Source organism: Prunus persica, chromosome G8 (assembly GCF_000346465.2).
Source record: "Prunus persica cultivar Lovell chromosome G8, Prunus_persica_NCBIv2, whole genome shotgun sequence".
NCBI lineage: Eukaryota > Viridiplantae > Streptophyta > Magnoliopsida > Rosales > Rosaceae > Prunus > Prunus persica.
The window spans coordinates 4330351-4401466 of record NC_034016.1 but is presented as its reverse complement, the minus strand read 5'-3'; the positions used below and the strand labels follow the sequence as shown (position 1 = coordinate 4401466).

General features: G+C 36.2%; 5 protein-coding genes and 2 long non-coding RNA genes across 16 annotated transcripts in view; 3 read left to right on the top strand and 4 right to left on the bottom strand.

Moving 5' to 3' along the window:
• The window catches only part of LOC109946314, a 21342-nt gene extending 21189 nt beyond the window's left edge, over positions 1 to 153 (top strand). For both annotated transcript variants that reach the window (XR_002269514.1, XR_002269513.1), the window contains one exon: positions 1 to 153. This exon is cut by the window's left edge and continues 66 nt beyond it. This is a non-coding gene — a long non-coding RNA (uncharacterized LOC109946314).
• Positions 6542 to 7254, bottom strand: LOC109950747. Its single transcript, XR_002273044.1, has 2 exons — positions 6983 to 7254; positions 6542 to 6893 (listed from the first exon to the last, which is right to left on the bottom strand). It is a non-coding gene; the product is annotated as an uncharacterized LOC109950747 (long non-coding RNA).
• LOC18767026 (3-ketoacyl-CoA synthase 1) lies at positions 12390 to 13490 on the bottom strand. Its single transcript, XM_020570911.1, has one exon. The coding sequence runs from the start codon at positions 13488 to 13490 to the stop codon at positions 12390 to 12392; it is 1101 nt and encodes a 366-aa protein (XP_020426500.1).
• Positions 27079 to 43870, top strand: LOC18768903 (type IV inositol polyphosphate 5-phosphatase 3). Of its 6 annotated transcripts, none has more exons than XM_020569922.1 (12): positions 27079 to 27473; positions 37145 to 37174; positions 37308 to 37467; positions 37730 to 37804; positions 38233 to 38305; positions 38430 to 38534; positions 38904 to 39765; positions 40549 to 40733; positions 41477 to 41585; positions 41981 to 42123; positions 43010 to 43286; positions 43477 to 43870. In XM_020569922.1, the coding sequence occupies exons 2-11, from the start codon at positions 37145 to 37147 to the stop codon at positions 43269 to 43271; spliced, it is 2004 nt and encodes a 667-aa protein (XP_020425511.1). In that variant the 5' UTR covers positions 27079 to 27473; the 3' UTR covers positions 43272 to 43286; positions 43477 to 43870. The 6 variants fall into 6 exon arrangements, with proteins under 6 accessions (XP_020425511.1, XP_020425514.1, XP_020425509.1 ...); XM_020569925.1 differs by having other exon boundaries at positions 27085 to 27473; positions 37353 to 37467; XM_020569920.1 differs by lacking the exon at positions 27079 to 27473 and having other exon boundaries at positions 36207 to 37174.
• Positions 46528 to 48098, bottom strand: LOC18768610. The gene is made up of 2 exons (XM_020570910.1): positions 47466 to 48098; positions 46528 to 47040 (listed from the first exon to the last, which is right to left on the bottom strand). The coding sequence occupies exons 1-2, from the start codon at positions 48096 to 48098 to the stop codon at positions 46528 to 46530; spliced, it is 1146 nt and encodes a 381-aa protein (XP_020426499.1).
• Positions 58651 to 62197, top strand: LOC18768623 (dehydrogenase/reductase SDR family member 12). Of its 2 annotated transcripts, none has more exons than XM_020570204.1 (10): positions 58651 to 58794; positions 58930 to 58991; positions 59247 to 59366; positions 59486 to 59585; positions 59804 to 59836; positions 60087 to 60136; positions 60232 to 60382; positions 60468 to 60524; positions 61285 to 61406; positions 61518 to 62197. In XM_020570204.1, exons 1-10 carry the CDS (start codon positions 58675 to 58677, stop codon positions 61726 to 61728), a joined length of 1026 nt encoding a protein of 341 aa, XP_020425793.1. In that variant the 5' UTR covers positions 58651 to 58674; the 3' UTR covers positions 61729 to 62197. The 2 variants fall into 2 exon arrangements, with proteins under 2 accessions (XP_020425793.1, XP_007200605.2); XM_007200543.2 differs by having other exon boundaries at positions 58654 to 58794; positions 59756 to 59836.
• On the bottom strand, positions 62384 to 67570 carry LOC18766242 (probable choline kinase 1). Of its 3 annotated transcripts, XM_020570206.1 has the most exons (9): positions 67147 to 67570; positions 66627 to 66729; positions 66333 to 66566; positions 65172 to 65293; positions 64898 to 65093; positions 63944 to 64061; positions 63741 to 63788; positions 62993 to 63093; positions 62765 to 62896 (listed from the first exon to the last, which is right to left on the bottom strand). In XM_020570206.1, the coding sequence occupies exons 2-9, from the start codon at positions 66681 to 66683 to the stop codon at positions 62786 to 62788; spliced, it is 987 nt and encodes a 328-aa protein (XP_020425795.1). In that variant the 5' UTR covers positions 66684 to 66729; positions 67147 to 67570; the 3' UTR covers positions 62765 to 62785. The 3 variants fall into 3 exon arrangements, with proteins under 3 accessions (XP_020425794.1, XP_020425795.1, XP_020425796.1); XM_020570205.1 differs by having other exon boundaries at positions 62384 to 62896; positions 66333 to 66729; positions 67147 to 67568; XM_020570207.1 differs by lacking the exon at positions 67147 to 67570 and having other exon boundaries at positions 66653 to 66729.

The window sequence follows — 71116 nt, the reverse complement described above, 5'->3', positions numbered from 1 at the left end:
GTATTTTTGTGATGGCTTGTAATCTTTAATTTCATAAGTTTAATTTGGATTGCTTGCTTTATTTGTGTATTATTTTTTGTAATGGTTTGTAAGAGATTATATTTCCTTTCCTTGGTTGGTTGGTTGAATGTGTGAATGTGAGATTCATTTAGTTGTTTAGAAACTTAGATTAGAATAATGGATTTTTATAGGTTGAATTTGCATAATTTCAGGTTTTGAAAGAAAAGTTAAAAGTGATTTGGGCTTGTTCATAAGAACTTATTAGATTTTGACAATTTGACAACAAAAAAAGGATTTTGGCTAAAAGTGAATTTGATTTGGGCTTTTTTTTACTGAAAGTAAATATGATTTGGGCTTTTGAAAATGGTAAAATTGGGCTCAAGCCCAAACCGATCACAATATAGAACCGACCCAAGAACCCAACCCATTTGTGGTTTGGCCCAATTTCGGGTTTTACCCTAGACCCGACCTGCCCCGAGAACTGAGCTCTCCATCGGTTTGGCCAGCGGGTTGGCCAAAATTTGATCTTACCCGAATCTTGCCCAGGCTTAATCTTCACACACTTTAGACCTTGACCAAATACTCTTATGACTAGTCAATTGTCAGACATGAATCACCACAACCAAGAACATACTCAGAGCATACCAATATGTACCTGCAAGTCTAGAGAATTTCTAGTGATAATCTAGGCACTAAGAAGGAGCAGTCAATCTAGGCATCCCCTGTGCTAGCAACAACTATGGTGAAAGTATGTGAAGGCATCATAATCAAGTAAACACCAAACAACAAAAAATGATGACTAGTCAACCGCAAGAACACAAATCCAGAAATACATGAACATCATGCGATGACTAGTTAACTATCAAGAACAAAAACCCAAAAAATTACAGAGATGCAAACCAAAAATTGTTCACGCAGAAACCCACCATTGAGGAAAACTATGGGTCATCAACCGGCTAGGCAATCCACTAAGCCAAAAGATTCTTACAAAGAAACACTAGCAAGCTCAAGAAATCCTGGGTCTATTTAGGAAGATGAGCTATACCTCATTTGTGCAATCTTCTTCTCCAGCTTAGCAAAACCAGCAGCTTAGTCCTTCATGGCAATGTCAGCTCCTTCTTCAGCTATTTCATCCTATGGCACCAGCTAGCCAGCTCCAACTCAGACAAAAACGAAATTTGGATTCAAGGAGAAAATGACCAATTTCTTCAAGAAACCATACTCTTGAAGAAATCAATCTTGAATCTGACCTAGATATATATGAGAGAGTGTTTGATCTAGCAAGATGCAGATTTCATATTTCAAATGCAGTTTTCTAAAAATCAATTTGGAAAACTCAAAGACGAAAAGTATGAAGGTTTACTCTTGAGGAAGAAGAAGAGAAAGTTTTCTAAGAAACTTTCCAAAACTCACCCACAAAAAAGACGTCTGCGAAATGATGAATTCTTTTGCTTTTTCGCAGAAAATGAGAAAAAAAATGGTTAGGATCCAGCTGGAACAGTGAGCTGGAAATCCTACTGATACAAAGGTTGACTAGTCATACGAAGAGTCATAATCTTCAAAAATTTAGTGAATGCAATGTAGTGCAATGCAAAATTTACCTTTGTCAAAAACACATTGTTGTCCATCATAATGTAGGTAGATAAGAACACCTAGAGAAGTAATTCTTAATCTAAGCTTAGAGCTTGGGAAATTACAATGATTGTCCTATTACAAAATTGTCAAGGGAAGCCACAAGAAAATCACAAAATGCATACACTTATCGTTTTCAGTTCCAAAAATGTATGAGAGTTGGTTATCTGACATGATCTCTCACCACTGGTTGCAGAGTTCCTATTGATCCTGTCATCTTCCTTTCTGAGCGAGCTTGGATTAAAATGTCAGTGGAGTTTTGCTCACTGTTATGGCCTGCCAAGCTGGTAAGGATAGCCGCTAAAACCCTACCCATCTTTTGATCTCTCTCTGTTATAAGCGTTGATCATCAGGGTCACCTCCTCTATCGGTCACTTAAAATGCATGCAATGTGCATAACAATAGCTTCCTTTTGTAGTAAAAGATTTCAATATGATATACGAAATGAATTGACTGGGTCCAGAGCTTAAAAATGGAAGTCAATTTATAAGGGAAGCCAACTTCGGCACACGACCATTCCGGGACCAATGAGGTCGAAGGTTTTTTTTTGTTTTGGTTTTTTGGGAGTGCGGTGCTTATAAAAAAGTGGCTTTTAAAAATAAAAAAAATTAGACAGCCACTTATTTTAAAATCTCGGATTGAAGGAAGTTGAGGTTCCACTCCAAAACCAATTGGCAATGGGGGGAGTAACCCAACTCCTTATAAGCCCTTGCTAGGTTTCTCAACTTTCCAATGTGGGACTCTTTACCTTCACATTCTCACACGCCCCCGCACGTGTGGCGAATTTTCAAGCCTAACACGTGGACAACACATTTTGGGTGACGTGGAGCACGTGTGGCCGTTGGGCTTTCACACGTGGGCAACCCGCTCTGATACCATGAAGGAAGTTGAGGTTCCACCCCAAAACCAATTGGCAATGGGGGGAGTAACCCAACTCCTTATAAGCCCTTGCTAGGTTTCTCAACTTTCCAATGTGGGACTCTTTACCTTCACATTCTCACACGGATCTCTCGCGGCAGTTTCTCAAAGCTGCTCCACCCTTGCTTCTAAAAATTGACAGCCCTTATCCTTCCTATTTGTTCTATTTGGGGTTTCCTCTCCAGTCTTAACTCTTCTTCTTCCTTCTTCTCCCATCAATTTAGGTAACTTCTTGGGTCTAAATTAAATTGAATTTTTATGTGTTGATCATCAAATCAATAGATTCGTAAACTTTATGTTAATTTGATTTAAAATACAGTAAAAAACAGTATATTCATATTTGGGCAGTGGGTATGGCTTGATGGATCTGGGCAGTCGCTAAGGCGGATCTAAGTCGAGTAGGTTGCATCATGGGTGGATGGAGGAGGGGAGAGAGAGAAAACGGTGGTGGTTGGTTGGGGTTTGTTGTAGGGAAGGGGTTGGGTGTGGTGAGTAGATTTGGGGTCGGGTAGGAGGGGCTTGGGCAGAGCTCCGGGAAAAGAGAGAGAGAGAGAGAGAGAGAGAGAGAGAGAGAGAGAGAGAGAAATCGTAATTGAGAAGAGGAAGAAGAGAGAAATGAGAGGAGGAAGGAAGAAAGAAAAAAAAGTATGGAGTGAAGTTGGTTTTTTTTTTTTTTTTTTTTTTAAAAAATATTTTAAAAAGTAGAAAAAGAATGAAGAAACAAACAAACATTTTAATCGTCATGTCTTTTTGGTCATTATACACACTAAAAGTACTTTTAATAAAAATTTACCACACACTTTGACTACTCATAGCAATTTTTCAAATACAGTTTATCAAACACCTAACTACTTTTTTTTTATTATTATCGCAGCACAGCAGTCAGTTTTTTTTTTTAAAACACAGCAATGCCAAACTAGCCATGTATTTACTACTGTAAATCATCAAGTTCCAACTTTAATTAGTCTAGTTTAGAGTACTTTTGAAGAGGACTACTATAACTGAGACAAATTGTGGCTCAATGCTAATCGGTTCTAAGGTAAATCATGCATTTCATGCATTAGAATGCATTAGGACATTACTAGTCACCTATTGAGTTATACATGTACAGCATTGTCATTTAAAATTCTCACATGAGACTCACACCTGACTAGCTGTAAGTTTTTTGTCCAAACGAATTTTGTCTCATTATTGCTCCAATCATTAGTTGCCAAGTGCATTGTTTCTGAACTAGCTATTTTGGGTAAAAATGGAGTCTTGGCTTTAGTAGCCGTCACTTGTATGGAGAGAATTTGAGACCTTCTTCTTCTTCCTTGCATTTCTTTCACTGTGTGAGGCTGCATTTTTCTAAAATGAGATTTTCAAAATGTTCTTGAAATCAACTTTGGTGTTTTGAAAGAATCAACTATTTGGTCTATACACAGAGCCGGCCTTGGGCTAGAGCTACAGGCCGGGGCCCAAAGCTGAGGGGGGCCCAAATTTTTTTTTAAAAGCCTATGTATATGTGTATATAAAAAAATAAAATAATAATAAAAGAGAGAAGCTGAATACCGAAGAGGAAGCCAAATCAATCTTCAATCACTTTTAATATTCTCAATCTCAAGAAACGTATTGAGGAAGGAAGCAAAGTCAATTATTATTTATTAATTATATAATATAATATAAAACAAGAATCGACAAAACATGGGGAAATCAAGTAATCAACAGACCTTCTAAACCATAAAAAGAAGATGGAATTAAGATATTTTGTTAAACAAACCAATGCTTCACTTGAAAATTTAGATGAAGATTTACCAAATGAAATATGAACAACCAATTCATTTGAAGAATTAGCAGAAAATAAGAATGATGTGAATGAAGAAGTTGGTCATCTAGATGAAAATGAAAATATTGATGAACATTTCCATGATGAAAATGAAAATATTGATGAACCTTGCATTGAAAATGAATGTCCCGTAAGAAGATTTGATTTGAACATTTATGATCCACGAGTTTGGGATAGTCTTGATCCATTGTGGATGATGAAAAGAAGATTGATCAAATTAAGAAATGCTTACGAAGATTGGGGAGGAAGCATGTAGACTCAAATATGTGGTTTTTGTTTTTGAATACAATGTTTACAATGCAGGGTACTCTTTGTTTTTTTTTTTTTTTGTTAGGAGTTTTATCCCATTGGGTTTTCCCCAAACAAGGTTTTAATGAGGCACCAAAGTGTTCTTCCTTATCTTTTGTAAATTCTTATAATTTTAATAAAATTAATTAGTTAATAAATATATATTTTTTTTAAATTTTAGTGTTGAATTTGTATATAAGGGCACACTTGAGAAAATTTGCCCTAGGCCTTAGAAAACCTAGGACTGGCCCTATCTATATTGAGAGAGCTTCAGTTGAGGGACGCCCATGCAAGGCCCATCACACATTGTATTTTAATGATTTGAACGTCTAGTTTTTAGATATTACCGCAAAGATCATCTCTGCAAAAAATTAATTGAATCTGAAACCATTTAATCACTCAATTAGATGGTTGTTATTTTAGTTTTTTCTTGAAACACCATGTTCATTTATTTTGTTGGTCCCAACATGATTTTTTGTAAGGATGATCTATGAATGAAGATTTTAAAAAATAGACAATTTGGATCATTAAAAAAAAAAAATTCTTAAGGTACCCTAGAGTGTGTCCCTCAAATAAAATTATCCTTCAATTGAAGTGGAATGTTGGTCTATATATTTGTATTTGTTTAAACTGCAAATGTAAACCCATATATTTATTTAGGAGAGAATGCTTCAATTAAGGGGCATTAATAATCGGGAGTATTTTTATTCATCACATTAACCAAAGGTGTATGCTCACCACTATCATTAAAAGGTGACACATGTCCTATAGTTAACCTTAGTTAACTTTTATGTGAGAATAAAATTAAAAATTAAAAAAGGGCCCACATCTCGTTTCTCTCTCCATTTTTCCTTCTTTCCCCTTCCTTTTATTTTATTTTTATTTTCTTTCTTTCCTCCTTCTCTCTATCTTGAGCAAAGATACTAAACCCAGATTCACAGTATCCTCCTGTAAAGAGCTAATAATAATAACAAAAAACAATAGCAATATTGCCAGAGAGCGAGAGAGAGAAGACCAATGAAAAGATGTCATCTTTTTGCCCAAGCTGGTGACTTTAATGGTCCAAACCCAACTCACAACCTTTCATTCAATATATATATATATATATATATATATAGATTAGTTGTTGTTGATGGGTTTTGTTGGAAAATTGATTGGAATTAGGGTTGGTGGTGGTGGTGGTGGTGATGATCTAGTGGAGAAGTGTGTGACTGAAAGTTTTGCGCTTTGAGGTTTTTGGGGATTTTTTCTTTTTAATTTTGGAGGTAGTTGTTTGGTGGGAAGCCAATGCCATTGAAGACGGCTCTGTGGTTTGATTTTTCAAGTTCCCAATTCTGAGTAGGAGACAAGTTCCCAATCTGGGTTTAATATCTTTGAGAGAGAGGGGGCGGGGGGAGGAGAAGGAAAGAAATAAAATAAAAAGAAAAAGAAAAGGAAGGGGAAAGGAGGAAAAACGGAGAGAGAAACGAGATGTGGGTCCTTTTTAATTTTAATTCAAATATTTAAGTTAACTAAGGTGGTGAGCATACACTTTTAGTTAATGTGGTGAGCAAAAACTCACTTTTAATAATTTGGACTATTTATTTTTAAGTATTCCGTCAAAAATTATCTCTACAAAAAATCACTGAAATATGAAACTATTTAAGCATTCACTTAATGGTTAACATTTTAGTGTTTGCTTGCGACACAATGTCCATCTATTTTTTGTGTCACGATTAGTTGTCATAATGGCTTCCTAATTGTCAATCTTTTTGGTAAAAGGTTATGTGGACTAGAAAAATACACGGTTCAAATCGCTTGTATCTTGTAGAGGGGCACTCTTCTTGTTTATCGCACGGGTGACAAACATGAAGTCGATTCATTTTGACAAGGAAGAAATTTCAACTTAACACGTACAACCAAAGATATTAATACCAATCCATCAAATTACAAGCACACATTATTGAGAAATCATCATGAGATGCTTTGTCATCATTACATGTCATATTCAAAACCAAAAGAAAACCAAACTAGCTAAGGAATGGGAAGTTAAGATAGAATATCAGTATTGCATTTGGCAAACAGAACGCATGGAAGCACCATACGTAAGTTGCAAAACCAAAGCAACATGACAACATCAATCTCACGCATCCAAGCCATTATTTCTTATTGATAAATCATTTATCGACCGGGGCGGTTGCCTGTGGCAGCAATACAGCAGAAGCCACAGAGGCCACAGCAGAAAACAACACTACAATCACACACATAAGAAGTCAGATTAGTATTGAGTGCTCTTGATTTCTGTAATCAAAATATTAAATACAAATATATATAACTCACCACATCCCCACCAAGCTGCTTAGGAAAGCCGTTAAAAGCCAACCCATCTCTGATCCTTCTCTGTTTTAAGCGTTGATCAGATCACCTACTTTATCAAACACTCAAAAATACATGCAATGGGCGTAACAGCAGCTTCCTTTTTATAGTGAAAAACTTCAATATTCTATACGAAATTTATTGACTGGGTGTGGAGCTTAAAAATGGAAGTCAATTTGATTAAAATAAATTCATATATACATAAGGGAACCAATGAAAAAGAAAGGCACATGTGGTCATCATCTTTGCTGGGCATTCAATCTAGAAACTCCAAATGAGAAGGTTCATCCTGTGAACTAATAAGATGGACAGCTCTTGTTTTTTCTTTTTTAAGACGACCATGTTTTCCCATTCAATGCTTACTTTGTGCAGCCAAGTCTTAGTAAACTAATTTAAGTTAAAAAATTTGAGTCTTTTTATAATTCAAGAGCTGGAACATAAATTATACAAAGTCACCTACCGAACCGAACTAGTAATTAAATATGTAACCTTTTTTTTCGTTCCCGAAGAAATGAGAGTTTAGATCTGCTGTTGACAAGTTTTGTGTTCTCGCGGTATCATTATTGTTTACACCATAATTGACTAAGCATATTCGGCACTAGGTAACAGACACACGCCAATTGCCAAAGGAAAAATTAGCTCATTATTTCAATAAAAATAGTCCATTCCCATTCCCTTAATATACTAACCCGCCACCTTAGGAAGGCCCAAATAGCCCAAGTGGCTTAGAAAATATCCAAAAAATCTCCAGCACATGGTTTGAAATGAAACCACGATAGAAAACCAGGAGATGTTTGTAGGTTCAGGCTGCTGGGAGACTCCAGCACATGGCCAAAGACAAACCCAATGCAAGCCATTAGCAAAACCAAAGGAAATTCGTACGTGTAGGAGGAATAACCCATTAGGCAAAAGCTCTATCCATTCTCTTTTCCTCCGTGAGCTCTAATAGGGAAATCAAGAATAAAAGCAGGTGGCGCCTCATCCCCATAGGGGGGTCCAGCCACACAAAAACCTTGGAACCCCAAAGAGCATGTGAGCCATCCACTCTGGTTAAAGAAATTTCACCAAAAAGGAGTGAATGGAAAGAAGCAAAGGAAAAGTGGGAATGAAGGATTGATAGAATTAGGGTTCTAAATGCCTATAAAAGGGAGCTTCCTCTACCCAACAAAATCCATCATCCAGAGTGCGACCAAGCTTCGTCAAGCAACTAAAAATTCACTCAATCCACATCCAGAGAGAAGCTTCCTCTCTTGCTTCCAAAACCCAGCAATTTCGTGCTCTGTTCAACCTTCTCCCCCTATTTTTCCCTCATGGCAGACTGTTCTGTTACTTGACAGAGTTTTCGTCAATCTGCCAGAAACTACTCAACACACCCATTATTTGTCCCATCTCTCTCTCTCTCTCTTCAACAAACCCTCTTAGAATCCTCCCCTCCTTTCCTAGAACCCCTGTCTTTCATAAGGACTCACAGCTCTCTCTCTGTTTATGCTAAACTCATGATTGCTTTGCTTCCATGCCACAAGCCTCTCATGCCAAGCTAAGAAATTATCTGTAAGTTGTTGTTGTTTTTGTTGGTGAAGGCAACCAGGGTGCTTCCTAAGGCTTCACTACCCTTTCGAAGCATTCTTGGGGTCTGATTTTTGAACTCAGGCACAGGGGGTAATTTCACCTGTTTCTCTTTTCAGCAGCCCAAGCCCATTCGTCAGGTTGCTAGAATAAAAAGACCCCCACAAAAGGTACTTATTTTTATATGTATTTTTATTGCTACCTTGCAATTAAATTCATAAAAAATTAGACTTTTTTCTAGGTTAATGCACACTTGGCTATATTTAAAACAAGAAAAATATATGAGTTTGATTTTTTTTTTTTTTTTTCAATCCTTAAAAATTTGCATGGGCTACAGCCCCCTGCAGCCTTTGTAGTAGCTCCTCCCGTAAACCAAACCGACAACCCAACCAGATGCTAGCTGATTGCCATTGACTCCACTATCCGCTCCCGACAACAATTATTCCTAAAATATACCAATTTAACCAATTTAACCAAATAAGATGACTGCCAATATTACTTTTGTTCTCGATATTGGTCAATTGAAAAAAAAAAAAAACTGTGCTGCTATTTTGATCCTCTAGATGACTGTCAATATTAGTTCAGGGATCCAGACCCTAAACCCTAAACCATTACTATTGAAAAGAAAAAAAATTTGAGGGCCTTTACTAATGATAGGGGCGATAATATATTAAATTTACGTGCACTACATAGATGCTAGGACTCAAACCTAAGACCTTTCTTGAGGGAGCAATTTCTCCAAACCACTAAATTAGTGTCCTTTGCAGTTGACAATTTTTTTTACACGTGTGACCTCATTTAAATTTTATGCAAGAGCTAGAAAATTGTCACATCACCCTTTAGAATAAAAATAAAGCTTATTTATTGTTTCACCCCCTGGAACTCGAGCTCGCTCTCACTTAACCACTCGAAACTCAAATTTCCTCACTTTACCCCCCATTCTCCCACTTTGTCTCAAATGTTACCCCATCCTCTCAATGCCATCTCATTTTCCCATTAAATGAATTTTCTCTATCTCCCTATGCCTCTCTCTCCCTTACCCAACCCAACCCTCATCTCACCCACCCTCTCCCTCTCTTCTCTCTCATCCCTTCCCTTGACCCAACCCCCAGCGCACCTCCGCCGCACCCCACCTCTTCTCTCCCTCTGCCTTTCTCTCTATCTCTCTCACTCTCACTCTCTCGGCCTCTCTCTTCTCTCCTCTCTATTCCCCATGCCAAACCCCCACCCCAGACCTAACCCTCTATAGAATTACTTAACACACCCAAACCACCACCACTCAAAATTTTAAAAAATAAATCTCCTCAACAGCCATTCCCCATCTTCTCTCTTGGTAGAGAGAGTGAGAGTGAGAGCGAGAGTGAGGGTAAGAGTGGGAGAAACAGGCACAGAGAAGAAAGAAGATGGCAAGGGGTGGGTTGCGATGGAGATGCGATGTGGGTTAGGAAGGGAAGAGAGAAGAGAGAGAGAGAGAGAGAGAGAGAGAGAGAGAGAGAGAGAGAGAGAGAAGAGAGAGGCAGAGGGAGAGGAGGGGTGGGGTGCGATGGAGGAGCGCTAGGGGAAAGGTCTGAGGATGGGATGGGAGAGAAAAGAGAGAGAGAGAGAGAGAGAGAGAGAGAGAGAGAGAGAGAGAGAGAGGTAAATGGAAGGAAGGGGGTAGGGTGCGCTAGGGGTTGGGTTCGGGGAGGGGATGGGATAGAAGAGAGTAGCAGAGAGAGTGAGAGTGAGAGTGAGAGAGATAGAGAGAGAGAGAGAGAGACAGAGAGAGAGGTAGAGGGAGGGAATTGGGGCAGGGTGTGCTAGGGGTTGGGTCTGGAGAGGGGAGGGGATGGGAGAGAAGAGAGTAGCAGAGAGAGTGAGAGTGAGAGTGAGAGAGATAGAGAGAGAGAGAGAGAGAGAGAGAGAGAGAGAGGCAGAGAGAAGAGAGAACATAGAGGGGCTAAAATTACTAGAATGCACATGCCACCTCAGCACACTTAATGGTTTTGTGGACTAAAATGGACGAAAATGGTAAAGTGAGAAAATTTCAGCAATTTTTAGAGATTCAGGGGTAAAGTGAGGAAATTTGAGTTCCGGGTCATTAAGTGAGAGCGAGCTCAAGTTCCAAGGGGTGAAACAGTTAATAAGCCTAAAAATAAATAAAAATTGTCTTGTTAGAGTAGACCAACGGATTAAGATATAATCACACACATAGCACATGATTTTGACTGGGTCACCTATAATTAGGCTACATCCACTTTGGAGCTTTTGTATTTGTATTTCTCTGTGGAGTTTTACATATTGTTACATTGGAAGAGAAGCTTGAGAGCCCTTTGTAAAAGAAAGAAGCTTGAGAGCCTTTGTAAATGTGAAAAGAGAGAGTTTGCGAGAGTGGCCGCCGGTCCTTTCCCTTGGAGGTGATCACCTCTCTTCTGTAGTCCAAGTAGTGGTAGACAAGGTTGCTTGCCTGTTGGGGATTTTGCATGGTTCTCCTTGATTTGGGGTCTTGGGCATGAAGAAGGCATGGGAGAGATATAGCTCCATACTCCTTATTGGTGGGATGTGTGAGGTATGACAAGCATGGGTTATTCCTTATTGATTGGTGAGATTTCCTTTAAAAAGGTAGGTGAAGCCAACCTTCTGTCAACATGTCTAGCACTCAATTTGAAAAGAAACCAATTGCTTTTATTTTTTCCCTCAAAAATTATGAAATGAGAGGGGAGATTCTCACATACACGGGTACGTTGGGACTAGAATCCAACACCACTTAAAAGCACACTAAATTACTGGCTAATTAACACTCTATTGATAAAACCAAATTGCTTTAGAGTAAACAAAATTATCTCCCTCTCATTTTCGTGCACTTCTTTCACTAATTGATGGACCGCCATCAAGAGTAAGGGGGACAAATACGGTGCAATAAGTGTATATTGACCAATATAACTCTTATGCCGGTCTGGCTTTTGCGGCTTGATGGGATTCTGCTAGTACACTGAATTGTGTTTGATTTTTTGAGAATTGAGATGGAAAGTGACGAAAGGGTTTTGTTTGTCATGATGTGTAATTTTCAAACTCTTGAATGAAATTAAATGAGGTGACATTTTTGCATAAGAGAAGTCAAACATACAAATTGTTTTTGTTTTTTTTTTTAAACAGTTATTTACAGCTGTGTGGTTAATTTCATATATACAAAAACAGGACTAAGAAATTATTTGTTTCGTATTAGCCGTTAGATCAGTATAAAAACCAAGCAGCAGAGGATTTGGATCCATGTAGCAATTGGTTCAGGGAGAATTTCAGTAGCAGATAAGTTTTATTCATGCTTAAAGAATTAATAACAGCAAAGGACTCACTAGTGTAGTGGTTTGGAGTATTTACTCCCTCAGGCAAGGTCCTGGGTTCGAGTCCTAGCATTTGTGTAGTGTGTGTGAGTTTAGTATGCTATTGGCCCTCTCAATAAGAAAGGTTCTCAAAAAAAAGAATTAATAACCAACAGTCTTCTTATGGCCCCCACTATAATATACTAAAAGAGCCTTATTATGATCCAAAGAAACATACGTGTTTGGTATTCATATTTGAATTCAACTTTAAAATTTAAAAACAAAATTTGAGTTCAAAACTCAAAAATTTTATTTGGTATAGACTAATTTTTGAAAACCTAAAGTAAAAAACACTCAAATACTTGAAATGGAAAAAATCTATTTATTTAGAACTCCTTGATTTTAAGAAAAATTAATGTTTTCGAATTCCCTAATTAAATTGCATACCAAAACCAAAAGCCACCTAAATTTTCTGACTAATTTGTATGACTATAGCCTTATCAGATTTACCATGGCTTCAATGGGTACCTGTCGATACAATCACTCCATGGATTATCCCTCTCATTTCCGAAATCTAAAAGCGCCTTCCAAACGAGGCTACCAACCTTAAACCCAGTCCCAAAACCTAACATCCACACCCTATCTCCTTTCTTAACTCTCCCTTTAGCTTCAAGATACGCCAACTCATAAAACACAAGACTACTCGAAGTGTTCCCGAATCGGTGCAAACTCATCCGAGCCGGCTCAGTCAACTCTTCCCCCAATCTCAAAACCCGACCAACTTGCTCGATCACCGCTTTCCCGCCCGTGTGAATACAAAAATGATCAAAAGCCTTGGTGAAATCCGGGACGATTGGTTTCGACGCACCCCTCGTCATTGTAGAACGAATTACCGAGTAGACGTACATACCGAGTTGACTCAGTGGTAGAACTCGGGGACCCAGAATCTTGATGTGTTCACGTAAAAACATGCCTGCGACTGGAATCAAATCTTTAGTTAGGGAAAACCCAGTACATCCCTTGTCATCCTCCTCTTGAAATGCAGCTTTATAAGCTCGGTCATTCGCTCCGTGGTGAGTTCGAAGCGAGTGAACGAGTTCCATCTTGGCAACTCGGCGACAACTCGGATCGTTTGTGATCATTGCGGCCACACAACCGACGCGAAAAATACAATTTGTTACAAGCATGGGACGGCTATCACCATAGTACCAATTCAAGTTAATAGTCTCGATTATGACCACAAGAGCATAACCAATTTTGTTACTTTGCTTTAGTACGTTGGCAGCTAAATCGATTGACATTACTCCCGAACTACACCCCATGCCACTAAAATTGTAGGTTTTTACGTCGGATTTGAGCTTGAAATGATTGACAATGAGGGATGTGAGGGAGGGCATGGGAGAGAAGCTGCCACATGTTACAATTAGGCAATCGATACGACTTGGGTCGATGTTGGTTTTTGAGAGGACTGAGTTGATCGACGAGAACATGCCTTCTTGAGCTTCATCAAAGGCTGATTCGAGGTCGGCTTTCGGGTTGGATTGGAAGACGAATTTTGGTGCATATGTTTCGTCCCCTAGGCCTGATTTGAGGTAGATTTTACGCATGAATTCTTGGCTTTCCTCGCTGAAGCGATTCGTCCTCAGTACAAAGAGCTCAGAGGCTTTGTAGCTGCATTTTTGGTTAGGGTTTGGTTTGAAGCATGAGAAGTCCAGGAGGAAAACTGGGTTGGGACTAGAGGTGTAGGAGTAAAGGATGGAAAGGAAAAGGCACCAAATGCAAGACAAGAGAAAGGTGGGATGAGTGTAGATGATATGAAGGAGGGGATTAATTAAAGACTCAATTAGGACCCCATTCCGGATTGGACTGGATTGGACTGGATTAGACGTTCTTTCAACGAATAGGAAGGTTAGGGTTAGTAAAAGTGTTCCAAAAAAGGCTTGGAGGAATTTGAAATTTGACATGGATTTCATGTTTGGTTTTGCAGAGTTGGGTATGCTTTTGTTTTTGCAAACTCGGTGAGTGAAGATTGTGGTGAACAGGATGGAGAGATATATAAAGTAATGTGAAAGGTGATTGGCATATACAGCTAGCTTTTCATGTGTTGACCTATTCAGCGATTTGAACAGTTGTTTGTTTATGCCAATTGACAGAAGAAGAAGAAACAGTTGGGAACTACGGAATTTATTGTGTCGTTTTGGGATAATACGCGGACAAATACATTAGAATATGGGCATGGCTCCTTCCTTGCCAGTTGCAATTTGTAGTCTTGTATTGGTTGGGCAGTAAAAGATTTAAGTCTCTGAAACCAACCCGCTACCTTATGCCAGTTGCAATTTGTGGGTGGTGGACGCAGGCCTGTGGGATTTCAATTTTCACAGTGTACTTGTGATGATGTTTGGGAATTCTGGATTAACTTTTTCATAAAAGCAGTGTGAAAGAATATGATACTTGTGTTTCCAAGACTGCAGAGTAATTTTTTTTTTTTTTCTATTCCCTTTATCATTTACCCTTTTAGTATCTATCATTTAATGAAGTTGGAAAAAAATACTTATCAGTATCTCATTTTGATGAAGTGGTCACACCTTGAAGTTATGGCATCTTCAACCAATGCTGTCTGGGAACAACGCATGCAGTAGTTTAATTATTCTGGCCTTTGACATTTTCACTCTGATCCGGTCAGGAAATACGACCCTGCTCAAATAGTTCTCTAGGTCTCAGAAGAGCATAGAAGACATATCCTTTGTATGGTCTCCAGAGGAGGTCCTAGCTAAGGGCAGGGTAGGCAGCCGTCTACTCCATTTTTTGCCAAACTAAAAATTATCCAATACCTAATATAATTAAAAAATTTCTGTCTGCTTAAACCTAACTAGTCAAGGGCGGTCCTACCCTCAGAGTAGGGTAGGCAGCCGCCTACTCCATTTTTTGCCAAACCAAAAATTACCTAATATCCAATACAATTAAATTTCTTCTGCCTACTCAAATTTTTCCCTTTAACAAAAACAATAGCCCAACTCACTCAAACTTTCTCCTTCAACAAAAACAATAAAAAGCAATATAAGCATGTGAAAGATGTGAAAGTTATATGGAGATTTTTTTTCAACGTTGACTACATTGTGAATTTTGATAGTGTTTCTGCTAAGCCCGATAATGAGTTAAATTTAATTCGAAAAGCTAAACTCAAAGAGTTGTTGGGTTCTGGGGAATTTGAGACAGGTAGATGATTTAATCAAGGTTGTAGTTTGAAACGGGCTGGGGCCACTCGTTGGGGATCTCACTTTGCCTCTATTATAAGTTTGATGAATTTATTTAAAGAGACTAAAATACTTCTCCATGAAATCAGTGATTATGGACCTAACCAACAATTTCGTGGCGATGCAGAGAGTAACTATATTGCTATGATGTCTTTTGAGTTTGTTTTTCATTGCTTTTGATGGATAAAATTATGGGATTGACCAATTTTCTTTGTCAAGTGTTTCAGACAAAAATTCAAGATATTGTAAGTGCTTTAAACTTTGTTGAAAACACAAAATCACAGTTCCAAGATATGAGGGTATGGACAAGAGGAGTTGGCATTTTACTAACCAAACAGCTCAAATCAATGCAATCCAATCCAAACAGCTTGGTTTCGTTTTCATACATAAAATCAAAAAATTCATTCAAAATTGAACCAAGACAAATAGACTATTATTTAACAATTCTTACAATTTTTTTACATAAAATCGAAAAATTCGTTCAAAATTGAACCAAGACAAATAGACTATTATTTAACAATTCTTACAATTTTTTTAGTACAAGTGATTGGGAGAGGGGGTTTTACAAAAATATTCATTAGTTCTAGATTTTAAACCTGCCCACATAAGTGAAGGCAGGGCCAACCCTGAGATTTCTTAAGCCTAGGGCGACATCGAAAATAGACCAATTGTATATATAGCACAATGCTAAGATTCGAACCTAGGCTTGATGTGGATTAAAAAGGGCACCCGCCACTACTGCTAGAGGGAACTTAAGCTACAATTTGCCGCACTTACATATATAACCCCTTACAATACTCTGATCACATTAATAAAAATTAAAATTGGGCCCTCTCTTGAGCCGGGGCTGTCACGCCCCGAACCCGGGGGTTAGTGGAAATCCCGTGCCCGGCGAGTGAGAAAATAAAAACTAAAATAAAATAAAAAGGGTGAGGGATGAGCAACCACAGCTCAGTAGGGACATGAGACATTACCACAATAGATTGATATAACTAAATTAAGTGACATGCAATCACACAGCCAAATATCACATTAATAATAATGCATAAGTGAACTTCAATTCTACCCAACCCATTAATCTATATAATAGGGCAAGCAAATCTACATGTCCCATACCATGCATTTTACCACTGTGAACTAACACCCATTTTAATCATCCCATAATTCCCCTTTTGCTAGTCGTCTTGTCTAAACCATTGATTTCCTAGTCTACTGTGCACACGGGCTCGCCTGGACTTGGTCCCTACAATGGTCAGACTTAACTACACAAAAGACTATTTCCATTACCCTCTTTTCCATCATTATTTTCTCAATCCAACAACTCCAACCAATTACCATGACATGATATAATTATGCCAATATTATTCAAATAATTCACAATAAGTAAATATCTCATATCAAGAATATTATACAATATCACACATAATATAGAGCTCACGAAATTTAATTAGATCAATCTTTGTAAAAGGTCACCAAGAAACCCCTACCTCGATTCCAAAGCATTGCTCCAATTTAAGAAAATACAAGCTAAGCCCTATATCTCTTCCAAGAATTTCATCCTCTCTCTCTCTCTCTATTTTATTTTTCTCTTCATGCAAACTTACAAATGCTTAGCAACTTGGCTGAAATGAGAATGAAAAACAAAGGAATGGAACGATCTATATATAGTGTAGTGAAGACGGTAGCTACAGTACATGGTAATATCAACATTTATGTAAGAACTTAATCTCCAAGTAATATATCAATATGGCCCTGCACTCAAAGTTAACAATAGATAAGAAAAGAATTGTTAGGAAGACACGTTGGTGACTACAATCCTATTCTAATTTCTTCATGGTGAGTTGGCAAGGCTACTAGCATACCTTGTTGACACCTAACTACACATATATATATATATATAATAGTATAGGATATTTATGTAATACACACATATACAATATAATATGATATATAAATTAAATGGCAAAATATTAAGTCTATTAAACGATATACTTTTATAAATACGGGGTTTCACAGGGATTCAAGGCGGTTGCACCTTTTGCCCTGACTCAAGGTCAGACCTTAGTGGAGGTAGAAGAGCTCAACTAATTGAGCTATACCCTATTGGCCAATTCTTACATATATGAATTAGTTTGGTTTGATATGATTTTAGTTGTGGTTTTCACACAAAAATTGATTCAATTCGGAGGATTGTGCCCATCCAACCAATTATATATGTACTGAGTCATTGGGTTGGGCCAATTGATTTTGGATCCCCTTCCCTGTTAAAGCCGGTAGTCGATTTGCATTCAGGAAGACTTGACTGGTGTTGCAAGCCCAGAAGGGTCTGCTATAAGTTTGCTTTGGACTTTGTCACCTGCAGTACTCCAGACGAAAGAGATAATTATGTGGAGTGATGCGTAGAATTCCCAAAAACATGAAAGCCAGCACAAATTAGACTTTTGTTAAATAAAAAAAGGCACCATTATTTGATGTTTACTTAGAAGATAGGAACAAGAATGATGGAATCCAACCACAGATTAAAAGCAGAAATAATCCAGAATAATAAAGCAAACGTTGACTCTCAGGGCTTATCACATGCCATATGCTTAACAGAACATCATAAGTCTCTTTCTTGGTACGTAGTAAGCCATCCTGAGTCATCACAAGAGAGAATCCTACTGTAAAATATTCTTTCAATCATCGACCAATTTTTCTTTCAAAATTCGAATATTAAAATTTTCACTTTCCAAAGTGAGAGAAGTTTCAAGTTTTTTTCTTCTTTTTTTTTTGGGTAAAAAATGTTTCAAGTTGGTGAATTGAACTTGAAAAAAGTGTCAAGTTTATAGCACCATCTCCATTAATTAGTTTAAATATTTCATTCTCATACCCAATCATCATGATTGTGCGCGATATTCTAATCATAAAAACGTAGCATTTTTCATGACAATACAAGCAAAAATATTTTTCTCAATGCAAAAACTAGGTGTCTTTTTTTCAAATTCTTTTTTATCCTTGGAGGTCACATGAATATTTAATCTGAGCATTGAGAAGGCCCTAGAATTTTATGCAAGGGCTGTCTTTGTTTAAAGCCCGCAAAAATCGCAGGGTTGTTATTTATTTATTTATTTATTCTGTTGGGAGGATGCGTAGGGTTACGGAGGATGCGCAGCGCATGTTTTCTCCTTTTTCTTTTTCTTTTTTGTTTTTTTTTTATTTTTGTTTTTGTTTTTCTTTTAGAGTTATGGTCTAAAACGACGTTGTTTTGACTAGGACTTCGAAAAGAAAAAGAAAAAAAAAAAGGCTACGCGTAGCATAGCAAAACAAAGGAGCGCAAATTGGGTGAGTCTTTTCGTAGAACAAATGAAGTGCAGCAGCAACAGCCTCAATAGAGGGGCAACCTTACGCCTTAATAGGTCCACCACTGTGAGGTTCATGATTGAAAAGATATTAAAATAATATTTGACATTAAGCTTTTTAATATGTTATTTTTGACATATCTTTTCCAACCTTCAAATTCATGTAGGATTTGACTACTCGATTAGAGCAACTTTAACCTTCAATTTTTATCATGTTATGTCTATATGGCAATTTGATATATCAGTTAAAGATAATCTAAAACACTATAATCTACAAAAAGCAGTTAAAAAATAAAAAAATTCTACGAGAAGATTGATTCGAATTCAGATGAAGAAAAAAAAAAAAAAAAAAGGGTACGTGATGCAGGAGCATAGGGGGTGGATCAAGATAGATATTTACCATTTAATTAGTTATTTCATGATATATTGTTACCCCCTATGCTCCTGCATCAGTACGTAGCACAGTCCTCCTGACCAACATATATATCCGACAACAGGACACTATTTAATCATAGGATTGGGTAGCTAAATTTTTTCTTGTCTGACGGTAGCTGATTAAAGAACAAAAGAAACAGACGGTGCCTCAAGCAATTGGCCCATCTGGTTCAACATGGACCGCCAAGAAACGATAATGGATACGTACACAAACAAAAACAAATATTGTAACTTATTCAAGTCCCATGCAGAACAGAAGACAAGCTCCAACTTTCCCAGAACCAAACCAACGACATCTAGTGACTAATCAAAGCCCCCGAATCAAAGGAAAAAAAACAAGAACTAATAAACAAATGTCAATAATGTTATCATCTCGACGTTGCATATGACAAGAGAACAAGGATTTTTTTAGCTAATGGATATTATAAACTACACATGTGAGATAGTTTACTCTCTTTTAAAATGTCACTCCGATCTGAAATCTTTGAAATTTTCTAAGTTCAATGCTTTACAAATTTCAGGAAGCTCTTAGCGAGCTATCAAAACATAACCGAGAGCATGCATAAGGCAACCATATGTCATTGAAACATGGAGCTTTGTTGTGTGGTTTTTTTTTTTTTTTTTGGCATTCTGCTGCGTGCGCATGCTAGACTATCCCTATAATGAGTATTAAAAGAAGGGTAATTTGGACATTTCATACTAGTTCAACACTAAATTTGTAATTAAGCTACCACAACGTAAGTGATTTGCATCTCCTTTATTGAAGAGCACGTACATGTAAAAGGATAGTAAGAATCCACTTTAAATTAAAATGATGAATAAAAATATTTCCTTTTCAGTATTCAATTTTGAGACTATCAATTTCGGTGACACTATTCCTTTAAATTTCAAACAACGACTTGAAGGTAGTTTTGACTTTCTATGCATATAGAAAATAGAACCATCTTCTCTAATTTAAAGGTTCATACTCCAACGGTCAAATATGTCTTGGGATTCTGGTTTATGATGCACACATTATCCACCGAATTCAAAGTTAATGTTGCATTGACAACTGTTTCATCCATCCATGGGATCCTGTTTTAAAGGTGAACAGTATATATATACATCAAAGACAACTGTTCCCTATCCGATAAGTTATTTTTTTCTACAATATTCCCCCTTTTTTTTTTTGGTCAAATATTTCCCAAAATTTCACCAAGGTAGTTTTGGGGAAACTACACTAAAAAAAGTTTGTAGAAAATTTACTTTATCGAGAGTGATTATCTCTCGATCGTTACAGCTATTGTGTTAATTAAGAATATGGTAAAAGTTTCTACCCATATTTACCATACATTAAACGCATTTCTAACCATGTCAAGCCTTGGCTAATGTCTCCTGCAATCATCACTTCTAATCATGCTTAGGCATTGCAATCATCACTTCTAATCATGCTTAGGCATGGCCAAACAACTCCTGTCATCATGATTAGGCCATGGACCAGATACATTCTCCCCTTGATTAAAGGAAGTTGTTTCCTCTAAAGCCTTATATCTTGGCAACCGGTACACATTCTCCCTGTTTGGCAATAGTGTTTTTTTTTTTCCTATTACAGACTTTCAAAGTCCAGGCCCCATTGAAATACTCAAATATGGGAAGTTAAGTAGGAAAATTAATGCTGGAGACGGCCAAATGCCTCACACTTTTCCACCACAAAGATCTGGAGATTTCCAAACCTCGAGAGTTGATGCTGTAAGAAAATTGGCCTCTTCAAATCCCAATACTTCTTTGTTAATCTACAAATAAGCAAAGAAAAACTTCTAATAAAAGGAAAAAATAATCTCCTCTATGAAACTCAACACAACCCTTTCAATCCTTGTTTAATAATTTACCAATGTAGGAGACAGTTTCGCATTCGTCTTTAGTTTGGCTAACTCATCTAAGAGCCACGACAAGTTCAGTGATCACCTCAATTCCACCAGCCCAGCCACGAATACGAAAGAAGTTTTGACGAAGCCCTAGATCATGAATAAGAGCCACCACCACGTGAACTATGTACTTGCCCTCTCAATAGCGCTAGTGCAATGACAACGCCAACAAAACGAGTTCTAATAGAGAAGAGGTTTTCATGTTACCCCAAATTGAATGGTGTAGATTAGCTTTTTTTTTTTTTTTTTTCTCAATCCAATGGTCACCAAAGGACTGTACGTAGAATACCAAAATTAGGACAAAGGTACTAACTGCTCCTATCCAGACACCCTGCTTAAACACTATCCTAACTTTCCCAACTTTGCCTTAACTTTGACATTAGAGAGGGCTTGACTGGTACCACACTGGTGCCTTTGGATGACCAATATTTTGTCCTTCTGTTCAGACCACTTCCAGCAGAGAGAGGAGGAGAGCCGCTGCCGCCTCTACCCAACCCAGTGAAAGCTCTGACTTTGACAGTCCAAAACCGCTATCAAACATTTGTTTTATTGAACCACACTATATCAAACATTAAAGTTAGAGAAAAGTCCATATCCATAGTTTAAATGTATTCACATGTAGAAATAAAAGACACAAGAGAGACTAGCGAAGGTAGCTGACACATATGTGTTATTGGCTATGTGTGCAACTCTCAAGGGCATACTTAGCAAATCTTCTGTGAGCCGCAAATTTCTCAAATTTTAATAGTAAGACTTACTGTAATAAGCAGTTTAGTGATCAAATAGTTGATTTGTTGTAAATTGTGTATAAGAAATGTTTTCCTCACTACTTTTTGTTTTATACTAAGTGATAACTTAAATACTTTAAATTAATCTGCTCTATAGGAAGGCGATGAGTTGAGGTGCAAGGGGGCGAACTAACTGCCCTTACCAATTGGCCTAACTCACATCTGTCATTTCCCTCACTTGTATTGCGTGACAACACAAGAAGAAGTAACCTTTAATCATGTTGACTCGTGTTAATAATATAAATCTGTAATATATTAAGAAACATAATTGACAACACAATTAATATTTTTTTGTTAATTTGTCTCTAATTAAGAATAAATTTCTTCTATATCTCCAATGTTCAATATCTATATGGTTGGACCAGTGGTTAAAATACTCCAAAATTTTAATTGACTATATCTCTAATCTAAAGTTTTCTTTTTTATGTTTATTTAACAACTACAGTCCAAAATTTTAATTGACAGGTACTACATCTCTTGTTTGGGTTCATAAATAAAGAAATTGAGAAATTCTACATGGAAAAAAAAAAAAAAAAACGTTGGAAATTAGAGGTCATGAATTCCAACTTCTTAATAGCTACTAAATTTCAAGAGAGACTTAAGAAAAACCACCATCTCACCGCCACCCCCACTCCCACCACCATCCCCGCCGACCTCCATATTGCCATGACCATCCCTCCTCATTTTCACAGTGGTCGTTGCCACACTCACTTCCGCGGCCGCCGCCCCACCCCCATCACAACTCATCATTTTAAATTCTATAATTTTCAAATTCCTCAAACAGTAACAAAACGACATGCTACCTAACTGCAGCGTATTGAAGAGACATCGGTACACTTGCAAATTGCCACCAACAAATTCTAGTCAGAAGTTTTCTGATCTTTGAATTTGGGCCACTCATTACTAAGCCATTGAACAAGATCTCTCCATTTTTGGCACATGAAAGGTGTTTGTACTTTTTTGTCGGGCTCCACAAAGTCTTTCGCCGACATCAATAACATTTCATATCTCACCAATCAAGCTACCTCCCTTTTAGTAGATCGTCAGTAGGTCTGTCGTCTTCCTAAATGAAGTCCTCCTAAAATCAATAGCATTAATATTTCGTCGGAATACATGGCTCCCAGCCTTTTTCGAGGCTTTCACCCTGAGAACTGAACTAGACCCCGTTCCCTCCATGTCCATTGGTATAAAATGCGAGGTCAAATTTTCTGCAAATGGGTCCCCAATATTAATTTCCTTCCTCTTTCTAGTTTGTCCAGTACTGATTTGTTGTTTCTTCTGCTATGGATTATGACATATGGTGATTAGTGGGGCCCATCCGATCATGCATTTTCCAAAATTAAAATGTACAATCACGATCTCTTGGACCACAAAAGTCAAAAAGATTGTGGTTACCTACCGTTGAATATTAATTCAATGGTTTCAAAAGGTTTCTTAAAAGGAGTGCAAGAGTGAGTGAACCGTTGAATTTACATCCAACGGTGAGTGACCACAAATCTCTTGAACCCCTGTAATCCAAAAGATCAGGACTGTTAAAATATATAAATGTTGCCTGCCTTCGCTGTTGTCTGCTCAGTTTCCTTCTGACGGCTGAAATTATCCTGAATCCCTAAAATATGTGAGAAATACTTGCATGAAATTTTGGGATAACATTATTTTATTATTTATGGCTAATAATGCTATGATATATATGATAATTTTTCTAAGTGACATAGCGTTATTAGTCGAAGATAACAAAATAGTATTATTTCCGTTGCAACTAGGTTTTTCTGTATGTTGACGCCTCTATATTGTAGATCTTTTGTTGGGTCTCAGACAGCTTAAAAGCAAATAAATAGTACATGATAAAGACATATATCTAGTAGCCATCAACCTATACCGACTGAAAATTATTGTATGTACTGTGCTAGCAAGCTGACTAAATATTACGGATTTACTCAAATTACAGCAAGTACACCATAGTTCATATATACCCTAATCAAGTCGAGTCAGAAAATTTTCAAGAGGAATAGTATACGATTCATGGCTCAACAGTTGGGGTCTATTTGGTTTTCTTTTGTTCCTCGTAGTTGTAACTTGTTAGGGTTTTGCTACAAAATTTTCTGGTGCCTCTGAATGGGGATTGCTTGCCTCTGCTACGATTGTTGCCGTCACCCACTATTTTTTTATGGCTCCATCATCTATTGTTTAGGTCATGCTTCACATGCAAGTGGACAATATTAAAGGAAACATGATAATGATAACCATAAGAGGCTATTAATTTGAGCTTATAATGATATCAGATTATCCTTGTATATATTATAGCTGGTACCTGTTCTGTTTTGCTGAGTTTCTTCCACAAACTACTCCAATTTCTAAATTTAATTTGGTGGGTTTGTCCAAAATGTAATAATTAACCTCCTAATTATTTAGCTAATCCATATAAAACCCTAAACAATTTGGCTATTCTTGCCATCTGAAATTCCCTAAATTTTTAAGACATGAATAATCTCCAGCAATCGCCCAACTTTATTAAGTAATTTAAATATAGCAATTATAGTGTGATTCAATTACCTGCTCATGCAACTATCCAAAATCCACATGTTCGTTCACTTTAGCTGTTGGGTCAGAAAAAAAATATAAATGTTGATCCAACTGCAGATGCAACTATCCAAAATCCAAATGCTTTTGGCCTATAGGAAGTAGTAATACTAACCACTGTTCTTAAAAATTGAAGTATGTAGGCCAACGGGGTCTATCAGTAGAGGTGTGTGAGAAATTTCCTCTTCTAAATTTATTGAGGGTAATAGGGTTTAATTGTAAAATATTCTCTAAATTATATCCCAAATTGCACTTTCGTTAATTATCTCCAAAAATTGTTACTCTCTCCAATTAGGTCTTGTGTTACACTACTCGTCTTTGCAATTGGAGGAGTGCTGTTGCGATTTTTGGAGATCATGGTGAAGTCACATCATTTTCTCCCAAACAAAGCACTTTATATCTTCTTTACCAAATGGGATGAGAAAGCTAAATATATTCACTAAATTTTATTCACCAAATTATTTTTATTTATTCAAATTTGAGTCCACTTTAAACATTATTTATTATTAACAACTAAAATGTCGACGCATAAAGTGATCAGTTGTTGTTGAATAAATTTGGTAAGTCTCACTCAAACATGTTTCTCGTTCTACGTTTTACTATTGAAAATTTGCAAGTGGCTAGCTTTCCCAAAAGTGTTGAACCTTTCTCGTTGGCATTTCACACGATTACCACAATGTTTTCCATAGAAAATTAGAAAAGCAACTGTACTTAGTGGAATCAAACTACATATACTAAACAGTATTAAGGATGCAGCCAAATGGTTTAGGAAGAAACACATACAGTACACCACTATACTAACTTTTCTTAATCTTAGAAAACAAAAAAGAGATCCTTTTTACTTTGTTCTCTTAACTTTTTTTAAGCTCAATTTGCTTGTTGGTAGAGGGATGATTGATCCAGTGAATTGTTAGTTTATTTTAATTCAAATGTGATCAACCTGTAACATAAGTACTTCTAACAAAAATTATACAGTGGGACCCACTCATAAAATCAAACTCTCATACTAGTGAAGTCCAATCAATTAGGTTCGCGAAGGGCTCATTTAGAAGTGATTCTAAGAAGCACTTCTCTATAAAAGTGATTATTGACCTATCTAGAATCACTCACAAACGAGCCCTTAGAGTTATAAACTAATTAACTATTAAGTTATAATAAGCGTAATGCTAACTCTTAGACAAAAAAAAAAGTAGTTAAACTTATTTTACTCCACATAGTGACACAATCTCCTCTCTTACAATTAGGTGTGATTTTTTTTTTTTTTTTTTCCGAAGGTATGATTTGTTGATAGATGTAAATGAAACACTTGTAAAATCATATGATGTGATATATATATATATTATATAATGGAATAAAGTAATTCTCTAAGAGGAATGCTAGTTGCATTCTCCTTCGTAGAATAGCGAAACCACCCTTAAATTAGGGTGGGCTCTAATTTTTAGGAAATTTATCACCTAGGCCATGCAATTTATCACATTTAGGCCATGTTTGGTGACTGGGATTGGATTGGATTATGAGGTAGAATTGGATTGTATTAGATTACATTGAATTGGAAATGATAACATTAATCAAATGATGTGTTTAGTACTACACATGATTGAGGGGTTGGATTAATTGAAATGTGCCATTACATGGCTTAGTATAATCCAATCCAACTTAATCCCTACAATTTGGTAGGATTCATAATTCCACTACATTTGGCCCTAGTAGGATTAGCCACAATCCAATCCATGTTGTTTTTAGGACACCAAATTTGACTAGGATTATGAATCCTATCCAACTCACCAAATGGAAAGTTAATGTAAATATGATTTCCTACAACTGAATAGTCGTTAACACAGTGAGCGTTAAGAATTTCAAGATAATAAAAACATAAAACGGAAGCAATTTTTGAGAAAGAGAATTCATTCATACAACCAAAGACGTACAAAGAGCGACATGATACAGTGGCCTCATTAAAACCTTCCTAAGACAACCTCATAGGACAAACCCCAGGAGAAGAAAGAGTACCACACATGTCATGGACTAACAAGAGACTCCGATTTAGGTCACTTTGGACCATTACAATAAAAGAACAAATCAAAAAACGGAGGGGAGGAGGGGCAGTGGCCATCTCCCCCCTTAGCTTTCTTGCAGTTGGTTGTCGGCAAGGAGAAAGAGGACTAGAGTGCAGCTAGAGTTTTTTGCTTCAAAAAAAGGACGCAATTTAAAGTTCAGGAAATGTTTTAAATTTTTTGTTTGGCATTGTGTTAAGTAAACAATTTATTGCATCTCATAATTACCAACAATAGTTATTTACGTTAACATAAACACATAAATATTTAACATTTCTGTAAGGGGTTGTGGCTCAAGTGGTTAAGAGCAATTACCCTTACACCCGAGGTCTTGTGTTCAAATTCCCTCCCTCAATATCGCTTGTGTAAAAAAAAAAAAAAAACATTTCTAACTAAGTCATAATTTATTTGTATTTCTGTTTCAATTTTTTTCTTTTAGAAGGTTGGTATTTCTCTGTTAAATGATGAAACATGTTCAATTTTGAATCTTTTATTTCCTTTTTTAAATTAAAAAATAAAAAATAAAAAATAAAAATCCACGACGCATCTTACCACTATATACAAATCAAACTTTATATAAAAACTAATATCAAAATGAAGAAATTCAAATTAAATACAAGGATTACAATGAGATTGTCCTGTCTTAGCTAAAATAAATTAAAATTAAATATTTTAACATTAAATTGTCATTCAAATTTCTCACCTGTGCATATTTTAAATGAAGATGCTTTTTCTTCTTCCATTGCTAATAAAAAAAATTTACATCTAAACAACCATAGGGTGTCTGTCCACTGTTAATTAATTTAATAAAGAGAAGAAAATGAAAGCCCTCAGTTAAAGAATACATACAAACAATTATAGAAAAAGAGAAGCCAAAATGCCAGGTGTCAAATTGTGTTAAATCAAGCAAGGTGTGTGGAAAGAGACATTTGCTGCTTCTTCCAGGTTTCCAACTTTATAAAAAGCCAGTAATATTAAGGCCCAGTCACTTCTCTCTCAAAAGCAGCACAACCAAGCTGAGCAGAAGCCTTACCAGACCCCCAAAAAACAAAAAAAAAGCTGAGCAAAAGCCATCATCTATCTGCACTGTAGAGAAAAAGCTGCTTTCATACGGAGAAGGGAAAAAAGCTTCTTTCCTGAGAGATCAGTTGAGTTGTTTGCTTTCTTGTGGTTTGGGAAGAGGAAGTCTTCTGGTCATCTCAAGAACCAAATTACTGGTGTATAAATTCAAGCAAAGGTATGTCTGCATATACACAAGCTCATTAATTCTCTCTCTCTCTCTCTCTCTCTCTCTCTCTCTCTCTCTCTCTCTCTCATATATAGCTAGCTAGTTACCTACATGTAGAGGGTTCATGTTCTTTGGGACTGGAAATTGGTTCAAAGAGCTTAGAAACTTTCCTTTTTGGAAAAGAGAAGATTTCTTAGTTATTCTTAGTTACTATGTTTATACAAGTCCACACAAATCTAACTTCTTTTTGTTATAAAGTTCTCTTTTCTCTTTTGGGTTTGTAGTAACCAAAGGATTTGGTCTCATTTCTTTGATTTTTGTATTCTGGTAATTCAGTCAACAAAAAAGAAAAAGAAAATACAAAAACAAATGAATGGGTGCAAGCAAACAGACAAAACTGCAGTGTGAAAATAAAGTACACTTCAGAAGCTCTCATCTAACCATTCTTAATCATTTTCTTCTCGAAAAAAAAAAAATTGCGGTGAGCTACAATATTAGAGGATTTCTTCCACACACTATCAAGATTTTATAGAGATTTGAATATGATATCATTAATTTATAAATCAAAATCATTTTTTATCGGGATAGATCTTATTGGCGACATAATAAAATCTTATTATATATAAATTTTTTTTGAAGAATCCTAATATATTTATTTTTAACAGAAAGAATTGAGGGGAGTTTTTTCTGTGATAAAGAATCCTTTTTGTGCGTCATGAAAATGTTGTTTTACTAGGCAAGATCTATCAAACCTTGTGCGAGGATTTAACTGTATCTCTAAGTTTTTGAACCTGTTTATTTATTTATTTTTTATTATTATTTTCCCGAATTGGTCCAAGCACTATTTTCCCCTCACCATATTGAATAAAATATTATAACACATTGCTTCGATATGAATGTGACCCAGCTTAGTGGTTATGATCTGCTCACTGGCTGCTGCTCAGTGATGACTCATCATGTTCATGGACCACTCTGGAATTATATAGTGCATTTTTTCTGTTGGTCAGTGTTGACCAAAAAAGGGATGAGGGGGATTAATTAGAGTCCATTTTTGTGAAAAAAAAAAACATATATAATTAGTATGCCCGGTGGGTGAGAGACAATTTTCATCTTTCTTGTTTTTCGTATTGAAAAAATTGGTGTTCACAAAATTAAAACTTAGAATGTCCTCTAATAAAGTAGGGACTAATATCACGAGACTGAAAAGAAAGGTGAAAATTAAGTGCGATAATCATTTATAAAAATCATTGCTGAAGTAGGAAATTATAGGGAATCAGTATAATTTCTACCTCGATTTCAAATATTTTAGTAACCAATAATATTCAAACTCATCCTCAATATCCAACTCCTCAATTCAATTCCTCCTTACCGATTATGGATTAGTAAACATGTTAATAACGAGTAATGGGGAAATTGAGAAATTACAATTTACACAAAGATTAGGGAGGAATGTCCTCTTATAATTTCGTCACGTATGCACACATTTTCCTTCTAACATAAACACATGTCTAAAATTCGAATCTCCTTGATAAAACAGGAAAGATATTTGAAGACTTTAATCTCAAGTGCGATGAAGGACGAACCCAAAAAAAAAAGATTCATTTCTTATCTCTAGCTGCATTATGAATTTAGGGATTTAGAATATTCTGGTCTTACATTGTATCATGCACATATGTCGGTATCTGCCACATTTCTTCATTATTGTCCGACCGAAAAAAAGAAGTCTGCATTATTGTCACATGGATGGATGTCACCTAAAGTTTGGGGTGACCTTGTACCATTAGTAAAGTTTGTGACCCCAAATGGGGTGCGATCACCAATTTCGCTTTGCACCAAAAAAACTTGTGTAATTATTTGGACAATCCAAAATATGAGAATTTTGTAGGAGAGAGAAAATCCTATTTCCCGTGCTCACATGTCTTTTTTGTTTTGTTTTGTTTTAAATACATAAAAAATATTGAGAAATAAAAAAATCGAATCTAAATCTCAGATACAAAGATAAATATTTTTAATCATTTCATCTTATTCAAATTAATTGAAACCATATAACAGGTGGTCCTGAGTTATAAATAAAGTTGAATGGTCATCATATTATTATTTTTATTCAGAATTAAATTAAAATTTTTAATTCGAAATTAAATAAAATGTTAACAATTATTGAAAGAAGTTGAACTTTTTGGGTGTAGATTTAAGTACAAGACGGGTATAATACGTATGTGTATTATTTGGTTATTTTAAAAAAAATTATAAAGTGAAAAATTTGGATATTTTATAAAACTTATAAATAATTATTTATTTATTTCAATAATACATAAAATAAATAAATTAAATATGCGAATAATACGTATATAGGTCCACTAGCAAATTCCCACCACATTCCACTAGATTATAGGAAATCACAGATTTTTGGTCCAAGTCCCTGATAACAAAATTTGTAAAAAGTAGGAAATTATTATTATTATAGGTTTTTGTACTTTGTGCCTGACCTAAAGTCCCTGACCACATGAAAGCCTAATAGGTATGGCAGTATGTCCAGAATGGGAAAGTGTCCTGTGTGGTCCAAAGAAGTTTTTTGTTGTGCTGGTCAGCTTGTTCATCATCCTAGCATAATGAGCAGAGCACTAGGTATCTGTTTGTTTTCCCATAATTCTTCCTTTTTTCTTTAGAGGTTCTGCAAGTCTTTGAGGATTAACTTTTATGAAATGTTTATTTATTTGGGAGAGAAGTCATGAATCGGGAAGTTAGGAATTTGTATCGTTCTATTTGCACCCTCTTGTCGTCATACAGAAATTCTACCCATACTTGTATGTTTCGTAATTTGTTAAGTGTTTGTCACACACCTACCCAAACCCTTTTATATTTGACATATTCATATTCTTAAGGCCATAGGCTAGACAAGCTTCTAGATCCATTTTAATCGACCAATTTCATATATCAATATGTCGAACTTTCACGCATATAACGAATATAAAACTTCTCTAATTTCCCAATGTTGAATTTTATCCACTCTAACAACGCAATCTTCAAATCATTTTCTCTTCTCTTAAATGAATTATGTTAGGTTAAGAGTTCTTAGCCCACCACATTGAAATATTTTTCCCGAAAATTAATTAAGTTAAGTTACGAGTACGATTTCTTTTCATTATTAAAGAAAAATGGTAGCTAAGTTAAACAAATGCGTTGCCTAGGTTGGCGGCTAACTAGCCACATTTGTCTAATAATTCTTTTCATTCTTTCTTTATTTTTTTTAATCAAATCAACAACCTTATTAGGGTACCATAGAAAATTGCAATCTATTTTCCTTGTAATTTCTCAAATTAATTATGACTTTTGGTTTGTAATTTAGCTGAAATTAATCAAGAATCTCATAAATCTTAATTAGCAAATCGTTTAGTATAGATAACTTTGTGGCACCTCAAAGGACAAGGTTGGCGGCATTTGTGGCACCTCAAACTCAAAACCTCTCTAGAAGCTTCAATATTTTTATTAGTCAATTCAATAAAAGAGACTTGACGTTCCTATTAGCCCCATAGAATAAAAGTTTTTCTTTTGGTTGGATAATTGGCTTATAGCTTAAGATCTAGAGCAAAACAAGAAGGAAGAAATGCTGGACAGAAACAAAACGACACAGTAAAGAGAGCCCAGAATCAAGCCAAATGATTGGATTACCATCCAATTAGAGGGTGGAATAGGATCGTGTGGCTCTCACTTTTATTTTTTTATTTTTTATTTTTACATTTTTTATACAAATTATATTTTACTTTAATTTAATTTAAATTCTGGGAAGGGGAATTCGAACTTGAGAGTGGGGAGCATATCCGTTCTAGTCAACTTGGCTCAGCCCATGTTTGCTTTTATTTTGTGTCTTTGTTAGAGTTTAGTGCTTCTTTTTTCTTGTTTTTTGGGTTCTTCTTAGGTATTTCTTTACAACCTAAAATACATTTTCATACATTAAGCTGCAAAATATTACAATATCATAATTAACACTATCACTTAAAAGAAGAACAAAAATTAAACTCAAAATGCTATAAACAAAAGAAGAAGAAAAAACTCTCAAAAGTACAAATCAACTTAATGCAAACAAGAGACCAAACTCAGTTTGGCCAAGGAAAAAAAAATAGCATTCTTATTCTCAGTTATAGCATCTAAATGAAATGTCAAACTGCAACGTGAACATGAATTGAAGGTGAAAATTGCTTCAACCAAGTAATCAAATTCTACATAGTTTATAATGGCGGGAAAAAAAAAAGAAGTCAAAATTTAATATTAAATATTATTTATGAAAGAACCCGACCTAAATTCCACTTTGGAATCTGAGCTGAACCCTGTGCATGTTTGACACCTGGCGAATGCCGGGCACAAATGACCAAACTGCCCTTCTAACTAAAAACCCAGTTTTCTAGCAGCTAGACTTCTACCGAAAATTCGGCAGAGTCTTCCCTGTAAATTGAACGTTTCCCAAAAGTATCCACCTGTCAACAAACATTTATATATGTATCTAAATCGTTCAGCATGCATTTAAATAGACTCAAGAAACCAAACACCATATTATTCTGGCCTTTGGCCTCAATAAGTCGAATAAATCATTCTGCTAACAACATTCAAATCAATTCTTATAACATCCCAAGAACAGTGTTAGATTTCATAATAATTTAACTGGACTACCTTTTATTACCTGACCTCGTGTTGCACCTTGTAACACTAGGCTGCCTACGTACCCTTACGGAGGGATCAAGCCACACGTAGGCCTTTCAAATACTCGTATCAATCATATATCGAATATAAATACGTCAAGCATTGTACCCCCTTAAGTTTAGTTTAAGAATACCTTAGAACTGAAATTCTCTCCTCCTAGGCTTACCCCCATTCTTAATCCATCAATCCCATCCTTGTAGGCCTTGGAGACACTGCTTCTATCTAAGCCGCAATCCTCGCAGACCTCGGATATACCTCTTCTATCCGAGCCGTAATTCCCCTCTCGCAGGTCTCGGAGATACCCCTAATATCTGAGCCGCATTTCCCCCCTCGCAGGTCTCGGAGATACCCCTTCTATCTGAGCCGTATTCTCCCCCCTTCCCCCCTCGCAGGTCTCGGAGATACCCCTTCTATCCGAACCGCAAATCCCCCCCGCAGGTCTCGGAGATACCCCTTCTTTAATTATTAATTTATTCTAGTAAAAGACCATTATACCCCTAGAATATTTTATTGGGGACAAAGTTGACTTCTTATTTGGGAAGGAATTTGGGAATTTCAGTTAGACTATTGCGTAGAGCACGTCAAAATGAGTCCGTAAACACGTAGTGAACTAGAATCGGAGTTGTGACGAAGAAATGACGATCAAAAGAAGTTCAATGGCATAACTGTAAATATTTCGAAGTTCAATTTTTTTTTTAAACCCAGAATTTCTGAATTTTGGAAGGAGCTCGACCAGTCGACTTCAAGAGGTGATTTCTCTCAACTCCGACCACCAATTCAAGGGAGACCAGTCCCGTTAGAACCACCACACTTCCTTCTTCCAGCTCCAGCCCTTCGCCCCTTCGATCCGCCGCTGTAGTCGCCGAAAACAGTAAAGAAACAGATGGTTTTGGATAGTTTTTTTTTCGTAAACTTTCAACGGCTCGTTCTCCCACCTTCGGCCACCGTTACATGCTAGTGAAGTATGCTTTCTTACCTATTTTTCATGATCTAGCTGATGGTTGGGTAGGAATTTATTAATTTTAAGCCTAGGTAGTACGATTTTAGAATTAGTTTTCAGTCGGTTTTGGGATCACGGTTCCGGCCATTTTCAGTCACTTTTTGGGGTAGGTCCAAGAACAAAAGTGGTTCCAAATAGGGTGTTTTACTAAGGATAAGAAGCTGGGTTTCCAATTTTGAAGATTTCTGATTGCCGGAATTTATTCAAGCCACACGTAGTTCTTTCAAATACTCGTATCAATCATATATCGAATATAAATACGTCAAGCACTAAACTCCATTTAGTTTAGTTTAAGAATACCTTTGAACTGAAATTCTCTCCTCCTAGGCGTACCCCCATTCCTGATCCGTCAATCCCATCCTCGTAGGCCTCGAAGACATCACTTCTATCTGAGTCGTAATCCTCGCAAACCTAGGATATACCCTTTTTATGAGTCGTAATCCTCGCAAACCTAGGATATACCCTTTTTATTCGAGCCACAATTCCCTCCTCGTAGGTCTCAGAGATACCCCTTCTATCCGAGCCGCATTTTCCCCTCGCAGGTCTCGGAGATACCCCTTCTATCCGAGCCGCATTCCCCCCCTCTCCCCCCCCCCCCCAACTCGCAGGTCACGGAGATACCCTTTCTATTCGAGCAGCATTTCCTTCCACTCTCGCAGGTGTTGAAGATACCCCTTCTATCCGAGTTGCAATTCCCCCCTCGCAGGTCTTAGAGATACCCCTTCTATCTGAGCTGCAAACCTTCCTCACAAATCTGGAAGTCCTTAAGGGCATGTTTGGCATGCCTCACTATGCCTCACTGGATTGGACTATGTTAAATAGTCCCTGAAACCCATGTTTGGTAAGGGAGGGGATTAGTTTAAATGGGATTGTATAGTCCAAAGGGAAAAAAAATATGGGACTCGCTTGGCTAATAGAGCGAGCCCGAAATATGGTTCTCAAAATAGCACCATCGCTATTTTGAACATGCCAGTCCGACTGGATACCACCACCACCATCAAATACACAAGCTTGACCACCACCACCATGAGTCCACGATCATCAGACCACCACCATCAAACCCATAACCAGCACCACAGACCCAATTGAACCATCATCACCACCTAGTCAGTCAAACAAAGCATCAAAACCACCCATAATCAGCCACCACATACTCAGTTCAACAACCATCACCACCCAATTGAACCACCACAACCATTAATTAGTGGAACCAAAGAGAGAGGGGGGTGGGTGTTTGTAGCCACCACAAACCCAGAAATGGATCTGGCCCTCTTAAAATTTGGGGTGAGGCATGAAGAGAGAGTGAAAAGGAAGGAAGTAAGAAGAAAAGAGAAAGGAAAGCATAGGAAGAAGGAAAGAAAAGAGAAGGAACAGCCTGGAAAGGAAGAAAGAAAAAAAAAGGGGAGGCTTAGGAAGGAAGAAGAAAGGAGGAAGAAGGAAAAAAGAAGAAGAAAGGAACGGGCCAAGAAGGAAGGAAGAAGAAAAGTCAATGGGTAAAAGAGGAAGGAAGAAAGAAAAGGAGAAAAAGAAAAAAAAAAAAAGAGAGAGAGAGAGAGATAAGATAGTTTAAGCCTATTAAAAATGTTAGAATTTATTTGTCTTCTTTTTATTTATTTTTATGTCAAAAAAGCCTTAATTAAAATTAAATAATAGAATTTTATTAATTTTTTATTAATTAAAATTAATTATTAAAATAATTATTTTTAGTCCGACACAACACCAAACATAGGTCTTCATTATTTTTACAATCCAGTTTCTTAGTCCGATACAGCACCAAACATAGGTCAGTACTTAATCCAGCTTAGTCCAATCCGAGCTAATCCAAGATAGTCCCAGGCTTTAGTCCAGTCCATGACAGTCCGCCATACCAAACGACCCCTAAATGTTCTAATATGCCTAAGACACATGTCCCGTGAGTTTGATATCGATCGAACGGTCGGATTAATCACGATCGCACGGTTACTGTAAACCTAGCCCTAAGGTTGGCATTTTCGGAGTATCCGGAACTCCGATTAACTATCCATCAACTTCTATACGATCCTAGAATTATCTAGATCGACATATACGAGAATAACTACGATCCAACGGTTCAAATGTATCAAACCCGAAAATCGCACAATATGTGAGATCCAATCGGGGCTCAATGTTGTCCGAATTGAGATCCTCGAATTCCTACACGCTCGTGACAACACGAGGATCATTCTAGGACTGAGAGTGACCTCACCAGGTTGCCCACATGCCGCCACACGCATCGGCAGCGCGTGGGTGGCTTGATCAAATTCTGGCAACCAGAAATCTTCAAAACTGGAAACCCAGCTTCCTATCCTAGATAAAACACCCTATTTGGAACCACTTTTGTTCTTGGACCTACCCCAAAAAGTGACTGGAAATAGCCCGAATCGCGATCCCAAAATCGGCTGAAATCTAAGTCTAAAATCGAACTACCTAGGCCCAAAATTAATAAATTCCTACCCAACCATCAGTTAGATCATGAAAAATAGATAAGAAAGCATACCTCACTCGTATGAAATGGTGGCCAGAGGAGGGAGAATGAGGTGTTGAAAATTTACGAAAAAAACTATCCAAAACTGCCTGTTTCTTGACTATTTCCGGCTACTACGACGGCGGATCGAGGGACGAATGGCTGGAGCTGGAAGAGGGAAGTGTGGTGGTTCTAACGGGACCGGTCTCCTTTGAATTGGTGGTCAGAGTTGAGAGAAATCACCTCTTGAAGTCAGCTGGTCGAGCTCATTCCAAAATGCAGAAATTCTGGGTTTAAAAAAAATTGAACTTCGAAATATTTACAGTTATGCCACTGAACTTCTTTTGATCATCATTTCTTCATCACAACTCCGATTCGAGTTCACTACATGTTTACGAACTCATTTCGATGTGCTCTACGCAACAGTCTAATCGAAATTCCCTAATTCCTTCCCAAATAAAAAGTCAACTTTTAACCTAATAAAATATTTTAGGGATATAATGGTCTTTTATTAGAATAAATTAATAATTAATTATTAATTTAGGATCGGGTTGTTACAATTTAAATATTTTTTCAGCCCTAAACTGCATTTTTCTTTTTTAGCCCTTGACATCAAAAATTATATTGTGTGACAATAACATCAAAACTCCTACATTGGTATTACGTGTTAATGGTATCGTCGAATTTTTTTATTAACATGTGCTAATAGTAGATACATTTTTTTTTGCTACATTTCATTAACAATTTGTAAATAATAGAAAAAATAATCATAATTATTCTTCCCCATAAGTAATGGGAATAAGAAGAAATAGAATACCATAAACAAGGAATGAGAATCAGATTAACTAGGAAAGAATAGTTGATCTAATTTCCATTTGTTAGGCTATTTGATGAAAGGAATTTTAAGTGGAACTCACATATTAAATGACTTTTTATATGTAAGTAAACCCATAGAAAATCAGTAATGGAAATCATTCACTTTATTCTTACTTCCATTAGTTATAAGTAGACGTGACATAAGAGGGAATAATGATCATTTTCAATACGCTTAATTATGCATTATAAAATAATTATTATGCATTTACTTCTTTTATTAGAGGATTGAAGAATGATTATTTTGAAGTGACAGTAACATAACCCTGAATTAATTATTAATTTCTTTTTAGTTGAATGCTGGGGTATAATTAATTATTTAAAACAACATGATATAGCATCTGTAATTCACTTTTTTTTAAAAATAAATTGGAAGTCAAAGCGCGGAAATTTGCGAGTCGAACTTCCATTTTCAACTACCGCTTTAATTTCCAACTGTTGTGGCGGTAGTCTTCTTCTTCTTATTCCTCCTCCTCCTTTACAATCATCAGTTTCGAAAATTCTGGTTAGAAGTTTAAGAAATCTTTGGTCCCTTCTCCATCAAAAGCCTTTACTTCATTGTTGGTCTTCTTCTTCTAATTTGTACCCTGTTAATTGTTATGTTCTGCAACCATGCATTCTGAATCACAGATGAAGCCCCAGTCAAAGAACCAGCAGCAGGTAACTCTCTCTCTCTCTCTCTCTCTCTCTCTCTCTCTCTCTATATATATATATTGTGTAGGTAGGTGGACCATTGTTTTGTTTTTGGTTTTGGTTTTTGTTAATTTTTGGGGAAAATGAGAGAAATGTGCAGAGGAGTTGGGCTGAAATGTGTTGTTTGGATTGGTCGTGCCTACAGCTCTTCTGGCCCAGAGTCGTCATGCGCAAATGGCTCAACATCTCCGGCAAAGAATCCGATTACAGCGCCGACACCGACGCCGATTCCGACTGTGATGCCGACTCCGATACCCAAGGTCCTTCAATTTCCACATTTCTTTTTTCTGTTTTTTTAAAAGAAAAAACTGAACTTTCATGCTTTGTTCTTTGTGTTTTGAATTGTGATAAATCTGATGATGGGTTTTTTTTTCAATGCGAACTGGGTTTTTGATGTGGCTCAGTTTTGTGAATTTTGTTTATTTATTTTATTTTTAATTTTTGAGTTAATTGGGACTTTGTTTCATGTTTTAAGGAGTATGCGTTTGGGGTTTTAGCCTGACTGTAAAATGGGTTTTGCAGAGTTTCCTCAACGGGGAAGAGAATCAAGGTTTAAAGACATTAAGGAAGATGAGTCTGAGAGTGATGATGCTAGTGGTAATATTTTGGCCACTTTTGTTTCTTCATTTATTTTACTATATTTCATATCATTTTAACACTGTTTTTTGGCACCTTTTTGAGATACAAATTTACTATTTTTTTTTTTTCCTGAGGCTAAAAGTTTGCACTGAAGATGAAAGTGAATAATGTGACTTTCAAACAGCTTCAAGTCTTCAAGGAGGCACCTAGTTTTCTTATTTTCTTAACTTTTGACCAATTTCTTTTGGATTTTTGTAACATTATTTAGTCTCAGACTCAGAGTCAGAGGTCATATGCATTTCTAGTCCTGAACTACTGATTTGAGTATCTTGTGTGTTATATTTTTTATTTTATCCCATGGGATATGTAAATTCCAATATATTGCTTTTTTTTTTTTCCAATTAATTTCATGATTAATTTGTTCCTCTTTCTTTTTGGTTAATCAGAAGCGCTTCCAAGGGTACGAAGACGAAAGTCAGAGACGTTCAGGGCACAGTATATAAACACTAAGGAATTGAGGTTGATGCTCCTTGTATTTTTGCAATGTCAAAGTAAACCATAGTTAACTAAACATAATTATTGCAAAGGTGGTGGTTTATCAGTCTAGCCTTTAATTGCTGATCTTTTCTTTGGGTGTTTTCAGAGTATGTGCTACAACATGGAATGTCGGAGGAGAAATTCCACCTGATGACTTGGATATTGATGGTTGGCTAGATATTAATGAGCCAGCTGACTTTTATGTGATTGGGTAAGTGTTGGATTGGTTCCCCCCCTGCCCCAACTCCTCCTCCTCCTCTTCCTCACCTTTCCTTGATTCACTGAGTCTGCATTTAGGGATCTTATGCTGTTTCTATCATGATCTGTTTATTATGTAAATGTTGTTGTTCATTGAAATCAGATAAAATATAAATAAAAAACGCTATGGAAAATGCCTTACATCACTTGTGTCGGATTTTATACCTGTCACGTTTGTCCTTTAATTTTTGTACAAGATCAAAGTGAGCGTGCTTTCTTTTGTCCTCTCTAATATCCTCTACCACTTTGATCTGTATTGTCTGAAGCAGTTTTTCATTTTCAAGAGTTAATCTTAGAAGTACGAAAAATGCTTAATTTTCAGCCTTCAGGAGATTGTACCCTTAAATGCTGGAAATATCTTTGGTGCTGAAGATAGGCGCCCAATCACTAAGTGGGAAACAATTATTCGTGAAGCACTGGATAGAGTTCGACCTGCGGCAAGTAAGGTTAAATCCTTTAGTGATCCTCCATCTCCATCCAAGTATAAGCCATCTGGTGATGTCCCTGATATAGAAGAGGAGATGTTACTCCAAAGTGATAGTGATGTTGGTGAAGAAGTGCATCCATTGGATGACGAACCCAAAGATTTTGGTGACAGCAACGATACATCAATCACTAGTGAAATAGTGAATGTTGATTCTCGAGTTCCAGACTTTAGTGATAGTAGCAAGCCACGCATGCCAATTGGCCAGGATTTACAAAGGCAAAGTTCTTCTCCAAAGAGATTAGATAGGTTATATTGCTTGAGGACCGATGATTGTTCATTAGATGAAGAAACTTCTAGTATCCAACAAAATCGAAAGTTAACCAAAATGCTTAGTGGGTCTGAAAGGATTGGTTTGAGCTGGCCGGAGCCTCCATTAAACTTGCTATCTCAGCACTTGTTAGACAGACGAAATTCCTTTCGAACAATGAAGTCTTTCAAGTCCTCTAAGTCTTTCAGAACCCACAATTCTTTCAAGTCAGCTACGAATGACGTGACACCAGAAATAGCTCTGCTTGCAGAGATTGATCTTGAGTCTCTAATGAAACGGAAAAGAAGATCATCATATGTAAGGATTGTAAGTAAGCAGATGGTTGGGATTTTCCTCACTGTATGGGTTCGTAGGAGCTTGCGTAAACATATTCAGAACGTAAAGGTGTCTACTGTTGGTGTTGGTGTCATGGGATATATTGGTAACAAGGTTTGTTTCTATGCTACAAGTTTTTTATCTCCATTTTATGTGAATCCTTTTTCCTCATTATGAGTGTTGTTGGTAGATGGCCAACATATTTAATTATTGCTTGTGTTAGTATTTATTTGATAATCTCACAGTTATTTTCTTTCTTTTGTTTTTTTGCTAACATAATCTCACATTTCTGTAATGGATCCATTCTTCCACTGATGTGGAATTCTAACTGCAGTATGACTTTCATATGGCTGATAACCATACTGTACAAGCCATGGGTGAACATTATAGCAACTTTGTACTTTCCTCACTTTGTAGCACCCCATCTTACATGAGCCATATACAGAAAATTAATTTAAAGGGATATTATTCCATATTAGGATCCGTTAGATTCTGGGGTTTGGCAAGTGATCAACACATGAACCTTCTAATTTTTCTTCTTTGTTAAGAGCGTTCAACGGATGAACTTTGTAGCTTCGTAACATAAATATGATTTGGTTAACTTTTGTTCTGTCTAGAGACTTGTTCCTCTAATTTAAAAATTATTTGATCGTTATCAACTATTGATGTGTTATTTTTCTTAATTGATTAATTTCTGGATAGAACTCTTGGTTATGAGATTGCACTTGTTTTGCTTAGATGATTTGCTTGATTAAGTTAAAAGTAGATACTTGTGGTAATAATCCATATGTTCATGCCTTTATATTCAACACTACAAATCACCTCCTAAACTAATTTTATAATAGTAAGTATAATGTTTCTACTCATTTATTTGATATCAACTCTTAATTTTCTCAGGGATCTATATCTGTCAGCATGTCAGTGTATCAGACGTTTTTTTGTTTTGTGTGCACTCACCTGACAGCAGGTGAGAAAGATGGAGATGAAATAAAAAGGAATGCTGATGTGCATGAAATACATCGAAGAACTCACTTTCATTCATTTTCTGATATTGGACTTCCCAGAAGTATCTATGATCATGAGTGAGTATTTTGCTGCTACTAAATTACAATACTCTTTTCTTTGGAGCTAATGCCTCTTCTTTTTTTCTTCTTTTTTTCTTCTTTTTTGTTTGTTATTGTCTTGATGGAAATTGGAATTATGGTTCATGAATCATCAATTATTTATGTTCGTAAAACTAAGAAATGTTTCCACTTTGCATGATATCAACTGTCATCAGTTTTTGCGAAGAATCTTTTGGAACTCATAAAGAAAGATACGTTGCACTATATTGGCTATTCTAGAATCCAAGTTTTATTCTTAACTTAAAAAACATGGGGAGTTTAACTTAGAGAACTTACTAAAGTAATCGTCTCATCAGACTCTTGAATAGCAACTAAATATTTATAAGTAGTAATCTCCTAATAAAACTGTTGGATATTGAAACATATTTTAAAAAGTAAATGGATAAGACATTCGGTTAGCAGGAAGTGTAAGTCAAGAACAGCCTCCGTCTTTGGATAACAGTAACATTATTTGGATGCAATATTCTCCAATTAGTGGTTTTCCTATACCCGAGCATCTCATTTCAGACAAATGATAAAACTACATAAGTTACATATAATTCTGTTATATGGAAAAAGAAAACCTTGGCTGATCCACATTCTAGTTAACTTATGTGAAAATTAGTTTCAACTATGCTATGACTTTAATTTACTATTGTTTTAAGGACATATTTATCCCTCCTGAAGAAATTACAGTAAAAGTATACTTCTCTTTCCTGCAGAAAAATAATTTGGTTGGGCGATCTAAATTATCGCCTTAACTTGTCATATGAAAAAACACGAGAACTTATCTCCAAAAAGGAGTGGTCCAAGTTGTTTGAGAACGACCAGGTACATCTTTTACCTCTCTTAAGATAGTTTGTTTTATTGAAATTATTTTTGTCGATTGATATACTTGTCTGTCTAATAGCATTCTATGATCTGTGTTCTCCTCCTGGCTTATCATTGGATTGGAAAATCGAAAAACTGAAGCCAATAGCTTGAGTGTTGTAAATGAAATAACCCCAATGTGTATGACTGATTGTTCAGCCATTCCATTAATGGAGTTGTGTGTTTTAGTGCACGACATCTATGCTTGTAAAAATTATAATATGACTCGAGTGCAAATTAGGGACGAGACATTTTGGTGAGATTGAGCCAGGAATTGTCTTAATTGATAGCTTTTCAGTGAAGTTAACCAGGATATCAAACATAACTATTAAGCACATTGACATTTATTCTGACAGCTTGCACGACAATTTAAGAAAGGTCGTCCATTTGATGGATGGTCTGAGGGTGTTCTGAAGTTTCCACCAACATATAAATATGAGGCTAATTCAGAGAAGTACTACGGTGATGATCCGAAGACTGGGAGGCGGACTCCAGCATGGTAGGCCTGCGTTGATCTCCATATCTGTAATTTTATTTTTTGGCTTACTTTTTACATAATAATACAGGTGTTCTGTTTCAATTAATGCTTTACGAAACTGCGTGTCCACCATTTTCCTTTTCAGGCTGATTTTGGAATTTTTTTGGGTATGATTTTGCAGTAATCTTGATATAGGTTTTAGAGTGTTTACTAAACTAATACAAATGCATGATAGCTTGTTATATTTTAACATGTCATAAAAGATTTATTGGTTCCTTCCATCTATCTGGTCATCATTAGTATGTACCACTAAACAGCTGTTCCAGTGTTTACTACTATAGAAGAGATCTTTTGATACTGAATGCCTTTTTGAGTTCCCTGACATTGTATGCTCATAGATTAGACAATGCGCTATGCATCTGTTGTTTTTTTTTTGTGGTAGTTTTGCGATTACCACCACATAACACCTTCATTTTTTTGGCTTTCCCTGTCAATGTGGCTTTATGGTTCTACTAATTATTTTAACTGTTACGATAATAGTTAAAGATCTTAAAAGTTTTGGTTTGTTTTGAGATTTTGACTTATGGGTAGGTTTCATGTTGAATAACTTGTCTTTTAAAATATGGTTACCAACGGCCCTTAGCAAATATACATGTGTATTGGTGATTCCTCACATGCATTCTTCTAGTACTTGAGAGACTTAATCTGAGAAATTGTAACATAATTCATTACTCAGTAACATTACAGTGATGTTCAATATACTTTTAATGAATTTTTGAAATTTTTTCTTTCATATTTTAATGAGTGTTTGAATTCTTTTTCCATGTACATTAAGTGTTTATTCTATTTTGATTTGTATATCAATTCCTTGAACAAAATTTTACCCTAGTGTGCCTCCATTTCTCAGGTGTGACCGCATTCTTTCTTATGGCCGAGGAATGAGGTTACTGAGCTATAGAAGGGCTGAACTTAAACTTTCTGATCATCGACCAGTAACTGCCACATATATGGCCGAGGTTGAGGTGTTCTCTTCTAGGAAGCTTCAACGGGCCCTCACATTCACTGATGCAGAGATTGAAAATGAGGAAATCTCAATGGATATGGGTATTGATGTTGGAATGAACTGCTTAAAATTGGAACAAGTGAGTACTTTGCTGCTAGGCATGTGAAGTGATTTTTATATGGTTGGTTTTCTGAATTCTACTATTACTAGGTAAAATTAATAGAATAGTTAGGTGTTGATCCTAGTACCTAACCAACTTGCTTTTTCCTAGGTTTGAGTTTATGTATGTGTTTTCTTCTGTTATACCATTTTGTTTCATGAATACCTTAAAAGGTTTGGTCTTCTATTCCTGAACTTGCTTCCTGGCGCAGGATATTTCTGATTGGGAGCGTTGATGGAGGCTAATGCACTCCAGGTGGGAGTTCCGACAACTTGTGAAATTTTTTTCTTCGAAATTTGCGAGTTACATTCATTCTTTGCCATGATTAATTTGTCAACAACGCTCAACAGTGATGCATGTTGCATTTAGAGTGTAAATGTTATAGTGGTTCTTGGCCATTGGTCTCTGGAGCATGTTAGTTGAGTTCAGTCATAGAGCATACAGGTTGTACAGTAAGTTGGATTTATACATGTGTATCAATGTGTGTATTGTAATTTGTATGATCAACCTTCATGAGAGAAGCTTTCTTAAGCTGTATAGAAATAATACATCTCAATACAAATTTTTAATGCAATCTTTTTGGATGGTGTTCCATGTTCAGATCAGATCTATGTTCTTTGTATTTGATGTCTTTCATTTCTTATATCTTTTTCATTGTCCACTAAACAATGATTTGTGAAGATGAAAAAACAAAATTCAAAGACAGATTAGCTGACATTCTTGACGCAGTTCAATTTGTCTCCTTGGTAATGGAGAGAAACTTCTGAGATGAATTCTTGGGAATCCTAATTATGGAACATTGTCAATGACAGACTGAGTCATCAACCTTGGTGTACTAGGGTTTGGCAACCGAACCAACCCGCTCCGAGGGGGGCTTACCGACCACCGAACCTACATTGCCAGTGTTGAGTTTTCGGCGGCCAGGTGTACCATCAGATAATCTCTTTTGAGCCCCAATCTTTTTTATAGGACCCTAGCAAGATTATATATTTGGCTTATTTATGTACATGCCCCCTGTGCTTTCAAACTTGTCTCAGATTACCACCTATGTTTGCAAACGTCTCAAAGTACCCTCCAACTTTTTAAAAACGGTCTCACGTTACTCGTTCCTTCAGTTTTTTAGACGTTCTGTTACCAGCATTGGGCCCCACTTCGTTTTAACATTTAACCTCTTCAAACAAGGGTTTCTCAGTTCTAACAAAGGGGGGAAATTGGAGAAGAGGGCTTTGGGTTTGTGAAAATTTGAGGTTGGCTTCGATTTTGGGAGAAGCTGGAGAAGAAATTAGGGGTTTATAAAACTCTGAGGTGGAGTTTGAAATTGGGAGATTGTGGAGTAGAAGATTTGGGTTGATGGAAAGAGGAGAGAAGCAAGGCGAAGCAAGGCATGGCCAATGGTGTCATTGTGGGAAGTTAGCACGGATGCAGACTTCTTGGACCAGTTCAAACCTAGGGCGGAGATTTCTAGTCTGCCCAAAGTCAAAGGTAAGCATGTTCAAGATCAAATTTTCAGTCATTGTTTTGGGCATCACAAATTAATAGAGTTCTTATTGATGAAATTGATAGTGATTGATGAAATTTTCAGTCATTTTATTAGGAAATTTTCAGTCATTGTTGTTGGTTGATATAGGGAAGTGGAGAAAAAGGATGTAGGTTTTTTCAGTGGTTTGATGCAGAAATGTGTGAGCATTCAAAGTCTTTGATACCTGGTTTGCTGAGGAAGATTGATAGGGTGAAGAAGGAAAATGCAAAGATTCAAGCAAAGTCAAAAATATTGGGGCTGGTGTTTGCCGTGAAGATGAATTAAGCACTTTGGCAATAGTTCAGTGGGAACTGTAATTTGAGAACAAATGTTAATGTAATGTAAGGCACTTTGGCAGTAGTTTAGTGGGCAAATTTAATTTGAGAACAAATGCTAATTTAATGTAAGGTACTTTGGCAGTAGTTATGTTAGTGTAATGTAATGTAATTTGGCGTAATGTAATGTAATGCTAGTTAAGTTTGTTCATTGTAATTTGTTTACAGGTTACAAATTGTGACATGAATGTATGCTAGTTAGTTAAGTAATGTAATGGTAGTTAAGTCTGATCTGTGATATGAATGGTAACTTGTTTAGATGTTACAAATGGTGACAACTGAATGGTCAGTTATCAGATGGTCAATTATCCATAACAGACATAAATAATCCCACAAACCAAATATAAGCACAAACCAAAATAGGTTCCAAAATACCAAAACAAGTTCCAAAATACCAAAACAGGTTCCCAAATAGGTTAAAATCATAACAGCCTTAAGAATATATGCACAAACCAAAACAAGTTCCAAAATAGGTTCCAACCATAACAGCCTTAGGAATGTATGCATAAACCAAAACAGGTTCCAAAATACCAAAACAAGTTCCAAAATACCAAAAACAGGTTCCAAAATAGGTTCCAACCCTAACAGCCTTAGGAATATATGCACAACTTGTCCAAAACAGGTTCCAAAACCAAAACAGGTTGCAAAACCATAACAGGTTCCAAAACAGGTTCAAGGATGAAAAAAGGTTTTCCACAACATTTAAGTCTTCCACAACATGTCTGCACCATTAAAGTCTTCCACAACATTCAAGGATGAAAAAAAGGATCTTTGACAAAATGGCTCCTCTGTTGATCTTTCATCCTCCTTCTACGTTGTTGTACTCGAGATCGTTTGGCAGGTTCAGATGCTTGAGATGGTTGGGATTGAGAAGCATCAGCTACTTCAGAAGCCTAGGATTGAGAAGGCACTTGGGAACCGCTTGCTTGTTTCTTTTGCCTTAATTGCATACTCTGTTGTCCACTACTTTGGTCTCCACCATCTCTCCTTCTTACCTAAAAAAAATAATAACTAGAAGTTTCCATGATATGAAATTTTGATTGGTGAAAACATAGTTGAAACCGTGGCACTTATTGCAAGTTTTTCGTTGGCAACTTTCCTCTTGATAGTAGCCTTTATGTTGGGATTTCTAAGTTTCTAATAAGCAAAGTCATCAAGTCAGAAACCAAATCAAATACATTTAAATGTGAAGTAATAAGCCTATAATGACACATACCTTACAACTAATTCAATTATGCCCTTCTCCACTGCAATTGCCACACTTTAAAGGGATGTCATACCTAGGAAGCTTATATGGATTAGCAGGTTGTTTAGGTTCATCAACAGCTTGTTTTCTTGTCTTCTTAGGCCTACCAGGCTGCTTGTGGTATTTCGGAGGGAGTAATGCAGGTAAATTAATCTTCATCCACTAATCTTGGCTGGTTAAAGGCATAATCATTGGTTCATAGGCTCTCAAATAAGCATCTTTCTTGTACACTGCATCACAAAGGTCCTCTGGATTCCCATGAAACCAACTTATTGCAGCACAAGCATGCAAACATGGTATTCCATTCAAATCCCAAGCATGGCATGAACAAGAGTGTGCATTCAAATCAACAGCAAAGTTGCGGCCACTATGGTGCATTACTTCAAACTTATTCTGTCCAGCAGCCTTAGGAATGCACCACTGAGCTTTTCCTTTGTTTTTCTCTAATATCTTTCTAATTCTTGGCCCAACTTGTCCATGCCATTTCTCACAGAAAACTCTTATTCCAGCCATCAACAACATTAAATACAACCGAGTTCTTTCCAGCATAGTCAAAGCAGGCTTGTCTTTGGCATCCATTATGCTACGGTTGAATGCCTCACATAGGTTGTTCATGAGCATGTCACACTTGGAATCACTCTTGAAATATGCCCTACTCCAATGCCTAGGATCTTTCTATGCAAGCCAATCATGTGCAGGTTTAGACAACTCCAACATCTTTCTCATCTCTGCATGAAACCATGGCAGTTGTGGTAATAGCAATTGCTTCCATTTGATGTTTCAAAGCAAGACCTCTGTGTTCCAAATAAAAGTTTCCATATAGATGTTTCAAACAATGTCTATGCTCTGCATGAGGGAATTGAGCATCCACAGCATCTATTAACCCTTTTTGTTTGTCAGTCGTAAATACTTAACCATGGCTACTCGTAATATTCAGATCACCACTCAATAATTCTAAAAACCACAGCCACGTTGAATTGCTCTCAATCTCTACATATGCATAGGCAAGTGGAAACATTCCGTTGTTTGCATCAACTCTCATTCCAGAAAGCACTGGCTTAGGGTGAGGCCCTTTGACATGACACCCATCCAAGCAAAACCATAGGCCTACAACCATCTAAAAACCCCTTTTTGCAGGCTGCAAGACAAATATAAATTCTCTGAAAATGTGGCCTATCACCTTCCATTTCATATTTAATTATAACTGTACTTTCCACATTTCTGGTTGTTAACTCATGACAATAATCCCACAAGACTTCATATTGTTTACTGTAGGACCCCTCTACAATGTCAACTGCCATGGCTCTTGCTCTGTACACAGTTGCTCTAGATGGTCTGTAACCGTAGTCTTGGTGAACTTGCTCTGCAAAAGAAGAAGCAGTCCAATTTGGATTGAGCCTTAACTGCCCAGAATATCTTTTAGCCAACCAGCTAGCAGTGGCATGTATATTTTTAGTCAACTTACTACAAACATGTGTAGGATTAAAAGTTTTCACCTGCAGGTAAGTACTACCACTAATACTTGAAGCATGGATAACAAAAGGGCAGCCCTCTTCACAGACTACTCTTATTTTGTTACCGTCATTATTCATAAATATCAACTCCCTTCCACAATTAATGGAGTATATCTTCACAGCTTTTCTAAACAACTCGGCAGTTGTAAACTTTAAACCTATTTTGAAACCTAGGTTTTCCATATCAAATTCAGGTCTGAAATCTTCACCTTTTGGCATCTTATTCTTCTTCCTTCTTAGTTCACCTACTACATCATCTTCACTTGAAGAGCTATTTGGGCAGGTAAGGGTAGGTGACTCTCCTCCATTGTATTAGGATCATTGTCAATGCAGCTATTTGATCCACATAACCTTCAAACCACTTATCATCCTTCTTCAATAAGTCATGCAGCTATTTGATCCACAGAGTAAAAAAGTATATGAAAAAATAGAAAAACACTCCAACAACACACCAGACTAGGAACACGCAAGAACCACACAATGACCACACCATGACCAGCACAAAGTCAAAAAATATACAAAAAACAAAAAAAAAACCCTAACAGCAGTTCAATGTTCATGCCAAAATCAAGAAAATCGAGTGAGAATGGGTCCACTTACATATGGGTTGACAACCTCCAGATTCTCTGAGCACCACCATCTTCGCACTTTCTAGCCTTATAGTCTAATGCCAAGCCAATGATTTCTTCTCCAGATTCTCCGAAAATCGAAGCCAACCTCAGATTTGCACAAAACCTAAGCCCTCTTCTCCAATTTCCCCTTCTCACCCAATTTCCCCTTTGTTGGAACTGAGAAACCCTAATTCGAAGAGCTTAAAGGTTAAAACGAAGTGGGGCCCAACGCTGGTAACGGAACGTCTAAAAAACTGACGAAATAGGTAATGTGAGACCTTTTTTAAAAGGTTGGGGGGTACTTTGAGACGTTTGCAAACACATGTGGTAATCTGAAACAAGTTTGAAAGCACATTGGGCATGTACATAAATAAGCCTATATATTTCATGATCTTAGGTTAACATTATAAAAAGATTAATATTAATATTGAGTATCCTTTTCAAAATTACGATGACTTGAAGTGGTCAATTTAAAGTTTGTAAAGTAAATTCGGAAACAAAGATATATATTGCAGCTTGTGACGCACTATTGTCTACATAGTATTAGGGAAATACTTTATTGATAATTTCATCCGATCGTCTAGATGTGTAGTAGCTTGTGGGCACTGCAGTTTATATATAGTGTTGTAGAAATGCTTTGACAAGAAATGTATCATTGGACCAAAATTTAGTTGGTATATTTCCCTTTGGTTATGGCATAAAAAGATCATAACGCTATCGTATTTTTGACAAACTTAAGTTTGGATATGGATCAGTTCAGTTCAGAAGAGAGTTCAACTCATTTTCGATGGGTCAAAATTTATATGATTAACAAATATTTTAAACACGGATTAATTATGAGTCGGTGTACTAAACTTTCAATTCGATTTGATTAGGTGTGGAACTATTAGAGCATGTCTAATGGAACTTATCTGGCATGGGCTAGGTCCAGATTTTTCCTCAAATGAAAAAGAAAAAAACAAAACACTTTCTAATGCATGTGTTTGGTTCAATTCAATTTGGCATAGGGCAAGATAAGGGATTAATTTTGCCCAAGTACTGGCCTGGGCAAGAGTGGGCCCCACGGTCAGCTTTTGAAAAAAAGGGACGCAACAAAAGCTGCTTTTCCAAATGCAATGGCCTATGAGGATCTACCACATAGCACCTTCAATGACAATTGCCTAACGGCTAGTTGATGGGCTTTTTAGTTTTATTCATTTATTTTTTTTTCAGTTTTCAACGGCTAATTGAGCCTTTTTTTAACCATATATATATATATATATATACACAGAGAGTTTCTATTGAGGGATCCCTCAAATAAGTTATTTGAGGGATACCCCTTGTAGGCCCCACTCCGGATTGCATTTCACTAATCCAAACCGTCTATTTTGTAGATACTCATTCAAAAATCATCTCTACAAAAAATCACTTGAATCAGATATCATTTGACCACTCAATTGAGTTATTGAAATTTTAGTATTTTCTTAAAGCACCGTGTTCATTGATTTTGTAAGACACAATTGGATGTTGAAACGGTTTCCGATTTGTTTAATTTTTTGTAAGGATGATCTATGAATGAAGACCTAAAAAATAGATGGTTTGGATCATTGAGAAAAAAATAGTAGGGTACCCTAAAGGGCGTCCCTCAAATAAAATTATTTGAGGGATCCCTCAATAGAAGGGGACTGTATATATATATATATATATATATATATATATTTCCAAGCCCTTAATAAAAGCCCAAAAGACCAAACTGTTTTAATCCAGAGTCATACTTCAGATGCCCATATCCAAGTCCCTCAAACCATTAAGTGGTCAGAAGTTGCCCTTCCAAAAGATTGGACCTTAGTCACTGAAAGCCAACCAGCTCCAATCCAACGTAGTCTAAACAATTTAGATTACATCCAACAGTATTTAGATGGCACAGTAAAAATTAGATTTGAAAATCAACCCTTGAAGAAATCTAATGTCCAGTTACAACAGTTGCCAACCCCTGGTCAATCTCAAAGGCATGCTCCTGCCAGGCACTCCTTTACGGCCTCGTCCTCTACTCTTGAACGAGACCTGGAATTAGAAAAAGCTATGATTGATTTCAAACTCGAGTCCCTGAGAAAATCCTCTCAGGTAAGCCAACCTTGCTATGGCAAGGTACCAGTCCAAGATGATAAGTCCGATTCACCTGAGTCACCTACACAATCTGATTTCTTAGTTGAAAATTTTGCAGCAGTCGATAATCAACTTAGAACCCTTAATAAAAAATTTGAGATTAATTGGAAACACCTAAATTATCACCTCAAGGCTCCAGAAAACCAGCACAGGAGAAATAGTTATCACCAAGCCTACCCTGATAGTAAAAGCCGCCAAAAAATCTTTAATGAATGGAAAGATTATATGCGGTCAGCCAAAGTTGAAATTTTTTACCTTGATTTTATTGAAAGCCGCTATATGTCTAATGATGAGTTAAAAACTTTAACTAAAGAAAAATGGAAAATGATCAACAGGTCAGAAGTTGAAGCTAGTCATCCCCCAGTTGATACCATAATCATCAGCCATAAGAATACACCTATACCTACTAGCCCCTTCAAAACCTTTGAAAACAATGATAATAATAGAAGACTAATTGAGCAGAATAATTATACCAATCAGAGTCTAATTGTCATAGGGAAACAATTAGATACAATTGAAACTAAAATAGACAAGATAAGTTCCCCAGAAATTAAGTCTAAACCAAAAATTGAAAAACCAATAGTTCAGTTCCAGGATCTTAAGTTGAGCTCCACGCTTAATATAAAGCCCACAATGAAGAAAATTGAAGAAATGTTAGAACAGTTGACCCCAAGTAGAGCAGAAAAATCTGGTCTGAAAACATTAGATTCTTTTGCAATCATAAACTCCTCTGAGTCTGAGACAACAGAATCTGAAACTAGTAATATTTCAAAAATAGAAGATGCTTTCAAAAATTTAGAAGTCCAAGTTGAACCCAAAATCAAAAGATTAGATAGACACATAAGCCCACTAGCTTGACCAAAAATTGGTACCCTAGACCAACACCTCCAGATATCCAATTTGAGGAAAGAAACTTCCAAACCCAGTTTTCGGTTTCCTCTGACAAATTGTATGAATGGAATATTGATGGTCTATCTGAGCAAGAAATCTTAAATAAGTTACAACATATGTCTATGGTTGCCAACAGTTACATTACCAATCACAATTTCAGAAATCTGAAATCGTACCCCTGTTAGTTACTGGGTTTACCGGTACTCTCAGGTATTGGTGGGACAAACACTTAACCCCTAAGTCCAAAAATCTGATCATTCATGCTGTAAAACTTAATGAAGATGGTATCCCTATATTTGACGAACAAATAAGTCAAGGTATAGAAGATGGAGTCAACACTTTGTTTTACACAATATTTGAACATTTCATTGGAACTCCTAGTAATACCACTGCGAGGATACATGACCAGCTAAGCAACCTTAGATATCCCAAATTGTCTGACTTCAGATGGTACAAAGATGTCTTCATCTCTAGAGTCATGCTTAGGGACGATAGTTATCAACCTTTCTGGAAAGAAAAATTTGTTAATGGTCTTCCAAACCTGTTTGCCCATAAAATACGCACAAATCTGAGTAATGAACAAGGTCATATAGATTGGGATAGTTTGACGTATGGAAATATCATAAATACAATCAACCAAGTTGGCATGAAAATGTGTATTGACTTTAAAATTGGTAGACAAATACAGTCCGATAAGAAATCAGCCAAATACGAATTAGGCAATTTCTGTGAACAGTATGGTCTTATCAGCATCCCTCCTTCCAGGAAAAATAAGCCTAGTCACCTTCGAAAAAATCGATATTCTTTCCGAAGAAAACAATTTTCTCGACATAATGGTAGTAATCATGAGTTCTATAAGAAAAGGAAATTTTCCCCCAAGAAAAATTGGTCGAAAGCCCCAACAGGTCAAAAGAATCGCCATTCCAAGAGAAATAATGATAAAACTAAAGTTAAATGTTTCAAATGTCAAAAGTTTGGTCATTATGCCTCTGATTGCAAAGTAAAAGATACTATTAAACAGTTGAAAATTGCAGATGAAGAAAAAGAAAAATTGCTAAAAGTTTTGGAGTTGCGAGACTCTGAAACAAGCAATGATGAAACCATAGTGGCCAGCTCTGAGTCTGATTCTGACCAGTCTTCAGAATCACAGTCAAGCTCACCCAATATCCAAATTGGTTGCAAAGATAAATGTTGTAATAGATTAAAATCTATTTATGTCCTTACTAAACAAGAAGAACAAGAGGAATTATTAATAGACCTAATAAGCAAAGTTGAGAATCCCGAATTAAAATCAAAATATTTAAAGAAATTAAGAAAGGTCATTAGCCAAGAAAGCCCAAGTCATTCTATTCCCCAGTCGATTAGTATAAATACTACTTTAGAGAAATTCACTCAGAAAAAAGAAATTACCTTACAAGACCTCCAATTAGAAGTAAAATTGATTAAAAAAGAAATCGTTGAATTAAAACAAGTAAGTCATAAGTTACAAAGTGAGAATTACACAATCAAACAAGATTTAGCCAGTCTTTTGAGTCCAAAAGCCAATCAGAAAGTCCAAACAACTCTGATGATGAACCTTCTGATAGCCAACAAGTTGTAAATTTAATTAAACAAGTTAACCTTAGAAAATGGTACTCGAAAGCGACAATATTCGTCCAAAATTTTGAATTTACCACAGTTGCCCTATTTGACTCAGGAGCTGATCTTAACTGTATTCAGGAAGGTCTAATTCCTACTAAGTTTTACCAAAAGTCTAGAGAATCCCTAAGCACTGCTTCAGGAAAAACACTCCAGTTAAATTTTGAACTGCCTAAAGCCCATATCTGCCAGAATAAAGTCTGCTTCAAAAACTCATTTGTCTTAGTCAAAAACATCACTGATGAAGTCATTTTAGGATTACCTTTTATTGCCTTATTGTATCCCTTCCAGGTAGACTATGATGGTGTCATCTCTACCCATTTAGGCCAAAAAGTCAAATTTGAATTTCTGTCTAAACCAGAGTTGCATAATTTGAAAACCTTGCAAAAACAATCAGTGTCCAGGTCGATACAAATCATTCGGAAAAATAACCAGTTGAGTTTTCTTAAAGAAGAAATTAGATTTAAAAGAATTGAACAACAGCTTGATGATAAATCTTTACAATTGCAAATCCAGCATTTTGAAAATAATTTAAAAAATGAAATTTGCTCTGAGTTGCCTAATGCTTTTTAGTATAGAAAACAGCATGTTGTTTCTCTTCCTTATATCAAAACCTTTAATGAGAAACACATTCCTACCAAAGCCAGGCCAATCTAGATGAGTCAAGACATAATGGAGTTTTGTAAAAAAGAAATTCATGAGTTGCTTCAAAAGAAAATAATCCGCAAAAGCAAGTCCCCTTGGTCATGTCCTGCTTTTTATGTCCGGAAAAATGCTGAGCTAGAAAGAGGAGTCCCGAGATTAGTTATCAACTACAAGCCACTTAATTCAGTTTTAGAATGGATTAGGTACCCCATACCTAACAAAAGAGACCTCATTAATAGGTTAGAAAAAGCAGTTGTTTATTCCAAATTTGATATGAAGAGTGGTTTCTGGCAAATCCAAATTGACGAATCATATAGATATAAGACTGCTTTTGTTACCCCTTTTGGTCATTATGAATGGAATGTAATGCCATTTGGTCTAAAAAATTGCCCCTAGTGAATTCCAAAATATCATGAATGAAATCTTTAATCCTTACGACCATTTCTCAATTGTCTACATTGATGATGTTCTTATCTTTTCTGAGTCTATAGAACAGCATTGAAAACATTTGCATAAATTCTTTCAAATTATCAAACAGAGTGGTATAGTTGTTTCCGCCAAGAAAATTAAGTTATTCCAAACCAATATCAGATTTCTTGGTTTCAATATCTCCCAGTCATACATCTCCCCAATTGATCGAGTCATTCAGTTTGCTGACAAATTTCCTGATCAAATTCTTGATAAAAGTCAACTCCAGAGGTTTTTAGGATCTCTAAATTATGTTTCTGACTTCTACAAAAACCTAAGAAAGCAATGTAAGCTCTTATTTGATAGATTGCAGAATAATCCTCCCCCATGGTCAATATATATATATCCAAACCTTTTTACTTGTTCATCTTTTTTACATTTCTACATTCAAACTTCAATAAATAGGCTTTCATCTTCATCTTCTTCTCACATAAACTCATCTCTATACTTCAAAATCAAACACTGAGGTATGTTTTCTTATCATTTCACAATGAAGAGATTTTTCAAGAAGATGAATCAAGATTGTGAAGAAGATGATGAGAGTAGACGTATGAAAAACGCTCTTATCCTTGGCACCATGGCAGAATTTGAAAGCTCCTCCTCCAATCCAGTCACCAAACCAGATTCTCAAAACGGTCGGGAGTACATCAACCGATATAGGGAAGACCATGACAAGATGCTCAGGAGGGATATTTTGTGCAAAGACGCGTATACTCATCCACTGGAGCTTTTAGTGGTCACAAAAAAAAAAAAAAAAAAACACCCCACTATACTTCTAGAGGTCATTGCCTCGTTCAACACTTGGATTTGGCATGCCTATTTTGAAATATCTAGGTCCCAAAATGATATCAGTGTGCTCGGACAATCACCGGTGTTCAATGAACTCACGGCAGGTCGAGCACCTCAGGGTGGTGTACAATGTCAACGGACACGACTATAACATGGGCTACTATTTGGTGGATGATATATCCAAAGTGGGGTACTTTTGTGAAATCGCTCCCAAAGCCCAATAATGAGAGGAAAAAAATGTTCTCCAAGTACCAAGAGGCATACTATAAAGACTTCGAACGATGTTTTGATATACTGCAAGCTTGATTTTGCATCATTCGAGGGTTGCTCGAATGTGGAATAGGGCTACCTTTCGAACCATCATGATAGCTTGCGTAATCCTGCACAACATGATTGTGGAGGATGAGCATGCCAAAGACGAAGAATATTTAGATGTAGAAGTTGACCCAATGAACCCAAGGAAAGCAAGAATATATGAGCGACCAAATGATGAAGAATTTGAGACAGTGGGTAGAGTCGGACAAAATCTTGAGGCCTATATGGATCGTTATGCGCAAATTAGGTCTTATTATGTTCATGATAGTATTTGAAATGATCTAGTTGAGCATGAGTACCAGAGGCACAGATATATGTTGTCTTAGTAACTACAAAATTAAATGAAAATGAAAAGAAAAGTTTTTTTTTTTTTTTTTCATTTTGATTAAAATTGTTTCCAAAAATAAATTTTTGTGTTGCTTTTCTAATGCTTTGATTTTTATCACAAAAAAAATAATAATAAACTAAAATAACAAGTTTTGAGTTTTAGTCCCTAGCCCCCCACCCCACTAGAACCACACACACAAATTAAAGAGGCTAGATTTTGTGAATAGTACTATTTTGAGGGGCTAAAACAACACCTAGCCCCTTGCCCCTTGCCCTTTGCCCATGCATTAGGCATGCTCTTACTGGTTGGGATCAAATGTGCACCTTAAGCTAACCTGTTTCTTGGTCCAACTAATAATATTACCTTTTATTTTTATTTTTATTTTTTATATAAATGATATTTTACTTTAATCTAATCTAAACTACGGGAATGAGGGGATTTCGAACTCGGTACATACTGGGAAACACATCCGCCAACCCAATGACGGATTATCCTTATGGCTAACCTGGGCTATAGCCCAGGCGATTATTTATTTATTTTTCTAGTCTAAAATAACAAAGCTAACACACCTTAATCGAAATTTTGTTTGTTTTTTTTTGGCCCTATCTCTCTCATCTCTCCTCTCCTTTTTCTTTCTTCTCTCTCTCTCTCTCTCTCTCTCTCTCTCTCTCTCTCTCTCTTTTCTTTCTTTTCCTTCTTTCTCTTTTTCTTTTTTCTTTCTTTTCTTTCGATTTTGAAAGTTCCTTACTTTAAATTCTTTAATTTAAAATGTCATTTTAAAATTATTTTTTCCCTTACAAATTCCAAGGATAATGATGGAGATAAATCCTCGCAAATCCGGCAATCTCTTAGAAATTACGGGTGACAGATGTCATGGAAAGTCGTGACGACTTTGCTAAACACGTTCGTTCAGAAAGGTCATGTCATACTTTACTTCGTTTATAAAAGGAAACGAGGGGAAAACACAAAATCAGAACTCATAAAAAAAAAACCTTGCTCCGCCAATTTACTTCCTTCCTATTTCTCTTGATCTAAACCTATCTCCTCTAACTCAGAAATAAAATGGCGTCTTCCTTCCCATTTTCTCTCGATCTAAGCCTAACTCTGCCAACTCAGACATGGGGGCAATGGGCTGCACCAATGTGGATGCCTTACTTTGCTTCCTCACAAGGGTCAGTTATAGTAAACGAGTCAATACTCTTAGATAACGATGTTGCCATTGGAGTTACGAGGAGTTTAGTGACTCAAAGCAATGTTCGTGTGCTGGGAACAAGGGGTGATAACCGGGTAGTGAGCGATGCCATGACATTGAGCGTGCAAAGTGCGGCATAAGTCACAAGTGTGGGTCATCGCCTTATTGTGAAATCTCATGAAGTGCAACTGTTAAGAGCTCAGTTAGTGGCAGAACGGAATTTGGTTTAAGATTGTTAGAGCGTCATCCGAAAATTGAAAAGGGAGAGGGAAAGACGTCGGAGGAGACGTGACGCCAGCTTTAAAGGTTGCAGAAGGAGAACAAACAGCTATCAAAGATGGTAGCTGTTTATTCTAGAGACTTGCAAGAGTAGCTGGAGGTCTTGGTGACACCGAGTAACACAAGCAAGGAGATCACGGGACAAGTTTCTCTCATGCTAAAAGAGTGATCTTCGGAAGCTCAAGTGATGAGCCCCAAGAAGCAGTGTGTGAAAACCCAAGAGAGAATGTCCAGATGGCCAAACTGAAGTCTCCTACTGTGGACAATTAGTTTCTCTGTTTTGTTTTAAAAAAAAAAAAAATATTTGAGTTGTGGGTTTTGTAACATGTTAATATTTACGAATTTTATTATTATTTTAAATTAGCCTGAATTATTTTTTAATCCTAGATCTGTGACCGCGCCAACCCATGTCTGCAACTAATAATGCTACTTTATCTATATATATAAAGCAAAAGGCAGAGAATGGTAAAACATTCAAAATACCAGAAAATGTCATTGGTTAATGCAAACATTAAGAATTGAAAATTATTAATTAAATGAGGATAATATGGTAAATTCACACCTTTTCATATTTAAAAATAAATAAAAATCAGATAATGGATCCTATTTTTACGGAACACAATTACTCATTATTTTTTTAATTCTAAAATAAATTTTAAATTTTTTTAAAAAAAAATCTCTCGCAGGTGCGGAATCGTGTGCGAAGAGGCTAGTATGGTTTGATATAAGAGCACTTCCAATAGTTTGCCCTTTGCCATGGCAAGGGGGGCTAGGACAGCTACTATTCACGTGAATAGTGGCTGCCCTTGCAAAAAGTAATGTGTGTTTCCAGCAGTTGCCATGGCAAAGGGCAAATACTATTCATTTTTTTATTTTTTCCACAAATTTTTTTACCTAAACAATTAATTTGGATAATATTTTCGGATAAGATTTTTGGGTTCCTACGTGTAAATACTATTCATATCTCATAATCAAACAAAATTTTCAGTTTCAAATTTCAAATAAATTGGCTGGTATGTATAAAAAAAAATTCATTAATTTTTGGGTATTTTTTAAAAAAAAGTTGAACTTTTTTTCAGTATTTTATTGCAAAAAAATTGGTTGTCGTTGTATTGGAGGAAAAAATCCGATCGAAGAGCGCAGACGATGCCACATGGCTGCTAGCAGTTGGAGGCCACTGTAGCGTGCGCGTGAAATTTTTTTTAATGAAAAAAATTCAAATGCATGGGTTGATGCTGGCCTAGCGTCAGCGATGACATCAGCCCGAAATTCGGACTTGCGAGTGGGCCGAACTCTCCCTCGGGCCAGCCTAAACTCGTGGCCCCCACCTCCTGCCCGGGCCAGCCTTTGCTGCTGGAAACGCAATTGGCCTCAAAATGCCCCCAGCCCGCCCCCTGCCTTCTCTGCTGGAACTGCTCTAGAGGGAGAGGCAGCATTTGCTGCTACGTGGCATAACGTCAGACTATTAAACTGCAACTTTAATTCCTACACGAGATGCGCAACCCAATGGAAGAGTTTCCGCCCCAAAAGACACAAAAACTGCAGGAGACTTCAGTGTCTGTCAGACTTGAACTTCACTTATCCGTTGGAGCTCTTACAATGTTTCTTCTCAAGGTCCATTGATGAGATTGAGTTCTATTTTCCTTCAATTTGTATAAAATAAAATAAAATTTCTATTTAGTCTTATGTTTTTAATTATGACTTTTTTCCTTTAAATTTTGAACTTTTTTTTTTTTCTCTCTCTTACAGGCATGGAGACAAACAGCTTTTGGGATTTATGGGTATCTGAATTTCACCAAGTCTGGTTTCATGTAAGCTCCAATTCCTATATATTTAATTGGGATCATATTGATCCCTGTAAAGATTATAGCTTTTCATTAAAAATTGCTCATTTACTTTGTTGAATAGCAAAGCATATAAATTTTTCCATGTTAGATGCTAAATTTAATTTCTCATTTTATGAAATAAAATGCTCACTGTCATTAGAGATCTAGGTGAAAACTTTAACATCATGGCAATAGTCTATTTTACACTCTACAATGTAAATTGAAGTATATTCATTGTAGAGAACATTCAAAGCAATTCAAGCCAGAGGATACGCAAACTCGGATAGAAGGGAAAAATTGCATTGTAACAGGAGCCAATTCTGGCATTGGTTTTGCGACTGCCGAGGGACTTGCATCACGGTGCTTTTCTTGCTTTATTTGTTGGCTAGTTGCTAATATATTTTTGACTTCAGGTTTTAGAAATATACCTTAAGGAACTAATTCATTGCTTTTGTTTTCCTTTATATAATATTTTTCAGTGGGGCAAATGTATATATGGTATGTCGAAATAAGGAGAGGGGTGAAGCTGCACAATCTAAAATTCAGTCTAACACAGGAAACCAAAATGTTCATTTGGAGGTATATATGGCATCCTTTTTATTGTCTTACTTATTTATCAGGGTTCCTTTCAAGTGTTTTATGGTTAGTCGGAAGTTATATTGTAGCAAATTATGTGGTTAACTAGTAAACACAGATTGTAAAATTTTTTGTTTTGATCATAAATGGCTTAATATGATTTTAGTTTGCAGGTCTGTGATCTCTCATCTGTTTCTGATATCAAGTCATTTGCGTCGCAGTTTTCCTCAAAGGATGTTCCAGTGCACATATTGGTAATTTATCCATTCTAATATGCTAGTAACATGATATTGCAGTTAAATGTAAGAGGCTCTTGTTAATTTTATAACCAGTCATCTAAACTTTATACATATGTACACATTGGTTTCTTCTCCTTTCTCTTTTAATGTTTTTCAGGTTTTTTGGGATTATGAATTAAAGTAATTACGTTAGTTTGCAATTTGGTTGCTTGTGATTTTCTGCATGATTTTGAGAAACCTAACGTGCATAATCCACTGCCTTTAGGTGAATAATGCTGGTCTGCTTGAGCATAATAGGATTACCACCTCAGAAGGGTGCGACCTTGATTACTCTATATACAGCTTAGTTTTAGACATTCGGTTTCTAAAATGTAATTTGTTTTTTTCTTTTTTGTCATTTCAAATTCCAGGTTTGAGTTGAACTTTGCTGTTAATGTATTGGGTACGTATGCAATGACGGAATTGATGTTGCCATTGCTGGAGAAAGCTGCACCTGATGCACGGGTTATTACTGTTTCTTCTGGTGGAATGTACACCACACCCTTGACCAAGGATTTACAGGTAGCTGCTTCTATATAATTCTGTTAGCAACGTAATTCTATCTATCTGATACTTATCAAATTCCAAAATATATGTCTTATTGCAGTTCAGTGAAGAAAACTTTAATGGGGTGCAGCAGTATTCTCGGAACAAGAGAGTTCAGGTTTGATGATCTGTAAGAGACATAATATGTTTGCATTCTTGTAGTGAACGTTTATCCTTTTTATGTTATGCTTCACCAAATGTCAAGAAGGATGAACTTAATATTGTGATACAATTATACCTGTTGTGAATTTAAGGGGAGCAAAACTAAGCATTCGAGAAAGTAAGTTGTAGAAAATGCTTTTTGCACACAACTTTCTGATATGTCACATGCAATGATGTAGAAAGCAGTGCGTTCTAAACTTAAGGCTTGAGTTTTTCTTCCATCGTAAGGAATTACTTTTTGGTCTTGGTCTGAAAGGAGTTACTAGTATGGAAACTTTAATGTTAAATTATGTCAAATAAGGAGGAGCTAATTTGCACCCCTAGGTCCATGACTAAAAACACTCTTGCGGCCAAGATTAAAACATTTAAACTTTGAGTGGTATAATCTTGGATATATAAAGATTTCTAATAGTTAGGATTAGCTACTTTTTCAGTTCCTTATTTTAGTTTCTTACTGGACCTATGAATAATACATGCCAAATGATATTCCTTAAATCTGTTTTTCTTTGTCCTGTGAGTTGAAATTCCTGGCTCAAATCCAGGATGGATGAGCCTCTGTGTTTTGATATATTTAGCCCATCACAGATGATATTCTTAACACTTAGAAATACCATATGATAGTGTCGGTTCTGTTTTGATCCCCATTATGTTTCAACTTAAGTTCTGTAATTTTTTTTTTCCAGCTACTTTCTGGAGCTAACATTGTTATTTTTCAGGTGGCATTAACTGAGAAATGGGCTGAAATAAACAAAAACAAGGGGATTGGATTCTATTCAATGCACCCAGGTTGGGCTGAGACACCAGGGGTTGCCACGAGTTTGCCAAGTTTCTCTAAAGCGTACGGAACTTATCCTTAACCTTCTAAATTCTTCCATATGTTCATCATATCTGCCATCTCGTTCTTTTTCCTTTATTCTACCCTTATTTCTTACTCTTAAATTTGTTTTAGTCTTTCGGGAAAGCTTAGAACAAACGAGGAAGGTGCAGACACCATAATTTGGTTGGCTTTACAGCCAAAAGAAAAGGTGGTATCAGGATCGTTTTATTTCGATAGAGCAGAAGCACCTAAACACCTGATGTTTGCGGCCACCAGTGGCTCTCATGCCTTAATCGACTCCATTTTTGAGAGTCTCAAGAGTTTGTCTAGTATCTCCGCATAGGTTCAAGTTCGGAGCCCCGTATTGTGATTTTAATTGCTCGGAGAAATTTAATGTAAATGTAGTAACGGCCGAATGAATGGGGAAAGGAGCAGATTTTACCTTATATATAACATAAGAGTGGTAGGGTTTCCATTGGACTACAGGTCCTTACAAGGAAGGAAGGAAGATGCTAGCATCACGCATGGGCATGTGATGCAGCGACGACATCCATTGACTTTTGCGAGTCTCAAATTAATCAATGGTTGATGTTGCATCAGACATCTACACACGACTGATGCTAACACCGCTCTCCTAGCAATCACTATGATAAGCATGGGACGCTGACTCAATATTTCAATTGTTGTGGGGTTTGTATAGCCAAATGAAGATAAAAGTGCTTTTGCTTGTACAAGAAGAAGTCGTCAAATTTTGAACTCAAATTTTTGGGTCTTCTGTGTCAATAATAAGACCAATACTTTGTTCCGCTTTATTTTGGTTTTGCTATTTTTATTTCCACTTAGTTCATCTTTTCGACCAATTTGGGGGGTTTTTTTTTTTTTTTTTTTCAAATAATTGAAGGGGAGAGTAGTTGATCTTATGCATATTCCTTCTCTCCCCTTGTCCCGACTTCCTCGATTCATAACTTCCATCATTCTAAGTAACTAAACATGCCACGAAAATAAAAGCGTTTGAAGCAAAAATATATAGAAATTTGACATAAGGTACAAAACACCCTTAATATATGCACAACAAAGTTCACAAGAGCACTGAACAACTCTTAGTTAACAAGTACTTGCACAAGTCATTTAACAAACAAAGAAGAAACAAAACATTATTTACAACTCATCTGTTTCAATATTAGGTGTTGTCAATGCCAATGACATACACATTTTACACGATCCTGCATCTTTTTTATTTATTCTATTTTTATCTCACACATCTTTTTTTTTTATTTTTTTATTTTATATATATATATATATATTTTTAAAACCTTTGCCTACAGAGTATTTCACCTTTCAGATGAAATTTATGAAGTAACGGAGGACCCTCAATATGCTACAAAGCCATTATTGCTTTATCACAGGTAAATACCTGAAGAACCCAACAATGCCGGCTTTCTCAACCAGTACTGCTGAAACCTCTGCCTTGCATACTCCACGTAGTCAAAATCAATTTTGTTCACATAACCCTACAAAACCACCAGGGAACTTATTTTTGTTACACACGCGAAGAAGCAGTCATTCGGACACAAGCTATTGTGAAGAATAAAAGTAGAAATTGTTACCGAAATTATTCCCCATAAGCCCCAAAAGAGATGGTTGGCCAAAGTGTACTTCTCTGATTTGTCAACTAGCTCATCCACATCAGCATCACTGGGTTGGTAACCTATTAGAAATAATGGAGATGAAGTACGTTCAGAATCACCAAAGGTTTCAAAGAGAACACTTAATTTAGAAGAATTGGTTTAATTATTTCTCCTACTATCTGTTTTCTCAAACTAAAAAACTTGCTCTACGTCAGACTGTAATAACCTTGATTAATTGAAAACAACTCATTTTATTTGGTGGCTGAGGATGCATCATGATTCCCAGAAACAAAACACTAGAACCACTCGGGCCAGAAAATTATACAAAAGAATTGCAAGATTTCCTAATTTCATTTGCATCATTCAAAGTGGCATTAGATGGCATTAGACTTGTCCAGTCAAAGCAATGAGTTTGTTAACGTAAAGAGAAACCTCTTTCTTGGAACTTTTCAGAAGTCAAGAATGTTAAATGTCAAGCATGACTAATCTGAGCATCAAGCATTGACAAACCAAGCTTAAATCTTGCAGAAATCTTCCTCACACAATTATCTACTGGTAAAGAGTCTCAGATAATATGAGCCATATATGGTAAGGTGAAAATCAATATAAGTTAATTTTGTTGTAGTATCAGAACATGAGAAACTTGAACAGTTTAATGTAGGAAAAATGACCAATATCATGTGTCGCAGACAATTGAAAAGAGAAATCACAAAATGAATAGGCTAACCTGCAGAGCTCAGATATATACGGACAAATCTCTGGCGCTCCTCCAGACCTGATGCAATGCAGTCAAGAAAATCAAAATATTTAAATTCATAACGAAGACAATACAAAATTCTTAATTCCATGTTTGCAGCTTCATTGAATTCTCAAAGTTTGTAGGAGAAAATGCAACGAAGACCAAATCATTAACAGATTAAACAGTTATACCTGGATAATTGCTGTAGTCCAAAATGTGAGGTGTCTCACAGTGGTAGTTTGCTACCATCTCACAGAAATGATTTGCAAGGTCGTAAGCAACAGGATTATAACTGGCATATTCATAATCCTGGACATGTTAACAAATAATATCAGTAATTATAATATACAATCATTGCAACAGAACTCTAGACATTTCTTGGTGTATACTTTCTTTGGCTAGAACATTAAAAGAAAAGAAAATCCAACAATGATTGTATTGATAGCTTGAATTGAATCATGCTTGTAGAATGCAAGGCTAGAGAACTTGCATAAACTTTTACATACACGTGTAAGCATGCCAAGAAAAGTTACTCATCAGCAGCTTGCTAAGTCACATTCTGAAAAAGTACTACTTAGAATTTTCTGTATTGAAAAATTAGAAACATTAACATCATAATTCATACTGGAAAAGGATGGGTTGGTTACTAAAATAGACACATAAATAAAATCCTAGATGTGGACTAGAATACAAAATAGGTGAGTATGAGTCCCCTTTGGTTTCTCTTGTTCTGTTCTTTTGGAATAATCCTTCAGATAATTGATTCCAGTTCGTACATTTTTTGAATAAAAAATTATTGGGGGTAGGAATTTTCAATCTACAAGATCTTTATATATGTTTCCTACTATTCAAGAAGTGGGCACCATTAAGTTATTAAGAACAACTAAAACAGTCAGTCGCATGTCAAAACAATTAAATTCATGTTCAATGAACTAAAGTGTTCGACTTCAGCAACCATCATAGGTCACAATGGAATCACGTGAAAGGATGTTTCTTATAACCTAGCAGGTTCCGTAATTATGTGATAGAGTCACAGAGAAATCTTAAACCAAACAAGAAACATGAAGAAAACTGATAAAGTAAGTGTAATTACTTTCAAAACTACAGAAATAGATAACAAGAACTGAACACAGTAAGAAACTCACAATTAAAGTGATTGATCTCGTCTCTTCATCCATCATTATGTTACCGTATTGCAGGTCATTGTGACAGAACCCAATCTCCTGATAGTCCCGTGATAGTTCCTTCTCTAACATACTAATTTCCTCCTCTAAAGTATCCAAGCCAAATTCCTTGGTGTCTTTTATTGAACATAAAGTTTTAGCCTCACTAATCCAGTTTCTGTGGAAAAAAAGTAAACTGCATAAAAAGTCTTAAATTCTCAAAGGGAAATTTTAACTTTTTGAAAAATATAGTTACCTCATTCTATCCCAAAGGACTACATTTTTTGGACCAGGCATATCAAGATTGTGGAACTCTCTCAGCTTAGCTGCTATAATAGCAGATATTTCAGGATCACGGAGGTCAGCAGCTGATAGTGTCTGAGAATTTAAAAGAAAGTATGGTTAAGATAAAAAGGATCTTCAGAAATAGGTTATACAGTGAACCTCAAACATTCCTTTTTGGTAATGACTTCTAGTCTAGCTTCATTTGAATGAAAAATGAAGAATTCAAATCTGAACTAAAGTAGATGAAAAAAATAAATTGCATGCTACTTTAGAGTTTGGAGAACACTGAAATTTTGACTATGCAGATCAGTGAAGAATATTTAACTATGACATACATCTCTTTTGTTTCTGCTTCATATTTAGAAAATATAAGATCACTAACGTCTAATTCAAATTAGATTATACACAAGTGGTACTGGTGAAACATTCAGTAACTGAAAGTTGAAACTGGAGAAGAACAGGACCTATTACAAGTTCATCATCTATCTGGATAGCTACATGATTTATTGCCTCTTATTCTTTTACCCAGGTAACTATAACATTCTGCAAATAGGTTGTTTAGTGGATCCAAGTTATGATACATTAACTAAATTTCTTTAAACTTAGGCCTAACAGTTGGGGCATAAATTTTTCTGGTATAATGAGTTTAGGCTTTTGTAGTATCATTCATAATCTTCACAAAGTTATTGACTAATTGAGAATGATCCTTCAAGTGACTAACAGCTTCCTACTTTCACAGCAATAGAAGAAATCAGATACCCTTATCATAAACAAAGCTAAAGCACCCCCTTAAAAAGAATGGGAAACATTACTTTGACCGTTCTGCCTGACCCTGTTTGCTCTCTGCACCATCCAATTTAGTCCTAAAGTGCATATTGGACCTTATGCCTTTTTTTTAATTATTCTTTTCAACCAATAATACAATATCAGCACGCCAATAACTATGAAACCACTAAAATAACATGAGAGAGAGAGAGAGAGAGAGAGAGAGAGGAATAAAGAAAAGTAGTGACAATTATAGCAGATTTAGTGAAAGTATCCCAAAGAATATCTTTAGTTAAAGACTTAAAGCAACCCATACTAAAAAATAGAAAATAATATGAAATGGTAAGGAAATTTAGAATTCACATACTCTAGCATGAATGAACTCCTCTACCCGTCCATCTGCGAACCGCCCAAGAAGACGCGGTCCCTGGCCATGCTTGGACATGCACTCAAAGGTCTGAATTTCATCATCCCTATTAAAGAAAACTTCAACTCCTTCGCCATAAACCCGGACCAGAACATTTCGAGAAAAATCACCATCCCTCGTGGGCCAACTTATTTGGTAAACCTCATTAGTCATGGCACCCTTCAATGGTATGACCTGCAAGGCATTCAAATCATCCACTACGTCCCCCCATTCAGAAGCTACAGATACAAGTACCTTTTTTAATCCCTCTGGAAGACAACCTTTGATTAACCCAACTCTCTTTATGGCCATTATGTATCAATACAGAGAGAGCAAATTCTTTTTTAAAATTCTTGACCTGCATGTCAAAGGGGATATAATTCTCAGCACTGTAATGTTATAGTGTTCTGGAATCTTATCAAAACACTCAAACAACAGTTTGAAAGTTTCAAAAGAACTAAAGAAAATCAAAAGGGAAAAGATACACATAATGAAATGAACGAATTCAGAAGATTAATCATCAAGACTGATAGAATTATAATCCTGTTCAGTAAAAGTAAACTTACCCAACAATCATGCAAGGAGAAAAAATTAAGTTCAAAGCTGCAATCTTAATAGTAACATCTAATTGAAATGCTCATTTGACTAAACTTGCTCTACTAAGGCAGTATTGTTCAGCATTTAAGAAGATCACAGCAAATGCTCAAAACATCAGGAAACATATGAGTTCTACAGAACCCAGCAAAAAGAACTGATCTAAGAAAACAGAACTCACCTAATAACAGCAAGACAGGCAGGACCGTCCAAGAAAGCTTCAGGTTGATGCCAAACTACAGAGCCTTATATATAAATGTTTCAAACAATCTTTGAAAGTTATTTGATACTTTAAAGAATTAAAAGAATGACCTTTGGCACAAAAGAAAGAAACGAATGAATAAACAAACAAAACCCAGAACCCTTCAAGCCAATTATATAGCAGTGTGGGGTTGTATGATTGACAAAAGAATCCCAAGAAAAATATTATTTCCCCAAAAAAAAGTCCAAAAACTGACTTTTCCTCTCTCTGCCAATAGCAACAGAAGCAAATTCTTGAAATGGGTTTTGTTGTGAAACTGTAAAACTAAAATGGGCAGCTGTAGTTTGGAAATTCTGAATCTTGGTGCAGATTCTGGGTCAGATTTTAATACCAACTCGAATTGACTAATTTCTAAATAAGGGTAGGACGGTGAAAGCTTTTTCCTTTCTTCTCTTTTGGGTCAAAAGACGGTGAATGTTAAAAGTCAAAAGTCTTGTTCTTATCGTGATACTTATTTTTTCTTGTATGGATTACGCAGAACAAGGAAATGGGTTGCTTGCAGGGGCCCAGTTATGTGAATGGAAGCTCCAAGCAGATGACTTTTTCTTCTCTGCTTGGATTTTTCTTTCGTAGACGAAAGAGTTTTTCGTTTTTTTTTTCTTTTCTGTATATTTTTTATGTATCATTATGAAAAAATAAAAAAAAATAAAAAAACGCGTGAGATTAAACTCTCCACACTTTTTCTTTTTCTTTTTCATGTTTGTTTAGAAAATTTATGCTAATTATATATATATTCTTTTTGTTTGGGATGTTAATTATTTTCTTATTTTATTGTTTGTGTTGAAAACGTGTGTAGAGAGGAGGGTGGTGAGAACATGTTTAGTCGGCACAAGGGCTTTCTTGTAATTTTCAATTTTATTTCTTTTTTTATTTCTTGTAATTTTCAATTTTATATCTTTGCTTGACAAAGAGCACAAAAGAAAAGTAAGCACTGCCAAACAAAAGTAGACTTTAATGTAACGGCGGTTCTCCGTGGGCACCTATTGGCAACCATTGCTATCCATCCATGGATAACTAACTAAAAGAACAAGAAGATTTAAGGTCAATATTTAAAGGGAGATTCACTATTATATTTAATATGAGGGTTTAAATTATAAAAATGCCTTTTATAAAATGGACTTTAGAAACACATCCAAAGCCCATTTACAACATAACAAAAAAGTTTTTAACTTCTTATAAATTACAAAACCGCCATCAATTTCTTAAAACAAGCCCAACTCCAAAATCTTATAAAAATACCCAAAACACTCAATAGGGCATCAAAATAATTTAATAATCAATCTTAAATTCAATAAGGCCAGCTATTATTTTTTCGATTTTTTTTTGAGTTTGTTTATATAAATTCAATTGTGTAGGGTTTATTTATAATATTAGTGCTAGAAATTGGTATATCACTAAATATTTCATATTTAAATGTATGTCGACTATTAAGGGTGTAATGAGGAAGCTTTTTTTTTTCTGTTTGGCTTTTCTTTTAAACATTATCATCACAAAAAATTTATGAAGCATAATCCATGAAACATTCAAAAATATCAAAATACTCTTATTGGTTAAAATTATTAAGAGCATCTCCAAGGCAATGTCAAATATCAAACATTGAATTTGAATTTAATGATTTGTGTGGTAATTTGACATATAGAGTTTTGCATTTCATCCCACATGTTAAATTAAAATATTATTTTATTACATTGTTTATTGGTTTATACTTTCTAGACGCATTAATCGGCGAGTGCAAGTGTGCTAAGGTTGTACGAAGATGGCTTGTAACAAGTGAAGTGGACACACCTAAGTCATTGAAGCTAAGATTGTTGGCGGAATAACACTTGGCATAAGCGGTTGAGGGTAAGTTAGTGGCGGTTTGGAGGTTCCTAAAATCAAGGAAGCACTAAACAAGTGTGTACTACATTTAAGGAATGAAGTAGGTGTAGGGGCTTTTTCTTCCGACAGCTACAAATGGGTTGGGCTACCGTAAGGAGCGAATTGATGGAATTATCCCATGGGTTGCCTCAGTGGAGAACTCCTATTCCCAGCCATCTCCTTCCTTTCTTTCCTTCCTTCTCCCATGGTCAGGTCTGATGAGGGAAAGAAATGGGTATGCACGCTGGTTCGAAGGGTGACTTCCCTTCTAGCAGTCTGCGCGCCAATACCCCTCGGTCATTTGGATGTTTTTGCTTGAAACTTGTTCCCCCCATGTGTTGGAGCCTCCCAGTAGCTCTGCGTACGTGGACCTCCAGGCTCCCTTCATGGCTTTTGTTCTCCAACCAAGTGTTGGGGCTTTTGCAGCCCTTATTCTAATTATATGGGCCTTCTAAGACAACAAGTTGATTTATCAAGTAAATGGGCTAACCTTATCAAGTGTTGGGCTATTTTGGTTGAGTTAACGGGCTATTTTGGTTGAAGTAATGGGCTATTTTCTTTTTTGTGCTCCCCCACATGTTTGGGCCTAAGAAATGAGCTTGAGTTCCGAGGCTCCCAAGCAACCCCGGAACTTCCATTTCTTGGCCCATCAATAGGCCTCATGTCAACTTATTATCATCCATACCACAACCCACTCAAGCAAGCCATGAGCATTTGAGTGGCTTGGGCCCACTTAGGCTTGTAGCGTGATTGGGTGTGAAATAATGATTTCCTGCTTGGCATGGCATGTCGCTTGGCATGCTTTAATTTTATTGTCCCTAAAGGGGGACATGACGTTCAATTTAGTATGGGCTTGTAGAGCCAGTGCCTTTTATAGGCTCATTTCAATTTTTAGCATGACGAATTGCATATTTATTTGGCATGTCACGTGGATCATGACTCGTGCCAATGTGAATAACAAAATTTTGCGTGCTCCAAATTAGGTCTTTTCTTAATACGGCATTGTACTAGACCGGGAATTCATTTGGGCCGAATCGTGGATTTTTTGGGCCTCAACAGTAGGCTACTTAGATAACTACCTAGAGAGTGTGTAGTTACTAGCATGGTGACTAGAGGGCTTAATCACCTAGAGAAGAGGGCGGCTATAACTAAAAAGATGAAGGATAACTAGCTAGTTAGTTGGGTGGTTATTGCTCTACGAAAATATGAAAATGTGGGAGAGTGGTTCAATAAAAAAGGGGATCATGGTTGGTGGTTATATCCATGAAAAACATGTGTCTAATGACATGGTGGCTTGAGAAGAAGTGTTCCACAAATCAAGGGATTGTAGCATGAAGAGTAGGGCGGTTACAATGAGGTGGCGACTTTAGGGATTACTAAATAAGCCTAAGTGGTTGGAAATAAAGTATGAAGAAAGTTGAAGAGCTTAGGCCATCTTCAACCCAAGGGGTGGAAACCCAAATTATAAGTTTTGAGTCCAAAAAACTTCTCCAACCCATGTATTTTGGGAGGTGGAAATTTGAGAAATCTCAAATTTGGACTGGAATTCCACCCAAACTATTTTTTGAACTGATAATGTTTGTGGGCCCAAAATCTACTTTTTCTTCTTTGTTTTTTGCCTTGGAAGCCCACGTCAACAACAAAAAGTGCTAGCCTCACGTGAGTTTTGCAACAAGCTGGCTATTTGGGTGAATCCCGATGGCTACTTTTTCAAAATTATGATGTGTTCTTTTTATCTTTTTAAAAAAATATATTTTTTTAAAAATATTCCAACAGCTATAATTTGTGTCAACCAAAATTTTGTTTCTTCCCTTTGTTAAATTTTTTTCATTCTACTTTCATTCTTATATTTTTTTTTTCATTCTATTTTATACTTTACTCATTCTTAGCACATTAATTTGTGTCAATTAACAATACAACAACAACCACTTTTATAATTTTAACACACTTTCATAATTTAAACACACTTACATAATTTAAACACATATGGTGTTGTACTTATTTTTATTTTTAAGTGAAATTCTATTATGTT

Bases quoted from the DNA above. Each gene is read 5' to 3' on its own strand.
- LOC18767026 (XM_020570911.1), bottom strand. From the start codon at position 13,490: ATGCGTAAAATCTACCTCAAATCAGGCCTAGGGGACGAAACATATGCA.
- LOC18768903 (XM_020569920.1), top strand. From the start codon at position 37,127: ATGCATTCTGAATCACAGATGAAGCCCCAGTCAAAGAACCAGCAGCAG. The intron at 37,468-37,729 runs GTCCTTCAATTT...TGGGTTTTGCAG, and splicing joins TGCCGACTCCGATACCCAAG to AGTTTCCTCAACGGGGAAGA. The intron at 39,766-40,548 runs GTTTGTTTCTAT...TAATTTTCTCAG, and splicing joins TGGGATATATTGGTAACAAG to GGATCTATATCTGTCAGCAT.
- LOC18768610 (XM_020570910.1), bottom strand. From the start codon at position 48,098: ATGCCAAAAGGTGAAGATTTCAGACCTGAATTTGATATGGAAAACCTA. The intron at 47,041-47,465 runs GTTTTGCTTGGA...TGGCTTGCATAG, and splicing joins TAGATGGTTGTAGGCCTATG to AAAGATCCTAGGCATTGGAG.
- LOC18768623 (XM_007200543.2), top strand. From the start codon at position 58,675: ATGCGCAACCCAATGGAAGAGTTTCCGCCCCAAAAGACACAAAAACTG. The intron at 60,383-60,467 runs GTAGCTGCTTCT...GTCTTATTGCAG, and splicing joins CCTTGACCAAGGATTTACAG to TTCAGTGAAGAAAACTTTAA. The intron at 61,407-61,517 runs GTACGGAACTTA...AATTTGTTTTAG, and splicing joins TTGCCAAGTTTCTCTAAAGC to TCTTTCGGGAAAGCTTAGAA.
- LOC18766242 (XM_020570205.1), bottom strand. From the start codon at position 66,683: ATGGCCATAAAGAGAGTTGGGTTAATCAAAGGTTGTCTTCCAGAGGGA. The intron at 65,294-66,332 runs GTATGTGAATTC...TTAAATTCTCAG, and splicing joins AGGAGTTCATTCATGCTAGA to ACACTATCAGCTGCTGACCT. The intron at 64,062-64,897 runs GTGAGTTTCTTA...TAACATGTCCAG, and splicing joins CGAGATCAATCACTTTAATT to GATTATGAATATGCCAGTTA.